At 29.8% G+C, this 72,089-nt stretch overlaps 1 protein-coding gene and 1 pseudogene across 2 annotated transcripts; both read left to right on the forward strand.

Annotated features, from left to right (window-relative positions):
* The first annotated feature begins 9,511 nt into the window (after window positions 1-9,511).
* LOC125811550 (beta-amyrin synthase-like) lies at window positions 9,512-44,396 on the forward strand. Of its 2 annotated transcripts, none has more exons than XM_049491055.1 (18): window positions 9,512-9,712; window positions 10,597-10,782; window positions 10,856-10,945; window positions 11,027-11,224; window positions 12,688-12,772; window positions 12,945-13,111; window positions 13,289-13,477; window positions 13,575-13,688; window positions 13,882-14,001; window positions 14,078-14,200; window positions 14,311-14,409; window positions 14,620-14,676; window positions 14,828-14,874; window positions 14,992-15,135; window positions 15,213-15,390; window positions 15,745-15,825; window positions 16,253-16,336; window positions 16,779-16,901. In XM_049491055.1, the coding sequence occupies exons 1-18, from the start codon at window positions 9,512-9,514 to the stop codon at window positions 16,899-16,901; spliced, it is 2,286 nt and encodes a 761-aa protein (XP_049347012.1). The 2 variants fall into 2 exon arrangements, with proteins under 2 accessions (XP_049347012.1, XP_049347013.1); XM_049491056.1 differs by lacking the exons at window positions 9,512-9,712; window positions 10,597-10,782; window positions 10,856-10,945; ... (13 more) ...; window positions 16,253-16,336; window positions 16,779-16,901 and adding exons at window positions 35,349-35,549; window positions 38,915-39,100; window positions 39,173-39,262; ... (13 more) ...; window positions 43,750-43,833; window positions 44,263-44,396.
* A 6,587-nt stretch (window positions 44,397-50,983) lies between these two features.
* Window positions 50,984-58,143, forward strand: LOC125811548 (beta-amyrin synthase-like; annotated as a pseudogene).
* Window positions 58,144-72,089: the final 13,946 nt, after the last annotated feature.

Below are 72,089 nucleotides of genomic sequence, written 5' to 3' on the forward strand. Positions count from 1 at the left end.
AAAGTAAACAAGTAATTAGGGACAGAGGGAGTACTAAACAAATGCATCAACAAATGAAATTTATATTAAAAATATATTGAATGATGACGTAATGATACCTTAATAGAATTTCCTATCCATTTACAAAAAAAAAACCTTCACCCTTTCAATTTCGTTATATCTTCTTATTTAGTAGAAGAATCATCATTTATTATATTCTACTCCACCTTAATTTGTACCATCAGAGTTTTAAGAATAAACATTAAATTTTAAATCGAAATAAAAATTCATTGAAAAATGACAGAAAAAATAATAATAGTATATGAAAATTAAAATAAGGTGCAAGAAAAGCCTTTTCACGATAATTTTTTGAAATATATTGACAACAATTAAAATGAAGCTATTATTTTATCTTTAAAATTAAGTTTGATTGAATTAGTACAATGAGAAAAAATATTAAACTAATAACTTTTTCATGTTATTAAATGCATTTTATTTTTAATTGAGTAGTAGATTAAAAGTTCCGAATTAGGATATTAAAATAATATCTTACTCTCTCCTTAATTATTATGGTATTGCAAACATTTATTTTCCTTAAATCGTGATTCATTTTCCATTTACAGTTATATCCAATTAATTTCTAATGTATTGAAAGTGGTTATGGGATATTGAAATAATATCTTTATTTTTCCTTAATTATAATTTAACATTTATTTTTCTGAAATGATAATTTTGTTTTAATTCCTAGAACATGTTGTTTACTATATTGAATGTAATTATAATAAAACATATTGTATTTAGTATGCAAAAGAACTCAAAAATTGGAGAAATTAGATAAATAGTAATCTTAACTTCTAAGAAATGTGACATCATCATTTACATATCCAACTTTATATATATAAAAGTGTTAAAAAAGAAAAAATAAGTGATTAAACAAAATTATATAAATAACATTAATGATTGAGATGAAGATTAAGAAAAAACGTCAAAAAAATTAGTAGTATTGATGATGATAAAAGTTAAATAAATCATTTTTTCTATTATTAAAATTTTTAACATAAAATTTCCAATCTTTTAAAATTAAAAATAAATGTTAAAAAAAAAATCGAGGCAATAATTATTTTAAAGAAAAATATAACCAAAATTGTCAAAAAAAAATTAATAAAAATAAATAACTATCTATTAGTAAGAATGGTGTCACTACATTTTCTATTTTAACTTTATTGTTACGTATGGATAGAAACTTTTACAAGAACAAATGATCCAAAAATTTAAAAATAATGATTCCTTTTCCATTTACAGCTTTTCAATTAATTTTTAATGTATTATATATGGTTATGGATATTGGGATAATAATTTTATCTTTCCTTAATCATAAGAAATTATATTTTAACCTTTGTTTTTGTGAAATGATAATTTTCTTTTCATTCGTACAACATATTGATTAATATATTAAATGTAATTATAATAAAACATGTTGTATTTAGTATGACAAAAGAATTCAAAAATTTTAAAAATTAAATAAATAGTAATCCTAACTTCTAAGAAATGTCACAAATATATATATATATATATATATATATATCTAAGAAAATGATATAAATTACATTAATGATGAAATGAAGATTAAGAAAATAAGTAAAACAAATTAATAATAATAATGATGATGATAGGAGTTAAATAAATCATTTTTATATTTTGTAAATTTTCAATATAAATTTTTCAGTCTTTTAAAATTAGAAAATGCTAAAAAAATAAAACTAAAACTAAAAATTGAGGCAACAATTATTTTAACCAAAAAATAACAAAAAATGTCAGAAACATTGATCAGAATAAATAAGTATCTATTGCTAAGAAGGTGTCACCCCACATTTTCTATTTTAGCTTTATTATTACATATAGATAGAAACTTTAAGATGAAGAATGATCCAAAAATTTTAAAAATAACAAATCAATTATGTAAAAATACATGTGTAATTCTTATAAAGTTATAATAACTAATTTCTTCAAATAAATAATTAAATGAAAGAAAAAAAAGTAATTAAAAAAATAATATAAATAACACTAATTATGAGATTAATAGCATTGATGAGGAAAGGAACTAAATATGATCATCTTTTTAAATTCTTTTTTAAGAAAATATATATAAACTTTAATTAAAGATAAATAAGAAAAAAAAACTTTAATTAAAGATACAAAAAATCAAGACAAAATAAAAGAAGAAAGAAATGAGAAGAATAATGAGGTTGAAAGAAATAATATCTAATTTTCTCTCTTTTCAAGTCACAAAATAAATTTTTGCTTGTTCTCCTCCTAATTTGATACGAATTCCATAAATAGAATGATTTTTTCTCCAAATAATTTTTCTTACCCTTTGAGACACTAATCAGGCTTCTTATAAATTTCTCAACCACAATGAATTTTCTCTCCTTGTAGGAGGAATAAACATTTTTTCAAAAAGTCTTTTATTTTGAAAAGAATTTTTTGTTACATAATCTCTTTCTTTACATCAATGTCTTCACAAGAATAATGAGATATTCTCTCTTTCTCTTTTGTTAAAAAAGTCACATGACCTAGAAATTCGATGGACATCTTAGCGACAAAAGTTGATACCATATATAGATCATTATCGTCAGAAGAAGAAGAGCCAAAGTGAAGAAATTTATTCTTATTTGTTACAAATGCTCAACTATTTTGTTTTTATTTTATAGGCTAAATAATTATAAACAGTTATAAAAAATGAATAGTTTTTATCTTTTCATCTTCCATTTTCATTTACTTAAATCTATATTAGTGTAATGGATGTTATAAAGGGCATAATTAATCGGGTATGACATAAATACTTTTTTTTTAAATACAAATAAAAAATACAAAACAAAGATAAAATGTCAAAAAAAGGAAAAAAAAAATGAATACAAATACTGGTCATAGAGAGATGCCACATCAAATTGTCAATATTCAGCTTTATATATACATATATAGGTTCATGCCCTTAGATGTTATTTTATTACTTTAGCTGGCATCGACATTTTTGTAAATCTGATATCTACTTTGGAACATTTTATAATGTGGCATAGGCTGACAATTGAGATCATAAATTTAAAATAATAAAATTTAATTTATTATAATAGTAATATCAATATCATAAAGATATATATATATATATCATTTAAAAAATATATAAAAAGTATTATAAATTGTAATAATTAACCGTTTTTTTTTAAAATCATATAACTAATTTGATTTACACTCCAAAATTCATAGGTGTCACATAATTTACACATTAATTCTTCATTACTTAATATATGTAATTATATCAATGACATATACATTGAAATTAAAAAATACATATTTTATTTGAAAATCACGTAATAGTACTATAAGGTATAATAATTAACAACTTAACATATTTTAAAATTTTAGTTGACTCTCCGAATTCCATATGTCTCATGTAATTGAGACAGAGAAAAACATATATTGGTTTAAAATTAATAAAAATATTATAAATTATAATAATTAACAACTTAAAATTTATAAAAAAAATCCTTTAAAATTTTTTAGTTGGCTCTCCAAATTCAATCGGTATTACAATAATTAAAACATAGAAATTAACATAGATTGGACTCTTGCTGACATTTATGTTTCCTTTTTCTAAATTTTTTCTTTTATACTTTATATAAATAATTTTTTTATGTAAAAAGTATTATAAATCATAATAATTAATAGCTTAAAATATTTCAAAACATATAAAAAGTTTTTGTTAACTTTCAAAATTTCATCTATACCGCATAAATTGGGAGAAATATAGATATATAGATATTTTAAGTTGCTAATTATTGTGAGTTATAGTACGTTTTATGTAATTTTCATATATATTACTCGGTCCTGATTTATGTGATACAAATGAAATTTCAAAAGTCAATGAATTTTTTATAAGTTTTTTTTTATATTAACTTGTTAATTATTGTGATTTCTAATATATTTACGTAAAACATACTCTAAATACAAATAATTAGCAACTTAAAATATATAAAAACATACTAAAAAATTGATTAACTTCAAATTTCTTATGTACCACATAAATTAAAACAGAAACAGTAACATATATTGGACCCCGTGCTGACACGGGGTCCCATATCTAGTTACATATAAGTGATATATCAAAGTGTTAAATAAAAAAAAAGGGAAAAGGGTCATATACACATATTTGCCTCTCCACTTTCAGAAAAACGATTATTTTTATTATACTTTTTTGATATATTAGTTTTTACCATCAAACTTTAAACATATATTTGTCATTGAGTTATTAAAGATGGTGTTTGAATTAGCTTAAAAGTTGATCAATTCTACTTTTAAGTAAGTTTTTAACTTCTGAAAGTGTTTGACAAATATAAAAATAATTTGAAATAAATAAAAAATGACTTAAAATAAGTTAGCAAGTGTTTGGTAAATTTTAAAATAACTTAAAATAAGTTTAAAATGACTCAAAATAAGTTAAAAATCAAATATAGATCTCCTCTTACTTTATTTATTTTTACTTAAAGGCCATTTATGTTTGATTTTTTTTATTTTTTAAGCCAATGCACCCCATTTTTATTATCGTTATGTAGCGGCTATATAGATATTATTTTAGCTCAATGAAATATTTACTCTTTAAATTAAATAAATATTCTACCCGACTCAATTACGAAAACCTAATAAATCCAACTGCTAAATTTTTTGATTTTCCTCTCATAAACATTTGATCACATACTAACATCCCGACGAAGCTGTTCAAATTCACACTTTAGACAATAACATGAGAACGTGGCATATAAAGCACAAAAAACTTGTAAAATCGGATAATATAACATTATGAAACTGAGTTCATATGATAGAAAGTAGAGGCGATTGATACGTATGATCATTCATTTCTAATAAACTTCAAACAAAAAAAAACTTATAATATCTAAACCAAACTTTTTGCCTAATCGATATAAGTTCTAAAAAAAATAAGGAGTAGCATAACTTATTATGTCTTTATATTACAATATGAAAATATAGATTTATGTCGCCTAGTATATATTAGAAGAGAGTTTCAACATGTCAGCTTGGTGACATTAGAAGAAAGTTTAAGGGTATAATAGTATTTTCCTAGATCAATTTGCTAAGGAATTGTATTTTCTGCTATATTCTTTAGACCACATCAACAGGTCCATAAAAGATCCATCATTTTCTGTTAAATTACAATTGATGCCATCCACTGAAATATCATTAAATGTGATTGAGACCCATTGAACTACACTTGTGGAGTTTTGTCCCTCAACTTTTGCCTTATTTATTTTTCTAATAAAACACTTTAGCCATTTTATTTAGAATTTGGAATTGGTTCTAAATATATATTTTTTTTAAATGAAGTATTATTAATTCAGATTCAAAATGTATATTATTTTTATTTTTAGATATATTAGAAGAGACAGTTTCAACATGTCTGCTTAACGTCAATAAATTAGAAGTTAAGGGTATATTTGGCTTTTCAGCCATTTGGTTATACACATGACTAACACACACGTAGCCCACCACTTCATATGTATCCTCTTTGTCTTTCCATTCTCATTCCCTACTGTGATGAATTTGACGTTTTTCTCATACCTAAAAATAGTTTAAGTTATTTTTCCATTAATTCGATATTTTTATCCTTTTTAAAAATAAAAAAAAAAATCTGGTTGTGATTTAACGGCTTTTTGATAAATTTTCTATTTTTGCGTATGTCTAGCAAGATGGCAAAGAGGTTAAGAGATCAGGAGAAGCTTATCAATTTCAGAATTTGAATCCCCACACGCAATTTGTAGAAGTAAGTAAGATTTTACTCATTCATGATGGATTTCTTTTGTTACTTACTTGTAATTTTCCAAAACTTGTTTTGCTTGAACAGGGTTCATCGTTTAGGGAAATATCAGATCCGAAAATATCAAGTGCATGTATTGCAAATGACTCATACAGTAACTACATTTGTAAAAAAATCCTTTTCTGAGTACTTGTGTCCTTAAAGGTGCAAAAAAGCTTTAATCTTTGCATCTGAATGTGACAACCCTGATTACCTAACCTTTGGACTGCTTGACACTGGTTTTGGGGCCATCATTCACCACTGCAGGCAATTGTGACGACTTCCCGTTCACACCTCCACTACGTACTCTCCAGTTGTGTAAGCCTTTGTAATCTGGAGAGAAGAGACTGCCCCTTCAGCAACGAGTCTCTGTTGGTCAATGTTGCAAAGCTGGTGACAATCGGATATCTTTAGATGCCTTGTTGTTCAGTAATTTATGGATCAGAAGTTACCAAGGGTTAATGTGTGTCCCAGAAAGTTGCCCCGTCCAGAAACTCTTGTACACCGACATGTACAAACATTTTTTTTTGTCATTTTCTTACTATATTCTCCGCCACACAAATCTTATCAAATGACAACTCATGTGTTTAATTTTGGTACTCATATCTCCGGAGTGTTTCAATAAATTTCAACATGTGTGCTTATTGTCATGTAGAGAAAGTTTCAATAAATTTTAATATGTGTGCTTATTTGACATTCAATTGGAAAATAAGGGTAGTTGTATAAGCCAACTAAGGGTGCAAAAATCAAAAAACAAATCAAGATTAACCCAACCCCAAAATACTTCGTGATCAATCAAGCATGTGCATGCTCCGAATAACCAAATTCCAGGTTTAAAATTTCAACCTTATTTTATAGTGTAAAGTGTAATAAAGAATATGGATTAGTATTGTTTTTATTGTTCTAAACATTTTCACTGTGTATTTCTCCTTTTATTTACCCTCATCTAATTTCATATTACATGTCCACCTGAATGATCTCTTATCAGCATAACTTAATTCTCATTAGAAACAAAATCAACAATCTATATGCTTCTATTTTGTGTATCTATATCTCTCACTACTTCCTACCTTCAAAATTTCAACTAACTGCTATACTTTAATTTTTTTATCAGTGAAAAGCCATGTCGCCTACATTTTGCAATATAATTAGAGCCATTTTTTGTCCAGGCAATGCCAATCACTTAAATGTTGTCTTACAATCTCACTCACAACAAGAAAAAAAATCGGCTAATTTCCAACATAACGCATCACTTTCCTTTTGCTTATGTGAATAAAATGTATGTACCTATAAAATTAGATTTCAACAACTAATATATAATATCAATGTGTCACACTGGCTATGTACTTATACGATCTTCATATATATCTATGTGCCACACTTACTATGCTGGCACGGCCCATCAACTTCTAGTACATATATATTGGGGGGGGGGGGGGTAATGCCTATGCTGAGTATTGACCCAAATATTAATAAAAAATTTAATTTCGCCATTAATAATATATTTGAAGCTTTTAACCGTGTTTGTTTTTTTAAAAAAAAATGACATATTGCAAATGTGAATAGTTTTGAGCAAATTATATATTAAAAAGTTTGAAATATCAAGAGGATTTCATATCAAATTTGAGACTGTTTAGAAGAGATTTTGAGTCTGTGACAGTTGAATAGCCAGTGTATACTTTATGTATAGTCAAACTGTCTACTTCAGTTTTCATGTATAATTAAACTATATTCAGCCTTTTAAAGTATATCATAATATATAATTAATATATGTTTTTATGATCTTTGACTATTTTTATATATGAATAAAAATATAACTATTTATATTATAAACTAATTACTTTATTATATATTTAGTGAGGATAATACCTATGCCGAGCACGGACCAAAATATTAATAAAAAATTTAACTTCGCCAATAATAATACAGTTGAAGCTCCTAACTGTGGGCTTTTTTTTTTTTTTTTTGTTTCTATATAAGAGAGAGTATTAATAGCTGAGTATATAACTCTTTTTTTTTTCAATTCCATTATAATTTCTTCTCTTTCGGTCTACCAAACTTGGTGTGTTTTCTATCTCTCTCTATGTATTAATTTTTTTAGGCCAAACACATATACAATCCCTTTAATTTGTCCTCATTTTTCATTTTTACACTCTAACTTAGCCTTATTCTATTTTAACCCTTAAACTCCATTTTTTATGTACCATTTTAACGTGAAATACTATTTTTATGATTTCTTTATTTTTATATATATTCTTCAATTGCAACTTCTTATTTTAAATCGCCATGTGTCAGTTAATTTTAGTTAAAAAAATAAAAATTAATAAAAACTAATTCTTTTTAAAAAATAATAATTTTTTTAAAGAGTTTTATGTATTTTTATGTGAAAAATTACCGACGAAATTGTGTTGGTTTTCTTTCTTAAAAATCACGACAATCTAACAAATAAAGTCAGTCGAGTTTTAATATTTTTTAGTAGTGTTATTAGCAATGAACAAGAGTCTTTTTTACTTGTATTGAAGATGAGTTTTTTATTCGTATTGATTTATATTAAAAATAAAAAGTGAGTATTTGCGTTAAATTTAGATAGCCTAGATGATAAGAAATAATAAATAAGTAGTGTTATTTAATTTCATTGAATGTTTAAGAAAGAAAATCAAAGAACTTTCGTCAATTTACTTTCATGCAAAAATACAAAGAAATCTCAAAAAATAATATTATTGTTTGAAAATTTTTATGTTCGTTCGCGAATGTTTAATTTTTTTACGAAAATTAACAGACACACGTCTATTTTTATAAAATAAAAAATTGCAATTGAAGAACATAAATAAAAAAAAAAACATAAAAATTGGTATTAGTGTTTAAATGGTATAGAAAAAATGGAGTTTAAGGGTTAAAATGGAACAAGACTAAGTTGGAGTGTCAAAACGAAAAATGAAGACAAGTTTGAGGAGTTGTGTATGTGTTTGGCCTTTTTTTTAATTAAAAAATAATTAATGTTTTTGTGATCACTTTACCTTTACTTTGCATGAAACTTTATTGAAGCCTTTTGATGATTTGATGAAAAAGTGTGAAATGTGACAAATAATTTTAATCTACATGCAGGATTTAATTTAATAATTTTGACTCAAAATTTGTATTTGTATTAAAAAGAATCTATTACTTTTTCTATTTTAATTTATGTGGTATTTTTTAATTTTTTAAAATTTAAATTAAAAAAATTAATCATAATTTTTTTTACATATATCTTAAATATTCAATTATTGTGATTTATAGTACTTTTTACGTAATTTCCAAATATGTAAATTTTATTTCAGAAAATTTAAAGATTTTATGTTTGAAATTTTGGTTAAATTTAAATTTGTTTGACTCTCAAAATTTAAAATATATATTGAGATAGAAGAGTAATTTTATGAATAATTTATCAAGAACACAGTAAGTAGAAGAAAAGAAAGTGATACGAAATTCATAAACTAAAATTTATGACCTTTGTCTACATATATTATATAATCTTGGATGAAGAATGTTCAACTGATCATCAATCGTAACTTAGTAGCTTCAACCCTTCGTTAGTTTGAACTCACACCTATATTATACAATATATTATATGAGATCCTAATTAATATCATTAAATTGTAAGCCTCGTGAATAAAGAGGAATTTAAGGATGTGGAAGTTGAAGATTGCAAAAGGACAAGATGATCCATACTTGTACAGTACAAATAACTATGTTGGACGTCAAACATGGGAGTACGACCCAAATGCTGGAACGATAGAAGAACAGGCAGAGATCGAAGAGGCCCGCCAACATTTTTGGAATAATCATTACAAAGTTAAGCCCAATAGTGATCTTCTTTGGAGAATGCAGGTTTATAACTATCTTTATTTCTCTCTCTTTTTTTTTATTGCAAGATAGATTTTTGAGTCTTGTGATAGTAAGCTAGCGTTTGACTACAAATTACCAAATATTTTTGGTAAGTCATTTTTTGTTGAAGTTTTACCATGTGTTAGGCTATTGAATTTGGGACAAATATTTGATTTTAAAAAAATGATTGATAGCTATAAGTTATAAATTATTAAAAACACACATAAGTTTGTATTATCACATGTTCCGTAAAAAGTCATGACAATGAACACAATTAATATGAATCTGAATCTGAAAAAAGAGAAAGAAAACAAAAGGAAAATAAATTGATTTACATGTAATCGAGACCTAGATTGAGTGTCTTATATATGTTATAGCTTTAACTGAGTGGAAAGTTAAAATTACGCATAAAGTATTCCAAAGTCTAATTTTTCGAATTTCATATCTAACTTATATATGTTTATATTAGAAAAAGGAATGTATAACTTTTCTTACAAAAATATTGCCCGTATACATATTAAGAAAAATATAAGTAATTTTTTTCCTAATACAACAAAGCCCTTGTATATACTTACCAATTTTTCTTTAACTACTTCTAGAGGATATTTATTATAGAACTATTCATAATAATTATATTTTTTCATGAACAGATCTATATTTTCAATTTATTACAAAATATCTAATAGTTTAAGTATCATACCTCAATTATGGATTTCAATTGTTCCCATTTCTTATGTGATGATTCAGCTAGGAAATGATATTAATATAAATCTTTTTATTAAAAAAATTTTAATTTAATTTATTTCAAAATTTAAGAAAATAAATAAAAATTGAATTGTTCCCATTTTTTTATGTCATTCTTTTTTAAACAAGTAATATTGGTGCAGTTTCTAAGAGAGAAGAATTTCAAACAGAGAATTGGAGCAGTAAAAGTAGAAGAAGGAGAAGAAATTAGCCATGAAATTGCTACAATTGCATTGCGTAGAGCTGTCCATTTCTTCTCAGCTTTACAGGCTACTGATGGACATTGGCCTGCTGAAAATGCCGGTCCTCTCTTCTTCCTTCCACCTCTCGTAAGTTTTTTTCATTTGTATTTGTAAAATTCTTTTCACAAATTGGATGTGCTAAAACCAAAACTGTTTCAAGGTTATGTGTATGTATATCACTGGGCATCTTAATACTGTATTTCCAGCTGAACATCGGAAGGAAATTCTTCGGTATATATACTGTCACCAGGTATATGATGGAATGTCACAATGAATATACTATAGTGCAAATAAAAGTTCTGAATTACTGATGAAATTCTGTTTTATTTAGAATGAAGATGGTGGATGGGGTTTGCACATAGAAGGTCATAGTACTATGTTCTGTACAACTCTGAATTACATATGCATGAGGATCCTTGGAGAAGGACCAGATGGTGGCAAAAACAATGCCTGTGCTAGAGCAAGGAAATGGATTCTTGATCATGGTAGTGTCACTGCAATTCCTTCATGGGGGAAAACTTGGCTCTCGGTATGATTAGTTACCTTAATAATTTTTTAGAAGACTCTATATTATAGTAGGATATAAGTTATATACACTGGTAGTGTACACAATTTTTATACTATCTGTTGGTTTTTGAGCATTTTAATATTTGTTTTTTATTAAAATTGTCTCATAATTTTGCCATAGGCTTGATAGCCATTCTGCCACAGTAAATATTCATTAGAGGAAATGGGAGTTATGGCATTACAATTGTTGCCGTTGGAGGACTATCCATTTTGATTGCTTCAACCTTAGGCATTACTGCCTAATTACTCACTTGTGAATCAATGCCCTTAGGCATTATTACCCTTTATTTGATGGTTACAAAACGTTGGAAGTTACTGTTAGTGGCCGAAGGTGGTCAACCATGACCACTAATTCTTTTTCATTCAATCTCCATTATCCTCCATTTTACCTTGTAACCTATGTAACTCCTAAGGCCATTATCTTCGTTATTTACTACACCATTTATCTTCTTATTCATTGCTAGGAAGACTTCTTCTAGTATAAATAGTGGTGGTCTTCATTTGGTTTGGTACACACAACACACAAGAAAAATATAGAGTGAAATAGTTAGTCAAAAAAGAGAGTTCTTATTAGTTGAAGGGAGGTGTTCTTTTTTGTGGAGCTTTGGACTCAACTCTTGTCCAGAGTTGTTGAGTTATACTTTGTGAAGGTTGTTGTATCCTGGAGGGGACAAATCAAGAGGACTACTGTTGAACTGATGAAAACATTTGCTGCAGTGGGCTTGAATCTCCTTAAAGAGAGCGAGATATCCGCGCCTTAGCCTGAAGAGATTTATTTCTTCATTTTTATTTTCAATTGTAATCTTGTAATTTTTCACTAACACTATCAGTATGTATTAATCTGTTGGAGCAGGTGTTATGGTCCATCGCAATTCCCTCATCGGTACTACAAGGTGCTGATGCAGGGTTTATATTGCCTTGGACTCTTAGGCTCTCCCATCTCAATAGCTAGCTTTTGGGGTTGATTTTCCTAAGGTTGTAACAGTGGTATAAGAGCCAACCACCACCCTCCGTGTCCGCCATGCCATAAATGGCAACACCAGTGCAACAGTGTTCGACCGGATCGTGGTGTTTGTTATGGTCCTTTGGAAGTCCCAACCTCCCACCTCAATAGCGGAATAGTGGATTCAACCTTTAGGTTCTTATCACTGCACTTATTGTGGATGGTTAGCGGATTCAACCTTTAGATTCTTATCACTGCACTTATTGTGGACAGTTAGTTGTGATCATTTAGGTGACCTGATTTTGCAAAAGCTCTTTCTTATCTTTAGTAGTATAAGAGAAACTTGTTAAATTATTGGCATAATACATAAATATGCCCTCTAACTTGTCCTTCTTGTTGCTGATAATTTAACGAGTTTCTCTTATACTACTAAAGATTTAGTGCCTTCTTGTTGCTGATAAATCTTCCTTCTTGTCATTCAGATTCTTGGAGCTTTTGAGTGGTTAGGAACCAATCCAATGCCCCCTGAGTTTTGGATTCTTCCATCTTTTCTTCCTATGAATCCAGGTTGATCAATATTTGTTATTGCTTACACATACACATTTTAAAATTCTCAGTTCATTTTATTGTAGATATTAGTTTTAAGGATTTGCTATGCAATGTTTTCTGGTTGATGTCGTTCTCTATTGGTGTCCATATATTGATCTACCAAGTATTTTGACTCTTAATCTAAATGCAGCAAAAATGTGGTGTTACTGTCGAATGGTTTACATGCCAATGTCTTATCTCTATGGGAAGAGATTTGTTGGTCCAATCACACCTCTCATTTTGCAATTGAGGGTTGAGTTATATAGTCAACCATACGATGAAATTAACTGGAAAAGAGTACGCCATTTATGTGCAAAGGTATGACTATCAAGGGTCGTTTGATTATTGAGATTAGAAATAAATCTCAACATAATATTCAATATTATTTATCCCTCTATAAATTTGTCTACGGACCAAATGAGTCCTCGGTGTTCAAGTTAGTATAGATATCATACGATTTTGTACAAATGCTCAAACACAAACTTGTTGCGCTAGGAGGATCTCTATTACCCTCATCCATGGGTTCAAGATTTGATGTGGGACAGTCTCAACATATGTACCGAGCCTCTATTGACTCGTTGGCCTTTCAACAAGCTGAGAAATAAAGCTCTTGCAGTTACCATGAAACATATACATTATGAAGACGAGAATAGCCGATACATCACCATTGGATGTGTTAATAAAGTATGACAACTTATTCATTTTGGACAAATTACAAAATACCTGCATTTTCTTAACGACTTCAATCCTCTAACATTTCTGTAACACATGGATGGTGTAGGTATTGTGTATGCTTGCTTGTTGGGTTGAGGATCCAAATGGCAGTTATTTCAAAAAACATCTTGCTCGGATTCCAGATTATTTATGGGTAGCTGAAGATGGAATGAAAATGCAGGTTGGTATATATGAATTATCTTTTGTAATCAAGGAAATCATACTATTTCACAAACCATAATGAGTTAAGAAATAGCATCTGTTTTACACTTAAAACACGCGTTTGTAAAATAAAAAACTAGCCCCTTTTCCTATTCTGAAATGATGCAAACAATTCTTACTGAAATAGGTGAGTATTTGTCGTTGAATTGCAGAGTTTCGGTAGTCAAGCATGGGATACTAGTTTTGCTATTCAAGCATTATTGGCATCTGAGATGAATGATGAGATATTAGATACTCTGAGAAAAGGACATGACTTCATAAAAACATCGCAGGTTGGATGTTTAAATCATGAGCATAACAGCTCTTTCAAAATGTGGACCTTATTAATGTAAGTGCCTTTGTTGCTAGGTGAAGGACAATCCTTCTGGTGATTTTAAAGGGATGTATCGGCATATCTCAAAAGGATCGTGGACTTTTTCAGATCAAGATCATGGATGGCAAGTATCTGATTCCACTGCCGAAGCATTAAAGGTAACTATCTATTCAATAAAATAAGATTTCAACTTCTTGTAATTACTGAAAAGTAGCAAGATGATAATGCTAGTAGATTGCCTGATATCTTCTTAATTTTGTTACTCTAGTGCTGCCTTTTCTTCTCTACAATGCCTTCAGATTTAGTTGGTGAGGCAATCGAACCTGCACGACTGTATGACTCAGTGGATGTTATTCTTACCTTCCAGGTAAAAACTGATTAATGTGTCCTAAAATCACTAGTCATTCAATCTGAAGTTGTCTGCTGCTTGTACGAAAATTCCAAGAGAAACCTATATCTTACCTCGAGTAGTCCGATACATGGCTACCTATGTTACAGATTCATATTTTCTGAATTTAGTCACTCATCATTTGGCACATTTCTAGCAATATTGAGATCCATTTAAATAAAATTGCAGAGCAAAAATGGGGGTTTAGCAGCTTGGGAGCCTGCAGGTGCCTCACAGTATTTAGAGGTAAGTAAAATAATTGTTTTAGTTTGAGATTCACAATATAGGAATTTTATCTATCTGCTTCATTTCAAGGTTGTTAACAGCATTCAACTTCTTCTATAGTCATCTAGAACCTGAATATGTAACTTTCTTTTTCTGTTATATTTACTGACAGTTGCTCAATCCTACCGAACTTTTTGCGGACATTGTCATTGAGCATGAGTAAGATTCTGTCAAAACCCTATCTATAGACACTATAATACAATCCCTTACCAAGTAGGAGACTATAAACTATTCCTATTCTAACAACAGCTTCACACTGATTACATGTTAATCCAGGTATGTTGAGTGCACTGGCGCATCAATCCAAGCACTAGTTCTGTTTAAAAAGCTATACCCTGGACACCGGACCACAGAGATTGACAATTTCATTGATAATGCTGTTAAATATCTTAATGATGTACAGAAGCCTGATGGTTCATGGTATATGATATTTTTCTTGCGAGTCCTTGAACTTTCTGCTCTACCGATACATATGACACGATTAATCATGTCAACAGGTATGGTTCCTGGGGTGTGTGCTTTACATATGCTTCCTGGTTTGCTCTTGGAGGGCTTGCTGCAGCAGGCAAGAGTTACAGCAACTCTGCAGCTGTTCGTAAAGGCGTTGAATTTCTGTTACCAAGTCAAAGGTCTGATGGTGGTTGGGGAGAAAGCTACCATTCTTGTCCTGACAAGGTAACGTAAAAGCTACGTAAAACAACAATAACTACACCTACATCTTAATTTGTGCATTGTTAAGGTCGTACATATGATATGTTGCTCAGAATGTCACTTGGTGTGTGTCGGATCCTCCAAAAGTTGTGCATTTTTGGACGATCCAACATGGTTGCAACAACGTTTTTGGAGAGTCCCAACAACATAGGTTATATGTACTCTGGACATGCATCTTACTCCATTTGGAACCATTTCATTCCAATACTGAATATTTTGAGTCAAGTTTTCTATTGGCATGCATATTTACCGCTAAAGAAGAGTACAAAGATGACTGGAAAATATAACCGTGACTTAGCTTTGTATTTGATCAAACAGGTATATAGAGAGCTTGAAACAGAACACTCAAATCTTGTACAAACTGCATGGGCATTGATGGGATTGATTCACTCTGGCCAGGTGAATTCATTGTTACTATTAGTAAAAGCATAATACATATAAACAGACACTCAAACTTGGTCTTAGCTGACAAGTAAGCACTACAACTTTGAGAGTGCACATCTAGGCATTTCAATCGTTTCCATTACGTGAGTTAAACACTTCAACTTCACAAAATGATCATCTAGACATAACACACCTTCAAAATTTATGTGTCACATCAGCATCGGGTGTCCACGAGACACAATGAAGAGAGTTGGAGTGTTTAGTTTCCAGTTGAGGTGTCTAGATGTGCACTTTCAAAGTTGGAGTGCTTACTTACCAGCTAAAGCTAAGTTTGAATGTCTGTTAATGCTATTATTCCATTAGTAAATGCTGTAATTTATTCCACAATCATAGCAAAACTTTTTTCTAAAAGAGTGCTTTACCAACTTTCCTACTTGGACAGTTTGATAGAGATCCAAGACCCCTCCACCGTGCGGCAAGGCTGTTGATTAATTCTCAGATGGAAGATGGTGACTTCCCACAACAGGTAATTACTCTATAAATGACAAGTTAGACAAAGGAGAAGATTCTTCAACCGTTTAAAAGAACAAGTTTTTGCGTATTGGAACGAAATAGACTGGAGTTAAACGAAGCGAACATAGATGACTCATATAGTTGACTCAAACAATCTGGTCATATTTGATGATTGACATTGATTAATGGAGAAAAGCTCAAATATTCCATCAAATTTTTAGTGAAGAGTGGCACGAATGTGGACTTTTTGTCACGGTGATGACATAAATAAGCCTAACTATTAACATATGGCATGACTGAGCCATTTCTGGAATTTCGATGACGTGTTTGAACTTTTTTCCTTGATTAGTTGCTATAAAGAAACAAGCCCTTTCTAAAAGAAGAGAGATTGCTAAATCAGTTTTATCAAAATATTGCTTTTATCTGACTGTGTTTCCCTTCATAAATATATGCAGGAAATAACTGGAGCTGTCATGAAGAATTGCATGTTGCACTATGCTGCATATAGAAATATATTTCCATTGTGGGGTTTGGCTGAATACCGCAAAAATGTCCTAGTACAATTAAAAAGCAACTAAATATATGTATATATAACTTATATACACATGTTTAATTTCCTTATTCTCTATTTCTCCCTACCTTTTTAAAATATTAATGTATCCCGATTATGACTTATGTATCCGGAAGGTACAAATTTTACGGGATTATTGTAATTAAAAAAAAAGTAGGGATAGGATGTAATTTACTCTTTACCCTATGGGATTCATGTAAGTTATACTATATATTATCTGACTATGTGTATCAATTTATGTTGAAAATTAGTTAAATAGAGTTGACAACAACATATCAGTATAGCTCCATAAATGAGTTTTAGGGAGGAGGATATATGTTGACCTTCTCTTTATATTTAGTGGGGGATAAAGAGATTGTTTTGATCAATAGATCCTTGACGTAAGTTGATACATATATGTCTACAATAACAACATATCTAGTGAAATTTTACATGTAGTATCTGGGGAGGATAGAGTGTACATGTAGACTTTATAACTACTTCGTAGAGATAGAGAAACTATTCCAGTTAGACATTTGTCTCAAAAGATAGAAAACAATTTGAAGCATGATTATTAGAAAATAAGGGGAATATCTGAAAAAGTGTTAGCGGAGAGCTCATCCCTCTCGTTCTTACAGAAAACATAAGGGGGAATACACGACGGAAAAATTCATGAGGATACAAAGGAGCCTATCCTTCTCGTTCTTACAGAAGACATAAGGGGAATACACGACGGAAAAATTCATGAGGATACAAAGCAAAGCAATAATAGATAGTAATAAACACTGAAGGACAAAGAAACTATGTGATTACTAAATAATATATATATAAATATAAAGCTGAATATAGAAAAGGTGATGTGACACCTTTCTATGGACAACATTTGTATTTATCTTTTTTCATTTATTTTTTTTTTGATATTTTTTCTGATTTTTTATTGCATATTTTGGTTAATTTATGTTATTAATTAAAGGATAACTCCTAAACCTCATAAAGCTCAATTAAGCATGTCAACCAAATGCAGTAAAAGCCCAATTAAAACTTACAGCCCACGTTGCAGTATCCCTTCATTTCTGATTTTAAGTTGTTTACGGTAATAATTCAATTAGGCATAATTAATTACTACACTTAATACTCATTTATTTATAATTACTCAAATCCGTTAGTTTTTTTTTAATGTTATGTTACTAATTCTTTGAGTACTATAAATACTAAAGAAAGCCATATGGCATAACATTCTTCCTTTTTCACTCCATGGTTTTCTTCTAAATTTTCATTATTATCTATTATTGATTTGCTCTTTTTTCCAAAAAATAAATGTTCGTTCTTTTTATTTTTTTTATTTTTTCCACAATTATTAGTTTTATATAGTGTGTTGGTGCAAAAAATTATATGTTAGGAAATAAAGTAGACTAGCATATGGCATTTTTTTTAGCAATTTATCAAATTTTGTTATTTTTATTATTTATTGCAGGCTTGTACATAATTATAATTTGAACTTAAACGTAATAGATTTATTTTTTGTGGGGTAAATAACCAGCTTATCCTTTCTAGAAACAATAATACTAATTTCATATTGAATTTTGGAAATTCTTACAAGTGTGAAGAATGCGTTATCATCAGCGATATACCAATTTTTATTACTTTTTTTATTTATTGTAAAGTTGTACATAGTTATAATGTCAATTGAAATGCAACAATTTTATATTTTCTAAGATAAATGCCTTATTATAATTTTAGAAATAATTATATTATTTTCATATGGAATTTTGGTTATTCTTTCATTATAGTTATTAAATAAAAGCATTAGTGTGATTTTGTGGATTCTCCCAAAACAAATCACATCTTTAGAAACTTCCACAATTATTAGTTTTATATTAGTGTGTTGGTGCAAAAATTTATATGTTAGGAAATAAAGTAGACTAGCATATGGCATTTTTTTTAGCAATTTATCAAATTTTGTTATTTTTATTATTTATTGCAGGCTTGTACATAATTATAATTTGAACTTAAACGTAATAGATTTATTTTTTGTGGGGTAAATAACCAGCTATGCATTCTGGAAACAATAATACTAATTTCATATTGAATTTTGGAAATTCTTACAAGTGTGAAGAATGTGTTATCATCAGCGATATACCAAATTTTATTATTTTTTTATTTATTATAAAGTTATACATATAATGTCAATTGAAATGCAATAATTTTATATTTTCTAAGATAAATGCCTTATTATAATTTTAGAAATAATTATATTATTTTCTTATTGAATTTTGGTTATTCTTTCATTATATTTATTAAATAAAAGCATTAGTGTGATTTTGTAGATTCTCCCAAAACAAATCACATCTTTAGAAACCGTGAATATTTATTTCATTTCAAATATATATATATATATATATATATATATATATATATATATATATATATAAATGTTAGGCAAAAGAAGACTGATGTGACACTTTTTTTCATTAGAAATTAATTATTTTTCCTTTTTTTTTCTTAATTATTTGTTTTAGAGATGATATTCATCTTCATAACTTCTTCTATTAATTAACTAATAATTTATATAATTTACATTAAATTACCTTAATTACAATAAACCTACCAACAAGATTATATTAATAAATTAATATGTTTTCCACAAGAGTCAAACCACGTACAAATCAAACTTCTTCCCACAAGTTGGCTCACATTTGTACAATAACTCCTAAAGCAAAATTATAAAGTTGTTCCTTAGCGCCAATCCAAGAAAGACATTTAATTTCAATGTTTTTTAGTGTGCATAATTTTTTTAAATTAATCATTAATTTTTTACTTAATTTTGTTTATAATAATTACTTTTTGGGGTTCTATTTAGAATATATATATATTTGATTGATCGCCTTTGCGTTTATTGTTTTACCTAGCTAAATAAATTTTTTCTTTGTTTAGATAGGTGTTATTGGAGATGTGATGAACTGTATCAAAGAATAAAAACGTCAAAACAAAATGTCTATAAAAATGAGTTGAAAATATATTTTATTTTCATTATTTTGCATATTTTGAAGGTTTGATTTTAGTTTAAAAAACAATATCCATAAATTTATATACTATTTCTTAATATTATATGCAAAAAAAAATTAATTTATTAAATTTTAGTTGTTTTAATCTTACTTTTATTTTATAACTCCTAGAACTTTCTTGATCAAAAGTTTTTTTTTAAAAGAACATCTAAATTCATTATTGAATGCTAAGTTGCTAACAATCATTTCATAATTTCACTAATATGTTGACTTTTTCCATCAACATGTTAATTGGTAATTAGGGTAATTTATATTTTAGATTTTTTTTTGTACATCTTAAAATCATATTAGATCATTTATAAATGATTCAATCATCATATTATTTCTATCATACATACGACATTACACGAAACGAGAGTATTATCTCTTAGGCTTGCATTATGAAGTTTTGACGTTTTCTTTTCTCTTCCATTACTTTTTTTTAGTTAAGTTAATATTATGAATTAATTTAAAAGAATTACTTTAATATCTCACACATATTCATTCCGTCAAATATCCATATATATATATATATAAAAAGGATCATGAAAAAAATCGTGAAAAGATGTTTCATTATTATTACGATTTCTTTATAAAATTTGAATAATTAATATCTATTTATATTTTATACTGTTTTAGGACTGCGCGAAGCACGGCCAAGTGCACTAGTATTAGTATATAGGAGAAATAGAGAGGAGGTTATAAGCTCTCTGCCTCCTCACACATGAAGTGCGATAACAATTAACTACTTACTAGCCTTTTATCATAATCATCGTCTACCATACCTTCTTATATAGATTGTGATGTGTCCCTTCTAATCACTTCCCACTCATATTTTTCTTCGGCCTACCTCCTAACTTCTATTAGAGCAAAATTTGGAAAGATTTTGTCAGCAATTTACAGTCTACAGCCATAGCTAGTAGAAAGTTTGTGGTAGGCACAGTTCTTAAAAGTCAAGTTATATTGGTTTATAATTGGCCACCTAGGATATTTTAGGTTGGCACAGTTAGTGTTTAAGAAAAGAGCAACTTACAAAAATAACTATATTTATAGGATAAATGAATACCAATAACTATAAGTATGTTGTTTACAATAAATGACTATAATTTATATCACTTTTTCGCTGTATTTTTGTATAGTTTTTTATTTATACATTAATACATCTTTAAGTACAACAAACTAAAGGGAAAATGCATAAGTACCCCCCCAGCCTATGACCGAAATCCCAGAGACACACCTAACCTTTACTAAGGTCCTATTACCCCCTCGAACTTAATTTATCTATAATATTCTACCTCTTTTCGGCCTACGTGGCACTATCCTCAAAAAAAATATCAACATGCGCTGGGCCCACAAGACAGTTCGGCCAAAAAGGGGTAGAATATTACATATAAAATAAGTTCGGGGGGTAATAGGACCTTAGTAAAGGTTAGGTGTGTCTCTGGGATTTCGGGTATAGGCTAGGGGGGTACTTATGCATTTTCCCCAAACTAAATAAGGAATTGACTCTAAATATAACCCACTATCCTTACATAACGTCCATACAATGAGCAACTTTCCATAATTCACTTTATAACTAAAAATTACTTATTTAAAGACATATCATATCATATTCTTTATCAGTTTAACAAAAATTGTGATATATACATCATGCTCAATTTTCTTGTTGTTTCCATATTTCTTATTCTGGCGTCGTAAAGGTATTAATATTTTTTTTTGTTAATTCAAGTTATTGTATGTAAGCAAATTGTTGAATTTGTGAATGAAGGTTAAGTATTTCGATTTTTAATAGGTGAAATACATGGCAATAGATACACTAGTTGTTAAACAAAAAATGAATACCCCAATATATAATACAATGAATACATTGTTGTTAAACACAAAAATGAATACGTTGGATACAACTATACTTGTATTCCCTAATCAACTTTTTATCTTAGATATAGTACTTATCTATCCAGATATAACTGTATTCGCAAATCAACATTTCAACTTGTGCTTATATAGCAATACAAGTATCTATGTATATAAATATGGATACATTTCAACACTGTTGTTACGCAAAAATATGGATACATTAGACAAACGAGCAAAAAAGATATAATTTGTGGGTATCAAACTGTATAAGTATGGATATACATTAGACAAACGAACAAAAAAGATACAGTTTGTGGGTATCAAACTATATAATTATTCTTCTAAATAAAATTTTGAAAAGGCCAACAATATAGTATTGATGTATCCAACTATACTTGAATTCCCTAATTAAATTTGACAAAGTACTTATGTATTCAAATATAATTGTATTCACAGATCAACAGTTCAACTTGTGGTTATATAATAATACAAATGTCTATGTATATAAGTATTCTACTATATACAAATTGACAATGAGAGAACCCTCAATCTCTCTTTTGTTCATGTTCTTCTTGTACTCATTTTTTAACAACTATATACATACAAAATCAAATTTTCAAACAATTTCAATATAAGAGGACAATCCATAATGACAATGGCACACAATACATGTGTTAAGATATATAAGTAAATGACATTAAACTAAAAAAAAAAAAAACATACAAATCTCAATATCATTAATTTTTCTCTTGTTCCTGCTCGACTGCTCTTTTTTCACACCCACTTGAATCAATATTGTTGACTTTTCTCCTTTTTCAAGATTAGTTTTCACTTCTGAAACTTTTTTCCTCTTTACTAATTTTGCATGTTCGATTTCTTCAAGCAGATTTAAAGGTATATATGGTCATTAACCTTTTTTGTTCTTCTTTCGTTCTCCATTGCAGCAATAGAGCCTGAAATTTTGGCTTGCTGTTGATTAATACACAAATCAAAAGAAGGTAGTTCATCCAACAATTTGTCAAATAAATGTATACCACTCGTAACCCTCCTTGGAGTTTCAATTTCAGCCATGGAAATGGATAAACAAATTCTTGAATCAAAACCCTATGAAAATAGAAGAAAATGTAGATGTGTAGATATATAATGCTCATAAAAACGAGATAAATATGCAATTAGAAAATACATGATGGATACAAAATCACAAAAATCGTTCCTGTAGTGATGTAAAGGATCTTGAATTTGAATGAATTTGGGAGAAAAAATCAGAAAATATGTCATGTATGAATATTGATGAAAGAGAAAATTTTGATGATGGTAAACATGAGAAAAGATCACAAATGTGCCTGCCATAATTAATTAGGCATTCAATAATTACTTTCCTATTTAATATTTATTTATTATATTAAATATATATAAAAAATTTATTTATTTGTATACAATTAACTTTGCTATTTATAGTCTAATTATATCCATATAACATGAAAAATATAAATTGTAGCTATTTTTCTTGAATATATATGGATGTTTGCATCTTCTGAAGTTTTTCTGAATAGGGGATTTTGTCACGACCCAAAAATGGACGTAATGGCACTCGTCTTATCCCACCAAGACAAGTCAGCCTAACACTCATCCATTACACTAAAATGCAGAAATTTCATAATTAACTCAAAAATACCCCCAAAATCTGGTTGTCACGTATACAAGCCTCTAAAGTATTACAATAGATTTGAAAGAAAATGTAAGTCTCAAATGATGTTGTCTCTAAAATAGAACAATATCATAAATAAGAGTAAGAAGGTCCGCTGAGATAACAAACAACTACCTCACAAATCTCCAAGAAGCCTCGAAAAATAAGAGAATGGAAAGTATCACAAAATCCAGGCTTGTAACCTACAAAAAAAAATTGTAAAAGCAAGGGGTAAGTACCAAACCACACGGTACTCAGCAAGTACACCTCTAAACACAAGCTAAGGGAATAGAATACGGGTACTCCTTACATCCCAACCGAACCTCCACAACTACAACCTGCATAAAACCGGCCCAACCTAACAGTTCACAGTTTACATAGCACCCAGCTCAACAACAATCACTTTAACAAATTACATATCCTCAACAACAAACTCAATATTCATCAATCACAACTTTCACAAAAAGGCACTCACAAATATCTACAACATACAAGATCAAGTTCATCAAATAGAGGTAATCAAACATCAAATACTTTCCAACCACCAATAAAACACATAATCATCAAGAATGAAGGATGTCATGGGATGCAATGCAATATGAAACCATGAAATGATATGCCTCAGAATACCAAGTACTCTCTCAACCGTATATACATGATACTCCTCGAAAATACATCGAGAGTTCATGACCCATGGGGGACTTGCGAGGTCCATATACCGACACGGACGATCTCAACACACTATCATAATCAAATAAATTTCGCACGAATGATTTCCACGTGCCCAAATTATAATCTTAACATCTCACCATCCTCAGCACGGACGATCTCCACGTGCCCAACTTATACTCAATCTCATTTCAATGCATGTGCACAATATGATTTCAATAAAGGGATGATGCATCTCAATCAAATATCAATATGATATGTAATCACCTCAGCTATCACCAGTATACGGGTTCAATAAAGAACACAATCACACATAATAAATCAAGTCAATAATATATCAACTAATGTCCATATGCTTTGGCATTCTCGAATTACAATCCGCATTCTATAGTAATAAATTTTCCCTTTATAACACTGGTACTCGTACCAATGCCCGTCACAAACAATTCTCAATACATCACACACAAACAATTAATCACATTGCCTTTTATTACCCTTTTTTCATCATTAGAATTAATCAATGTGGACAAGTTAACCCATCACCAAGTCTCATTACCCCCAAACACATATTACAAGGAAATACACGAATTCCATACACTTAACAAGGGTTTAGAAATTCACTTGCCTCAATTAATTGAACAATCACTCCGGGTCTCGAGTCTTCCCATCTCGTTGAACTTCCAACTCAAAGCAATCTATTCAATAAGTAACGATGATAAGATTCTGAATACTAACAACACTCATATTACTATGTGTTTAGCCTTGACCCAAAAATTCACCCAAGTTTATAATAAAGTTTCTAAATCTTGATTCCAATCAATAGGTCAAATCTCATATTTCCTGAATTTCAAATCTAGGGTTAAATCATAATTTCTCTAAACACTACAACCCTAATAGTTTTCATATAATATAATACACTCAATATTTAATAGTTACTATATCAGTAACTTAAGTCTAAGAAACTCAATTTGCAGACTCTGAATTCAATGTCAAAATACATGTAATTATTAAATCATTAGTAAGTATAGGATCATCCAATCATTATCTAATGATTACATCCATATGGCATGAAGGTATTTGTTTCTCCAAGTAAAAAAAATACATTAGAATTGGTATATCCATTCCCACTTGCAATTCAATTATACTTACTTTTCACTTACGACTCCACTTTAATTCACAATAACAATGATATGTTCTTACCCATATATACAATTACAAAAATTCAGGCAACGATGATGATTACATTACCTGAACAGAAGGTCACTTAATGTTCTCTTCGTCTCCTTCGGTTACAGATTTTAGCCGCAACTGATTTTTGCCCTTTCGTGCTCGACTAAAAATATAATATTAATTACCTTTAACTCTGATTTATTTAATTTTTACATGGGCTAAGTGGTATAGGATATTACTTATATTCTGGACTTGGCCCATTAATCACCCACTAATAAAATTTAATTATTTAATAATTATCACCAACTAAATAATCGAAATTATCGAATAGTATAAAATTCTCAAACCAACTTCACGAACAAGTCAAAAATAACTCGAGACAACTATCAAGAAAGGTAAAATAGTAATTTTGTGAAAATTTTCAAAAATGACTTTCCAGGTCATTACATTGAAATTTGGGCTCACAATTAAGCTAGTTCATGCGGTGAAAATTTTCTAAGATCATAATGATGATATCAATAAACGATAATTCATTCCCTCAGCCAATTTGAGTCTATAACATTGTCCGACACACAGATCTAGACATTTGGAGGGTAGAGTACATAACTTAGGGCCAACATTGAGTTGGCTCATAAGGTGATTACCATGTCTTACTCTCTGTTCCAAATGTTAACTCATAAGATAATAATCATCTTAAATCATATAAAAACGATGACCCATTAATTCCGTCAACTAATATGTGATTACTATCATTAATGTCCTGATTGGAAGGATTGAGATTGCTTCATGTGCCCTCTCGCCCTTTATGGAGAAGTCTAATTTCTTTTGTTTGATTGGCTAAAATAGTTTTTTTTTTTTTAAATCAAACATTATTTTAGTAGAAAATAAAGAAATAATGAAGAAAGATTGCCAACACACCTATACGATGCAGGCCAAATGACATCAGTACATTGAATGTACGAGTATGCGAGGGGAATTCTAAAACAAGACATAAGCTTGAAAGGAACTGAAGAAACAAATTTGGTCTCAACTGAACTAAATTGATTTCAATATAAAGCAATATAAATAAATGCAGTATAAAGAAAAGCTTTAAAACCTGGTTTTCAACTCTATGTATTTAGAAATACAATAATAACTATGTATGTATGCAAAGATACAATATGAACTCTGTTTGTATATGAAAATACAACTATTTCTGATGTATATAAAAATACAAAATACTGTTGTGAAGTTTCTCTAACCAACAACCATCACTTAAGAGCTATCGTGATGATACAACATTTTGCCTCACGCTGTCAGGGCCATCCTATACCTTGCCATGAGTATAGAACCTGAACTACTAAGTGGATCCACTAGTCTATGCTAAAAAGCACTAATGAATCATCTAAAAAGTATGACCATTTTCTACTCATGGTGGTTACATGGTTTATGGGGGTTGTGAGTTGTCTGAACTCTCCCCCATATCGGTGCTCAATACTACTCCCAAAATATGATACTAGCTCTTATGTTTAAAAAAAACATACTTCCTTCTGTGATTTGAAATAATTGCTCAAAACTTAGCTCAAAGGCTATCTTGGAAATCTCAGTTTCCTCTCTTGCTTAATTGTGAAGGCATTTACTCTTTAACTGTAAACTAGCCCAAAGACTCTTTACTGAAAAACTAGCTCAAAGGCTCTTTACTGAAAAACTAGCTCAAAGGCTCTTTACTGAAAAACTAGCTCAAAGGCTCTTCACTGAAAAACTAGCTCAAAGGCTCTTCACTGAAAAATCAGCTCAAAGGCTCTTTTGGAAATCAAAGTTTCCTTTCTTTCTTCAATGTGAAAAATATTTTAAACCCTTTGGGAATACATAGTCCCGATACACTCTTTTGAAGAAATGAACTTCAAATTTTACTCTTTACTCAACTCAAATTCAAGTCTTAAAACAAAGTTAAAACATTTGTAAAAGACTCTTGGAAGACTCTATGAACTTCTCTTGACTTGACTCTTAACTTCTCTTAACTTGACTCTTAACTGATCCTTGAATTGAATTATGGATTCAAGGATTGTGATTTTTGATAGGAAAGATCTCATGATGTTTAGGAGTGCTTTTAAATAGTTAAACACGAGAAAAGATCAAGAAATCACTGTCTGGAAGCAAGTCCGCGACGCGGAGATGCATTTAATATTTGATCGCGAAATAAATTTTGACGCAGAACGGTCCGTGACCGCTCCGCGACGCGAGGAGAACTTTTTCAATCCTGAGGAACAGGTCCGCGACGTGGATCTGGTACCCAGATTCTGCCGACTTGTTCCTTCTTTGTTTTCTGACCCCAATTCGCCTAAACTCGGTTCTTTTTCTCAAATTCCCTTTAGATTCAGATACCCAACAAATGTACCCAAGAACCTAACTCAAAAAAACTCTAAAATCGACCTTAAACTCTCAAGAACTCCTCAATCTCATCCCAAATTCAAGAACGAAAATAATTCAAGAATACAACTCAAGAACATCAAAGTCTCAATCTTTTAGGATGAAAATCATACTGAAATAAACATGTTTGGCGCGTGGGTGAATGAACCCAGCTATGTGAACTCACATACCTCGTAGGGATCACCCCTTGATGAAATTCACGATCAAACTTGAACGATCTTGACGAATCTTTCTTCTTCTCCTCTTTTCTCTTCTCTCAAAACCCTAACTCTTTTTGGAAAAGCGTAAATTGAATCCTATCAGTTTAGACCCCAATTAATTACCAAAAAATGAAATTAAGTCATGGGGTATGGAAAAAACCATAATGCCCTTCTGAAATCCGGATTAGACTTTCCTTATTTGAACAGCCCAACTTCAAATGGGCATATCTTACTCATATAAACTCAAAATCGCGCAAACTCGCCGGCGTTGGAAAGATTATCCCAAGATATTTCCTACGATATCTGGAGACACACCTAAATCATCCTGAGCTAGGAGTTATGATCGTTTGAAGTTGACTGAAAACCCAACTTAACATACTTGACAAATTTTCCAAATTTTATATTCTTTCCAAAAATGACTATTTCCAATTTTTAACTTCTTTCTAGTTCTTTCTAGTTACGGGATGTTACAGCAACCTCCTTTAAATATTCATTGTTTCTAAATTAACGTAGCCAAGAATTTGAAATGTTTTGATGTTTTGTTTATCTAAACACGTAGAATTTGATTTTTGAACCTGAAACATGTAAATTGTAATTAAGCCTTGGGTGAATTATGATTTTATTTTTACATGTAAATGTTGTAGCCTAGTGGATTTAAATGTTTTGAAAGAGATTTCAGTGCTCATGTACTCGAATCTCACTAGAAACAATTTTTCCCCCTTTTTTTGGACACCTTTCGAAAAAAATTTGGCTCCGCTACTGCCTCTGAGTATTCCTATTTATGATAGATTGCATTTCACCCTTTTGTTTGGTTCTGACCTATTGATATGCAGTTGTGTTCGCTGGTACAATTGCGGCATGTGCTCATGAAATTTGCTTGTGGATCTCTTTCCAGTGTGAGTGTGTTGCTTTACTGAGTAAACACATTCAACTTTGTAGACTTCACTGAATATTTTGTATATGTAGTAAATGTGAATCAAACTATGTTGTAGTCAATCCTCCCCCCTTTGGTTCATTTAAGTGTCCTTCAAGGTTACTTTAACATGATTATTACATTTGATCGAAAAAAGAAAAAAATTACGCGGTTAAGTAAACTTATACTATTTAATTACTCATCATAGCTATAATTTGTTATAATTATCACTCGCGACTAACATTATACATTAATTACGTGAGCTGACTTCGAGTTTGTATAATTATAAGTGATACTTAAGTCAAATATTTAACTTAAATATAGCTAGGATCAAATGGCCTAATTTATTTTGAGGTTAATGACTTACAACTGATTTCTCTAAAAATTGCATTAATTAGTTAAAGTTAGGTAGTTGTTCATGAATTGTAATGGTCAATGAGATATTAATTGAAGATAATATACAATGCCTCAAGCCTTTGTTTCCTTAGCGATGTCAAAAGTAGAAAATCCTATAAGTAAGTATTTATATATTGTATTGGTATAATTAAGATTTGGGAAACTTACATAAATATATTAGGGAAAATGCATAAGTACCCCCCAATCTATGTCCAAAATCCCTGAGACACACCTAACCTTTAATAAAGTCCTATTATCCCCCGAACTTATTTTATATATAATTTTCTATCCCTTTTCGGCCTACGTGGCACTATCCTTGAAAATATTGTCAACACACGCTGCGCCCACAAGATAGTGCCACGTAGGCCAAAAAGGGGTAGAAAATTATATATAAAATAAGTTCGGGGGGTAATAAGACCTTAGTAAAGGTTAGGTGTGTCTCTGAGATTTCGGGCATAGGTTGGGGGGGTACTTATGCATTTTCCCAAATATATTATAATAAAAAAATATTTACCATTTATAGCAATAACATTTTTTTTTCACTTGATCACTTTTAATTCATTTATAATACAAGTTTAATACATATTACAAAGAACAATTTATTATTCACATATAATACAAGTTTTATTGATGGATAATACGTTTATCACACATTTTAATACACTTATAATACAATGTGTCAAGTTCTTACCAAACAAACATAATATATTTCAAAAAATAATTATAATACATATATATTGCAGATTTAACATAATATTGCTATAAATGATAATAAATAAAAAGTATCACTAAAATCAATAATTATTTATTAAAAGATACCTATTCAAGTAATTTTTCCTTAGATTTTTTGTTAAAATATTACTCATTAGTCAATAATACTATAAGAGTATGCACATTTTGTGGTATCATTAAGGTTTCTGGTTCATAAATTACTCGTTAGTCAATGATACTATAAGAGTGTGTGTGTGGTGTGTGTATATATATTATGATGTCATTAAGGTTTCTTGTTCAGAAATTACTCATTAGTCAGCGATACTATGAGAGTATATATATACTGTTATAGTATCATTGACTAATGATATATATATACATATATATAATAGAGAGAGAGAGATTTAGTATTAATTAAACTAAATTATCAGCCTTAATGATACCATTACAATATATGATACTTATTTAATATCAGTTAAGCAAAATTAGTTGGGGATATATAGTGTAATTATTTAGTAGGGTATGAATTAATATAAAAAGGATATGTTTGTAACTGTTTTACTTTTATGGGGTATTTGGTTAGTTACCCTTAAAATCACTTAACTAGATTACCCTTTAACATGTTACATATATCTTTTATCATGTTACGTTCAATTAATGCTTATCATATTTTTTTACATTGTCAATACATATAAATTTTAAAGGCTTAAGTCATATGTGGCCCCTCTAAGTTGTCTGCATATTTCATTTAGACACCTCAAGTTAGCCTTGTATCTATTAAACACTTTATATGTTCAAAAGCGATTTCTATTAGACACAAAATACTGACATGACAAAACAAGTGTGTTTCACCCCACTTAAGCGCGTAAAGCAGTTAGAACTAATATTTTAATTTATTTAGTTTTCAACTTATACACATATATAAATAAATAATAATAATAATTAATTTTTCTTTTTAAAAAAAGCAGGTGCATCTTCTCCCCCGTTCCGATGATTTCCTCACTGCAAGTCTGCAATTATTTCATCAGTTTCTTTACCCACATCCCACCCCTCCACCTCTCTCTCTTTTTCTTACCCTCTTCGACTCTTTTTCTGCTTTTTCCTTCTTCTTTTTTTAGTTTCTTACGTAGATTTAATTAAAGTCTCTAATATTTCGGCGAAGCTCAATTGATTTTGATGAAAATAATATGAATTGATTAACATTTTTCGACAACAATCTGTTGTTTTTCTTATAATTGTGATAAATGATTACTAGTGGAAAGAAGATGAAGACAATGTGTGGAAGGTTTTAATGCTACTAAAATGAAAGGTGAATAAGAGGTTACTTGGCAACAATAGTGTATTTTTTATGCTATTGTAAGGGATAAGATCCGATGGAGAAGAAGAAAGGGATGGAGGTGATGATTTAATTTACTGACGATTAAGGCGCAACGATCCAGTGGAAAGGGAAACATCGATGGAGAAGAAGAAGAAGAATGAGGGTAGAGGCGATGGGAAATAAGGTTCAACAGAGAAGAAAAAGGAGGGTGGAGGTGGGGATGGGGTAGGTGGTGGCTGGTGGAATAATTCAAAAATAATTTCTTGTTTTCTTTAAGTAACTTTTAGATTGTTTTAAAAGAGTTTTAAAAAGATTTAATTCAATCGTCACGTGTCATCATTTCATTGGTCCATTTGCCATGTATATGCGTTTGAGATACACACATTTTATTTCTTTCTATTTATTGTCATTTTGTGTTTAATAGGTATATATTTGTTAAGATTAAAGTGTTCAATAGGTACAAGTCTAAATTAAGGTGTCTAAATAAAATATACAATTTTAAGGTGACGCATATGACTTAAGCCATTTTTAAACTAAGAGAACTAATACAAGTTCCACAAGTCATAGGTGGAATGCCTTTTTGACTTTAAAGTTTTTACTCAAAACATATATTTAGTTGAACTTTCTCTTCATCCCATTCAATAGAATCAATTATAGGTGATACTTAAGTCAAATATTTAACTTAACGGTACCCTAGCTAGGATCAAATAGCCTAATTTATTTTGAGGTTAAATCATCCTAGCTAGGATCAAATGGCCTAATTTATTTTGAGGTTAATGACTTAAAATTAATTTCTCTAAAAAAATTGTATTAATTAGTTAAAGTTAGGTAGCTCTTCATGAATCGTAATTGCCAATGAGATATTAATTGAAGATAGTATACAATTCCTCAAGCCTTGTTTCCTTGGTGATGTCCAAAGTAGAAAATCATATAAATCAGTGTATATATATATACACGATATTGGTATCATTAAGGTTTATTGTTAAAATATTACTCATTAGTCAATGATATTATACGAGCATCTATATTTTTGTGGTATCATTAAGATTTCTTGTTCAGAAATTACTCATTAATCAACTCTTATAGTATCATTGACTAATGAGTAATTTTTGAACCAGAAACCTTAATCATATCATAATATATATATATATATATATATCAGCCTTAATGATACCAATACAATATATGATACTTATTTAGTATCAGTTAAGCGAAATTAATTGGGAATATATAGTGTAATTATTTAGTAGGGTATGAATGTAAAGAGATATATGTTTGTAACTATTTTACTTTTATGGGGTATTTGGTTAGTTTCCCTTAAAATTACTTAACTAGATTACCCTTTTAACATGTTACATATATCATTTATTACGCTACATTATCAATTAATGTTTATCATATTTTTTACGCTGTCAATACATATAAATGAAAGTCACAAGAAACTAACACATCACATAAAAAGACTAAATTAAGCTCGGGACCTCTAAAAAATCAATCAAGACCTTACCTAGGCCTAAAATATCGAAAATATCCTTATTAGCCTAAGTAGACATGTTAACAATGTCGAAAATATCCTTATTAGCTTAAGATGCTCAAATGAATATCATTAATTATTTATTTACTAATAAAATTATCCGCGCTTCGCGCGAAAATTTAATATCACGAAATTTATAAAATAATACTTAAAACCTATCAGTCATTAAAACTAAAACACTATATTGTCTTACATATAAGATTATGTAGTAACAAACATTAATAATGTAAAGGAAAATGAAAATTATTAGTACATCTTATCATTTATCCTTAATAATATAAGCATAAATTAATGACTGTAAAAATACATACCAGGATCTGTCAGTGATCCACTCAACAAGAGCAAAGTACACAAATATTTAATTGTGAAGAAGAAGAAGAAGAGGAGCATATTCAGAATTTTCGTTGTTTTAAAATGAAAGGAAATCACTCTATTGATAAACAACAAGGGTAGTGTGAACAAATATTTATTGTGCCTTATCAGAAAGGTTACAACTATTTGGAAAAGTTGCAATTATTCAAAAAGGTCGCAACCTTTCATAAAAGTCGCAACTTTTCATAAAAGTCGCAACTCTTCATTAAAGTCACAACTTTTCATAAAAGTCGCAAATCTTCATAAAAGTCGCAACTCTTCATAAATATCACAATTTTTCATGAAAGGGGAAGGCTAGTTTTGAAAATAAATAAATTAAAAGGAAATTTTGATTTATGGTGGCGCCACGTAGACGGGCCTAATGTTCTCTTTTATATATATAGAGAGAGAGAGGATAAATGGGTATCTTTTCAAAGTGCTACATTATCATTGGTTTCCTTTTTTATTTTTATATTTAAACAAAGGGTGATGAAGATACAAGTCAGCATTTTCTAGCCGCCACATATATAGGAGAGTCCTAACCATATTCTAACACAGAAGACTAAGGGTGTGTTTGGTATGAAGGACCCCACCCACCTCCTATCCAGCCCCTTCACCCACCCACCCCCGCCAGCCCCCCTACAAAAAATCTAAGTTTGTTTTTAAAAAATATTTTCAATTTCAAAATTTCATTTTTTTACCCCTAGAACCCCCACCCACCCACCCCCTACCAGCCCCCCAACTCCCCCCCTCCAAAAAAAAATAAAAAATTTCAAGTTTGTTTTTAAAAAATATTTTCAATTTCAAAATTTCATTTTTTCACCCCTACCCTCAATCTCCACCCACCACCCCCGTACCAGCCCCCCCCCCACCCCCACCCCCACTCCAAAAAATAATTTTAAGTTTGTTTTTCAAAAATATTTTCAATTTCAAAATTTCATTTTTTTCACCCATACCCAGTCCCCCCCACGCCCAAAAAAAAATTTAATTTTGTTTTTAAAATATATTTTCAACTTCAAAATTTTATTTTTTCACCCCAACCCTCGACCCCCCCACCCCCCAAAAAAAAATTAAGTTTGTGTAAAAAATATTTTAAACTTCAAAATTTCAATTTTTCACCCCTACCCTCGACTCCCCCCCCCCCCACCCCCCAAAAAAAAATTCAAGTTTGTTTTTAAAAACTATTTTCAATTTCAAAAATTATTTTCTACTCTAGTAAAAATAAAAGATATTTCTCAAAAATATTTTTCATTCATAAATCAAACACTAAAAATCTTTTTCGAAAAATATTTTCTACTCACCAACCAAACATGAGAAAATAAGTCAAAAATCAACTTGTTTTCCGGGAAAACATTTTCCTTCATACCAAACACACCCTAAGCTAGCAATTGTTAGGACTCTAGGAGCTAGCAACTGTTAGGACTCTAGGAGCTATGGTTGTGTATATATACACTATTCTGTACAACGTAAGAGAATAAGAAAATCAGACAAATTACTTCTCCCGTTTCATATTAGTTGATCATCTTATTAAAAATAGTTGTCTCATATTAGTTGTCCACCTTAAATATTGTTTCCTATGTTACCCTAACATTTAATTTTTTTTAAGTTTTCACATTTGTTTGTAAAATTTACAAAAAGCTTTTTAAGGAGTGAAATAATAAAATTATTTTTTTATTTTTAATTTCTTAATATGCATGTAAAGAGAAAACTAATCAAGCATGGGACCATGTTGTATTAATTAACTTTAGACTAAGAATATAAACCAAGAAAAGTAAAAACAAAATCTATTTTTTGAAAATAAAATAATATATCTTAGAACTACGACTCTTTTTGTAACTTTTCAATCTTAATAAATATAAATTTACTAAAATAAACAAAAGTAGAAAAGGTTAATATTATACTAAAAAATAAATTTCAAATTAAAATGACGTAAAATTTGTTAAGGATAAAAAATCATGTAATCATGTATCTATCGATTTTTTTTCTTAATTTGCATAAATAGTTGCATAGATCAATCATTTCTTTCCCACAATTCATAGTTTCTTCTCTTTCATCCTACCAAACTTGGTGAGTCCCCTCTCTCTTTCTCTCTTTCTCTACTTTGCATGAAACATTACTGAGATCTTTAGAGTTTGAACTCACGCCGATATTATATATATATTTTTTATTGATATCACTAAATTGCAAGCCTCGTGAGTATAAATAAGAATTTTAAAATGTGGAAGTTGAAGATTGCGAAAGGACAAGATGGTCCACATATGTACAGCACAAATAACTATGTTGGACGACAAACATGGGAGTTTGATCCAAATGCCGGAACCATTGAAGAACGGGCCGAGATCGAAGAGGCCCGTCAACAATTTTGGAACAACCGTTATAAAATAAAGCCTTGTAGTGATCTTCTTTGGAGACTACAGGTTTATATTCATTTTTCTCTCTTTTCTCTTTTCTCTTTTTTTTTTTGTAAGATAGATTTTTGAATACGATAATTTTTAACATTCATATGAAATATTAGAATTAAGGAGTTTTTTTTTATAAGTTTCATTTTGATTAGTTTGGATACACTTTTTAAAAAGTTTAGATTTTTAAATCTTGTGATATTAAATATGATTTATGTTTAATGTACATTAACTTTTGAGTCTTGTGGCTTGAAATATGCATGCGGATGATGAAATTAAGTGGACGTTTGGTCATGAAAATTTTAAGTACTTGAAAAAAAGTATTTTTTGCTTTCAAAATAAAAAATGATATTTGAAAATTGGACATGCAATGCTGACATGTCACATAGATTTTAAAAATGTCTAGATGATTATTTTGTAGATTGTCCAACTGACATTGTGGAGACAAGTTCAAGTGTCTAAATGTGTTTTCTCAAAATTGGAGTACTGCTTACTTGCCAGTTGAGACCAAGTTTGAATGGATGCTTATACATTATGTCGTTTTAATTGAGTGAAGGGTCAAAGACATACCTAGAGTATTCCATTTTTTCGCATTTCATACCTAAACTATCAAGTGTGTAAGTTTCCTACGTGAACTATCACCAACTATTTATCACGACACACTTCAACTATCAACTGTTCTTGTTTCCTACATGAGCAATGTCGATATTTCAGATGCAGAAAAGGAACAATTTATAAATAATTAGTGATCAGTTAAAATGCACACCTGATTGTTCATAATTTTTTACCCTATTAACTCTTTTTAATTTTATGTCGTTCTAATAACAAAAAATTTATTATATACCTAAGAAATCTCAAAAGGTCTATTTTCTTTTTTTTTTAAATTATCTTACATTTGAACATGTGATATGGAATCATCTAAAAAAATATATTTTAAATAGAGTCTTGCGGTAAGTAAAAACAATACTTTTTAACAAACATATATCTAATACAAAATGAGGGGAAAAAATAGAAGCAAAGGATTATGTGGGCGGGGTAGAATTTTTTTTATAAAAGAATACCTTTTAAAAAAAATTGAAAATTTGGTTTGGGGGTACGGTGAGGGAAGTGGTGGAGTATGGTAAGAAAAATATTTTACATTTTATTTTATAATTTTTTGGGGGAATAGTAATACTTTAATCTTCAACTTTAACTAATGGGAAAATGCATAAGTACCCCCCCAGCCTATGCCCGAAATCCCAGAGACACACCTAACCTTTACTAAGGTCCTATTACCCCCCCGAACTTATTTTATATGTAATATTCTACCCCTTTTTGACCTACGTGGCACTATCTTGTGGGCGCAGCGCACGGTGACAATTTTTTCAAGGATAGTGCCACGTAGGCCGAAAAGGGGTAGAATATTATAGATAAATTAAGTTTGCGGGGTAATAGGACCTTAGTAAAGGTTAGGTGTGTCTCTGGAATTTCGGGCATAGGCTTGGGGGGTACTTATGCATTTTCCCTTAACTAATAGTAATACAATTGTGAGATTGATAATCCAAGATATATACTATTGTGTTTCCAAGAAGCCTAAATTAGCCAGAGTTTTGTCCAAGCTTAATTTCTATCCTTGCTAGAGCTAGATAGGTAGTAAAGGAGTGAGGGTGCTCACTCAGAACTAGGACTATGTCCAGTGACTTTTGTTTTTTGTTACTTGAGCGTGAGTTCTCACTTTGGTAATAAAATTTTCATAGTTATAAAAAAAAATACATAATTACCCCATTCAACTATAACACTTTTTTCTAAAAATATACTCAAACTTTACAAGGATCCTAATATCCCATTGAACAATTTGAAAGTAATATAAATACCGCATTTTTGGGTCAAAACCACTTATAAGAAAGAAGGTGAAGTCACGCACCAATTATTGCTTGCCATGTGTCAATTTTTATATAATTTCTTAATCTTTGTTTTTATTTATGGTTTTTTTTTGTTAGTTTTGATGCTTTATTTTTTCTTTCTTCTTCGCTTAACTCATCTGTTAATCTCCTTCGTCCTGGAGTGGCCGTCATTGCTACAACACTAAATCAAAATTAAAACTGAAAAATCAAATCCGCTTTTAAAATTATTATTTTTCAAATTAAAATTTCTATCAAAGTCTTCTTTTTGTTTATTTTGCCTTTGATTTTTACTCTAAATCAACTTGGGTTGTACTTGAAAAAAAAAACAAAAATTCTCTCTCCGAACGCAGATGAGATTATTTTTGCTTCATCTTAACAGGATTTCAACCCTCGTAAATTGATCAGGGGTTAATTGAACGCCGACGATTCTATCTTCGAAGTCGTCATCATCTCCCTGAAGCTTCTCACCCCAGCCGGCCAAGAAAGAGGAGAAGAAATCTGAGGATGAAACAACAAATATGTTGTTGCTTCCGTTATCAAAGGAAGAAAGCCGACTAAAAAAACATTTTCTTTTATGGACTGAGATTGTGTTATTTAACAATCAAATATCTCCGTCGAAATCTAATCTAAATGGAAAACGAAAAGAGAGAAGAAAGAGAAAAAAATTTCAAGTTGTTGTCATCTCCTTCAATGGTGAAGCTCACGAAGGAGAAGAAAGAAAAACAAATTAAACAGTAAAATAAAAGATTATTTAAATAGTTAATAAAAAATATTGCAAAAGAAAAGTTTAATCTTTTTTTTTTTTGTTTTCACGCTCTTCAGGTGAGTGATATACACTCTCTATAAAATATCGAAAAATGGTTCAATAATTTCACATTAAACTAGTTTAGGGGTCTATTAGGACCCCCGCAAAGTTTGAGTGTCTTTTTCAAAAATAGGTCTTACTTTAATGGGGTAATTATGTATTTTCTCAAAAAAAAAATTATTTAATTTTTGTCCAACATAAAATATTTTGTTCATGTAAAGTGTGGTGTGGCAATTTTTTTAAATTAAAGAGAGATTGTATTACACACACCATAATGAGGATATAATAAAATAGAGAGATGTGTTTTTCAAACTAATAAATAATAGTTTAGATATAAAAATTACACTCTCAATAATTTAGGTATGAAACTCAAAAAATTATATAATTTAAATGTATTTTTGATCATTTATTAGTCAACGGATTTCAAAATTCTGACAACATGTGGATGCATGTAATTATGCACTCTTTTAAAGAGACTAGATGATGCTCACACGGGCCCAACATTATAAAAGTTAAGCATTGTGATTATTTTTTTTCATTACCTCTGTTTAGATATTAAAATGACAGAAAAAATATAGTTTGAAACTTTTACGAATGATAACCACTTCATAATATTTACAATTCATTGCTACCATTGCCTAACAACTAGAAGATTCCTAACTAACTTTGTAACTGTCTAACTAACTTCTCTCCAGTTTCTGGGAGAGAAGAACTTCAAACAGAGAATTGGAGCAGTAAAAATTGAAGAAGGAGAAGAAATTAGCCATGAAATTGCTACAATTGCATTGCGTAGAGCAGTTCATTTCTTCTCAGCTTTACAGGCTACTGATGGACATTGGCCTGCTGAAAATGCAGGTCCTCTCTTCTTTCTTCCACCTCTGGTAAGTTTTTTTCATTTGGATTTGTAAAATTCTTTTGATAAAATGGATGGACTAAAGCCAAAATTGTTTCAGGTTATGTGTATGTATATCACTGGGCATCTTAATACTGTATTTCCAGCTGAATATCGGAAGGAAATTCTTCGGTATATATACTGTCACCAGGTATATGACTTAATGTCACAATGAATATACTAGTGCAAATAAATGCTCTGAATTACTGATGGCATTCTGTTTTATTCAGAATGAAGATGGTGGATGGGGTTTGCACATAGAAGGTCACAGTACTATGTTCTGTTCAGCTCTAAGTTACATATGCATGAGGATCCTTGGAGAAGGACCAGATGGTGGCAAAAACAATGCCTGTGCTAGAGCAAGGGAATGGATTCTTGATCATGGGAGTGTCACTGCAATTCCTTCATGGGGGAAAACTTGGCTCTCGGTATGATTAGTTACCTTAATAACTTTTTAGAAGACTGTATATTATAGTAGGATTTAAGTTGTATACACTGGTAGTGTACACAATATTTACACTATCAGTATGTATTAATCTGTTGGAGCAGGTGTTATGGTCCATCGCAATTCCCACATCGGTACTACAAGGTGCTGATGCAGGGTTTATATAGCCTTGGACTCTCCGGCTCTAAGGTTGTAACGGTGGTATAAGAGCCAATCACCACCCTCCGTGTCCGCAGTGCCATAAATGGCAACAGCGGTGCAACAGTGTTTGACCGGATCGTGGTGTTTGCTATGGTCCTTTGGAAGTCCCAACCTCCCACCTCAATAGTGAAATAGTGGATTCAACCTTTAGGTTCTTATCACTGCACTTATTGTGGATGGTTAGTGGATTCAACCTTTAGGTTCTTATCACTGCACTTATTGTGGACAGTTAGTTGTGATCGTTTAGGTGACCTGATTTTGCAAAAGCTCTTTCTTATCTTTAGTAGTATAAGAGAAACTCGTTAAATTATTGGCATAATACATAAATATGCCCTCTAACTTGGCCTTCTTGTTGCTGATAATTTTACGAGTTTCTCTTAAACTACTAAAGATTTAGTGCCTTCTTGTTGCTGATAAATCTTCCTTCTTGTCATTCAGATTCTTGGAGCTTTTGAGTGGTTAGGAACCAATCCAATGCCCCCTGAGTTTTGGATTCTTCCATCTTTTCTTCCTATGAATCCAGGTTGATCAATATTTATTATTGCTTACACATACACATCCTAAAATTCTCAGTTCATTTTATTGTAGATATTAGTTTTAAGGATTTGCTATGCAATGTTTTCTGGTTGATGTCGTTCTCTATTGGTGTCCATATATTGATCTACCAAGTATTTTGACTCTTAATCTAAATGCAGCAAAAATGTGGTGTTACTGTCGAATGGTTTACATGCCAATGTCTTATCTCTATGGGAAGAGATTTGTTGGTCCAATCACACCTCTCATTTTGCAATTGAGGGTTGAGTTATATAGTCAACCATACGATGAAATTAACTGGAAAAGAGTACGCCATTTATGTGCAAAGGTATGACTATCAAGGGTCGTTTGATTATTGAGATTAGAAATAAATCTCAACATAATATTCAATATTATTTATCCCTCTATAAATTTGTCTACGGACCAAATGAGTCCTCGGTGTTCAAGTTAGTATAGATATCATACTATTTTGTACAAATGCTCAAACACAAACTTGTTGCGCTAGGAGGATCTCTATTACCCTCATCCATGGGTTCAAGATTTGATGTGGGACAGTCTCAACATATGTACCGAGCCTCTATTGACTCGTTGGCCTTTCAACAAGCTGAGAAATAAAGCTCTTGCAGTTACCATGAAACATATACATTATGAAGACGAGAATAGCCGATACATCACCATTGGATGTGTTAATAAAGTATGACAACTTACTCATTTTGGACAAATAACAAAATACCTGCATTTTCTTAACGACTTCAATCCTCACACTTCTGTAACACATGGGTGGTGTAGGTATTGTGTATGCTTGCTTGTTGGGTTGAGGATCCAAATGGCAGTTATTTCAAAAAACATCTTGCTCGGATTCCAGATTATTTATGGGTAGCTGAAGATGGAATGAAAATGCAGGTTGGTATATATGAATTATCTTTTGTAATCAAGGAAATCATACTATTTCACAAACCACAATGAGTTAAGAAATAGCATCTGTTTTACACTTAAACACGCGTTTGTAAAATAAAAAACTAGCCCCTTTTCCTATTCTGAAATGATGCAAACAATTCTTACTGAAATAGGTGAGTATTTGTCGTTGAATTGCAGAGTTTCGGTAGTCAAGCATGGGATACTAGTTTTGCTATTCAAGCATTATTGGCCTGTGAGATGAATGATGAGATATTAGATACTCTGAGAAAAGGACATGACTTCATAAAAACATCGCAGGTTGGATGTTTAAATCATGAGCATAACAGCTCTTTCAAAATGTGGACCTTATTAATGTAAGTGACTTTGTTGCTAGGTGAAGGACAATCCTTCTGGTGATTTTAAAGGGATGTATCGGCATATCTCAAAAGGATCGTGGACTTTTTCAGATCAAGATCATGGATGGCAAGTATCTGATTCCACTGCTGAAGCATTAAAGGTAACTATCTATTCAATAAAATAAGATTCCAACTTCTTGTAATTACTGAAAAGTAGCAAGATGATAATGCTAGTAGATTGCCTGATATCTTCTTAATTTTGTTTCTCTAGTGCTGCCTTTTCTTCTCTACAATGCCTTCAGAATTAGTTGGTGAGGCAATCGAACCTGCACGACTGTATGACTCAGTGGATGTTATTCTTACCTTCCAGGTAAAAACTGATTAATGTGTCCTAAAATCACTGGTCATTCAATCTGAAGTTGTCTGCTGCTTGTACGAAAATTCCAAGAGAAACCTATATCTTACCTCGAATAGTCCAATACATGGCTACCTATGTTATAAATTCATATTTTCTGAATTTAGTCACTCATCATTTGGCACATTTCTAGCAATATTGAGATCCATTTAAATAAAATTGCAGAGCAAAAATGGGGGTTTAGCAGCTTGGGAGCCTGCAGGTGCCTCACAGTATTTAGAGGTAAGTAAAATAATTGTTTTAGTTTGAGATTCACAATATAGGAATTTTATCTATCTGCTTCATTTCAAGGTTGTTAACAGCATTCAACTTCTTCTATAGTCATCCAGAACCTGAATATGTAACTTTCTTTTTCTGTTATATTCACTGACAGTTGCTCAATCCTACTGAACTTTTTGCGGACATTGTCATTGAGCATGAGTAAGATTCTGTCAAAACCCTATCTATAGACACTATAATACAATCTCTTACCAAGTAGGAGACTATAAACTATTCCTATTCTAACAACAGCTTCACACTGATTACATGTTAATCCAGGTATGTTGAGTGCACTGGCGCATCAATCCAAGCACTAGTTCTGTTTAAAAAGCTATACCCTGGACACCGGACCACAGAGATTGACAATTTCATTGATAATGCTGTTAAATATCTTAATGATGTACAGAAGCCTGATGGTTCATGGTATATGATATTTTTCTTGCGAGTCCTTGAACTTTCTGCTCTACCGATACATATGACACGATTAATCATGTCAACAGGTATGGTTCCTGGGGTGTGTGCTTTACATATGCTTCCTGGTTTGCTCTTGGAGGGCTTGCTGCAGCAGGCAAGAGTTACAGCAACTCTGCAGCTGTTCGTAAAGGCGTTGAATTTCTGTTACGAAGACAAAGGTCTGATGGTGGTTGGGGAGAAAGCTACCATTCTTGTCCTGACAAGGTAACGTAAAAGCTACGTAAAACAACAATAACTACACCTACATCTTAATTTGTGCATTGTTAAGGTCGTATGTATGATATGTTGCTCAGAATGTCACTTGGTGTGTGTCGGATCCTCCAAAAGTTGTGCATTTTTGGACGATCCAACATGGTTGCAACAACGTTTTCGGAGAGTCCCAACAACATAGGTCATATGTACTCTGGACATGCATCTTATTCCATTTGGAACCATCCAATACTGAATATTTTGAGTCAAGTTTTCTATTGGCATGCATATTTACCGCTAAAGAAGAGTACAAAGATGACTGGAAAATATAACCGTGACTTAGCTTTGTATTTGATCAAACAGGTATATAGAGAGCTTGAAACAGAACACTCAAATCTTGTACAAACTGCATGGGCATTGATGGGATTGATTCACTCTGGCCAGGTGAATTCATTGTTACTATTAGTAAAAGCATAATACATAAACAGACACTCAAACTTGGTCTTAGCTGACAAGTAAGCACTACAACTTTGAGAGTGCACATCTAGGCATTTCAATCGTTTCCATTACGTGAGTTAAACACTTCAACTTCACAAAATGATCATCTAGACATAACACACCTTCAAAATTTATGTGTCACATCAGCATCGGGTGTCCACGAGACACAATGAAGAGAGTTGGAGTGTTTAGTTTCCAGTTGAGGTGTCTAGATGTGCACTTTCAAAGTTGGAGTGCTTACTTACCAGCTAAAGCTAAGTTTGAATGTCTGTTAATGCTATTATTCCATTAGTAAATGCTGTAATTTATTCCACAATCATAGCAAAACTTTTTTCTAAAAGAGTTCTTTACCAACTTTCCTACTTGGACAGTTTGATAGAGATCCAAGACCCCTCCACCGTGCGGCAAGGCTGTTGATTAATTCTCAGATGGAAGATGGTGACTTCCCACAACAGGTAATTACTCTATAAATGACAAGTTAGACAAAGGAGAAGATTCTTCGACCGTTTAAAAGAACAAGTTTTTGCGTATTGGAACGAAATAGACTGGAGTTAAACGAAGCGAACATAGATGATTCATATAGTTGACTCAAACAATCTGGTCATATTTGATGATTGACATTGATTAATGGAGAAAAGCTCAAATATTCCATCAAACTTTTAGTGAAGAGTGACACGAATGTGGACTTTTTGTCACGGTGATGACATAAATAAGTCAATTATTAACATATGGCATGACCGAGCCATTTCTGGAAGTTCGATGACGTGTTTGAACTTTTTTCCTTGATTAGTTACTATAAAGAAACAAGCCGAGAGATTGCTAAAATCAGTTTTATCAAAATATTCCTTTTATCTGACTGTGTTTCACTTCATAAATATATGCAGGAAATAACTGGAGCTGTCATGAAGAATTGCATGTTGCACTATGCAGCATATAGAAATATATTTCCATTGTGGGGTTTGGCTGAATACCGCAAAAATGTCCTAGTACCATTAAAAAACAACTAAATATATATTATCTGACTATGTGTATTAATTTATGTTGGAAATTAGTTTATAAAACGAGTTCACAAGATTTATGGCCAATAAAAGTTGAGATATACAATAACAATACATCAGTATAGTTCTATAAATGAGTTTTAGGGAGGAGGATATATGCCGACCTTCTCTTTATATATTTAGCGGGTATAAAGACGTTTTGATCAACAGATCCTTGACTTAAGTTGATACATATATGTCTACAATAACAACATATCTAGTGAAGTCTACATGTAGTATCTAGGGAGGATTGAGTATACATAGACTTTATAACTACCTCGTAGAAATAGAGAGACTATTCCAGATAGACACTTGACTCAAAAGAAAAAAAAAAGAGTTTGAAGCATGGTTATTAGAATTGGAAAAATTCATAAACAATAGATAGTAATAAACACTGAAGGACAAATAAACTATGTGATTACTAAATAATATTAGTATAAAGGAGAAACAAAGAGGAGGTTAGCCCTCTGCCTCCTCACACATGAAGTGCGATATCAGTTCACTACGTACTAGCCTTCTATCATAATCATCGTCTGCCATACCTTCTCATATAGAGTAATATTCTCAATAAGTTGAGGTTATGATGTGTCTCTTCTAATCACCTCTCACTCATATTTTTCTTCGGCCTACCTCCACCGTTTTGTAACTTCTATTATAGTAAAATTTGGAAAGATTTTGTCCGCAATGAAAAATGTGAAATTTCCTAAAATTGAGACACTTTTTTGACGTTTACAGTCTACAGCCATAGCTAGTAGAAAGTTTGTGGTAGGCACAGTTCTCTAAAAGTCAAGTTATATTGGTTTATAATTGGCCACCTAGGATATTTTAGGTTGTGTTTACCTAACTATATTGTTAGTATTTAAGAAAATGGACTTTGGGCTCACAACTAAGCTTATCTCAAGTGAAAATTTTCTAAGATTATAAGATGATATGAATAAATGATAATTCATTCCCTCAACCAATTTGAGTCTAGCATTTAGAGGGTAGACTACATAACCTAGGAGCCAATATTGAATTACCTCATAAGGTGATTATCATGTTTTTACTCTCTATTTCGAAAGTTAATTCGTAAGATAATAACCATATTAAATCATATAAAAACGACGACTGATTAATTCTGTCAACTAATATGTGATTATTATCATTAGTGTCCTGATTGGAAGGATTTGGATTGATCATTGCTCTATGTGCCCTCTCAACCTATATGGAGAAGTCTAATTTCTTCTGTTTGATTGGCTAAAATATTATTTTGAAAAAATTCAAACATTATTTTAGTAGAAGATAAAAAAAATAATGAAGAAAGATGGTCAGGACACCTATTGGACACGTGTTTGCTACTAAAGCAATACATATATATTTGAAATGAACATTAAGGGTGTGTTTGGTATGAAGGAAAATGTTTTCCTAGAAAACAAGTTGATTTTTGACTTATTTTCTCATGTTTGGTTGGGAAGTAGAAAATATTTTACGGAAAAGATTTTTAGTGTTTGATTTATGAATGAAAAATATTTTTGAGAAATATCTTTTATTTTTACTAGAGTAGAAAATAATTTTTGAAATTGAAAATAGTTTTTAAAAACAAACTTAAATTTTTTTTGGGGGGTAGGGGGTGGTAGGGGGGGTCGAGGGTAGGGGTGAAAAATTGAAATTTTGAAGTTGAAAATATTTTTGAAAAACAAACTTAAAATTATTTTTTGGGGGTGGAGGGGGGACTGGTAGGGGGTGGGTGGGTGGGGGTCGAGGGTAGGGGTGAAAAAATGAAATTTTGAAATTGAAAATATTTTTTAAAAACAAACTTGAAATTTTTTAATTTTTTTTTGGGAGGGGGGGTGGGGGGCTGATAGGGAGTGGGTGCGTGGGGGTCGAGGGTAGGGGTGAGAAGTTGTAAATATTTTTTAAAAACAAACTTAATTTTTTTTTTTTTTGGGGGGTGGGGGTTAGGGGTGCGTGGGTGGGGGGTTGGGTAGGAGGTGGGTAGGGGGTCGAGGGTAGGGTGAAAAAATGAAATTTTGAATTTGTAAATATTTTTTAAAAACAAACTCAATTTTTTTTTGGGGGGTGGGTGATCGAGGATCGGGATGAAAAAATAAAAATTTGAAGTTGAAAATATTTTTTAAAAATCAACTTAAATTTTTTTCTTTTTGAAGGGGGTTGGGGGCTAAATGGGCGGGGGGGGTTGATGGGGGGCGAGGGTAGAGAGTGGGGGGTAAAAAAATAAAATATTGAAATTAGAAATATCTTTTAAAAACAATTTTTAATATTTTTTTGGGAGGGGGTGGGGATAGGGGTGAGGGTGGAGTAAAAAAATTGAATTTAAAAACAAGCTTTAAAATTTTATTTTATTTTATTTTTTTTGGGGGGGGGGGTTGGTTGGGGGTGGGTTTGAGGGTAGGGACAAAATAAATTGATTTTTTCAACAAAAAAATAATTGTAATTTGACGTTGGAAGAGAGTTTTGGAAAATGTTTTCCCTAAGTTTAAAAGGGAAGTCATTTTCCTTAAATTTGAGGAAAATGAGTTGATTTGGAAAATATTTTCCAAAACATTTAGCCCAACCAAACATGAGAAAATTAGAAAACATTTTCCTTCATACCAAACACACCCTAAATGTCACGATTGTCTTCAAACATTTCGGGCAAGTTATATATTAATTTTTTTTAAATATCAATAGAATTTCATATTTAAAATTTGAGACTGATTAGCAGTGATCTTGAACTAATCAAGATTGAATAGTTAGTGTACACATGATGTATACTCAATGTCTCCTTTAGTCTTCATGCATATATTTAATTTTTTAAATGTATCATTATATATATATATATATAAATAAAAAAATTTAACTTCGCTATTAATAATATAGTTGAAGCTCCTAACTGTATGTTTTTTTTAAAAATGAATTCGACATATTGCAAATGCGCTAGTTTCGAGTAAATTATGTATTAAGAAATTTTTGAAATATCAAGAAAGATCATATTTGAACTTTGAGATGGTTAGAAGAGATTTTGAATCGGCCACAGTTAATAGTCAATGTATATTTTATGTATTTTCAAATTATCTGCTTTAATTTTCATGTATAATTAAACTAAACTTTTTAAAGTGTATCATAATATATAATTAATACTTTTATGATTTAACTATTTTTTATGAATAAAAATATGACTATTTATATTATAGACTAATTACTTTATTATATATTTAGTGAGGATAATACCTATGCTCAGCACGGACCCAAAGTATTAATAATTTTTTTTTACTTTGCCATTAATAATACAGTTGAAGCTCCTAACTGTGGACTTTTTTTGTTTTTTTTTTCTATATAAGAGAGAGTATTAATAGTTGAGCATATAACTCTTTTTTTTTTCAATTCCATTATAATTTCTTCTTTTTCAGTCTACCAAACTTGGTGAGTTTTCTATCTCTCTATGTGTTATTTTTTTAATTAAAAATAATAATAATATTTTGTGATCACTTCATCTTTACTTTGCATGAAATTTTATTGAGACCTTTAGAGCATCTATCATGTCATCCTTTTGATGATGTGATGAAAAAGTGAGAAGTATGAAAAATAGGGGATAAGGGTCTGAAAAATATCTCAATTTTGGTCAAATTTGTTGTTGTGATACTAAACTTTCATAAGGACCTATTACCTCCCTAGACTATTTAATATCGTATTTTTTACCCCTTAAACTATTTAATAGTGTATTTTAAAGGTATATATGTGTTCACGTGGACACATTACTATTTATAATTTTGTATTATTTTTTATGTCCACGTGGGCAAATATATATGTTTAAAATACGGTATTAAATAGTAGGGAGGTAATAGGTCCTCATGAAAGTTTAGTATCGCAACAGCAAATTCGACAAAATTGAGATATTTTTCAGACCTTTATCCCAAATAATTTCAACTATGTGCCTGATAAAATTTAATAATTTTTACTCAAAATTTTTATTTGTATCAAAAAGAATCTGTTACTTTTTCTATTTTAACTTTTAAAGTTTAAATTAAAAAAATTTAATCATAATTTTTTTCATATATCTTAAATATTCAATTTTTGTGATTTATAGTACTTTTTACATAGTTTCCTAATATGTTATTTCAAAAAAACTTAAAGATTTTATGTTTGATGTATAACATAATTACTTTCTTTAATATTATTCGCGCAACGCGCGGGTACATATACTAATTAAGTTAGTATAAAGGAGAAACAAAGAGGAGGTTAGCCCTCTGCCTCCTCACACATGAAGTGCGATATCAGTTCACTATATACTAGCCTTGTATCATACTCATCGTCTGCCATACCTTCTCATATAGAGTAATATCCTCAATAAATTGAGGTTGTAATGTGTTCCTTTTAATCACCTCCCACTCATATTTTTCTTCGGCCTACCTCCACCGTTTTGTAACTTCTATTATAGCAAAATTTGGAAAGATTTTGTCCGCAATGAAAAATGTGAAATTTCCTAAAATTGAGACACTTTTTTGACGTTTACAGTCTACAGCCATAGCTAGTAGAAAGTTTGTGGTAAGCACAGTTCTCTAAAAGTCAAGTTATATTGGTTTATAATTGGCCACCTAGGATATTTTAGGTTGTGTTTACCTAACTATATTGTTAGTGTTTAAGAAAATGAATTTTGGGCTCACAATTAAGCTAGTTCATTGGGTAAAAAATTTCTAAGATTATAAGATGATATGAATAAATGATAATTCATTCCCTCAACCAATTTGAGTCTTTAGCATTACCGATACACAGACCTAGACATTTAGAGGGTAGACTACATAACTAAGGGGCCAATATTGAATTAGCTCATAAGGTGATTATCATGTCTTATTCTCTATTTCAAAAGTTAGTTCGTAAGATAATAGCCATCTTAAATCATATAAAAACGACAACTGATTAATTCTGTCAACTAATATGTGATTATTATCATTAGTGTCCTGATTGGAAGGATTTGGATTGATCATTGCTCTATGTGCCCTCTTAACCTATATGGAGAAGGCTAATTTCTTCTGTATGATTGGCTAAAATATTATTTTAAAATAATTCAAACATTATTTTAGTAGAAGATAAAAAAAATAATGAAGAAAGATGGTCAGGACACCTATTGGACACGTGTTTGCTACTAAAGCAATACATATATATTTGAAATGAACATTAAATGTCAAGATTGTCTTCAAACATTTCGGGCAAGTTCTATATTAAATTTTTTAAAATATCAATAGAATTTCATATTTAAAATTTGAGACTGTTTAGCAGTGATCTTGAACTAATCAAGATTGAATAGTTAGTGTACACATGATGTATACTCAATGTCTCCTTTAGTCTTCATGCATATATTTAATTTTTTAAATGTATCATAATATATATATATAAATAAAAAAATTTAACTTCGCTATTAATAATATAGTTGAAGCTCCTAACTGTATGTTTTTTTTTAAAATGAATTCGACATATTGCAAATGCGCTAGTTTCGAGTAAATTATATATTAAGAAATTTTTGAAATATCAAGAAAAATCATATTTAAACTTTGAGACAGTTAGAAGAGATTTTGAATCGGCCACAGTTAATAGTCAATGTATACTTTATGTATTTTCAAACTATCTGCTTCAATTTTCATGTATAATTAAACTAAACTTTTTAAAGTGTATCATAATATATAATTAATACTTTTATGATTTAACTATTTTTTATGAATAAAAATATGACTATTTATATTATAGACTTGAAGCTCCCAACTGTGGACTTTTTTTGTTTTTTTTTCTATATAAGAGAGTATTAATAGTTGAGCATATAACTCTTTTTTTTCCAATTCCATTATAATTTCTTCTTTTTCAGTCTACCAAACTTGGTGAGTTTTCTATCTCTCTATGTGTTATTTTTTTAATTAAAAATAATAATAATATTTTGTGATCACTTTATCTTTACTTTGCATGAAATTTTATTGAGACCTTTAGAGCATCTATCCTGTCATCCTTTTGATGATTTGATGAAAAAGTGAGAAATATGAAAAATAATTTCAATCTACATGCAGGATAAAATTTAATAATTTTTACTCAAAATTTTTATTTGTATTAAAAAGAATTTGTTACTTTTTCTATTTTAACTTTTAAAATTTAAATTAAAAAAAATTGATCATAATTTTTTTCATATATCTTAGATATTCAATTTTTGTGATTTATAGTACTTTTTACATAGTTTCCAAATATGTTATTTCAAAAAAACTTAAAAATTTTGTGTTTGAAATTTTGGCTAAATTTAAACTGTTTGACTCTTAAAATTTAAAATATACATTGAGATAAAAGAGTACTATATTTATGAATAATTTATCAAGAATACAATAAGTAGAAGAAAAGAAAGTGATATGAAATTCATAAACTAAAGATTCTGACTTTTGTGTGCATATACTATATAATCCAGGATGAAGGATGTTCAACTGATCATCGATCGTAATTTTGTAGCTCTGCCCTTTGATAGTTTGAACTCACACCTATATTATATAATATATTATATGAGATCCTTATTAATATCACTAAATTGTAAGCCTCGTGAATAAAGAAGAATTTAAGAATGTGGAAGTTGAAGATTGCAAAAGGACAAGATGGTCCATACTTGTACAGTACAAATAACTATGTTGGACGACAAATATGGCAGTTCGACCCAAACGCTGGAACGATAGAAGAACATGCCGGGATCGAAGAGGCCCGTCAACATTTTTGGAACAATCGTTACAAAGTTAAGCCCAATAGTGATCTTCTTTGGAGAATGCAGGTCAATAACTAACTTTATTTTTTTCTCTCTTTTTCTTTATTGCAAGATAGATTTTTGAGTCTTGTGATCGTAAGCTAGCGTTTGACCATAATTTCCAAATATTTTTGGCAAGTCATTTTTTGTTGAAGTTTTATCATGTGTTAGACCATAGGTTTTGGAAGAAATTTTTTATTTAAAAAAATGATTTATATTCATAAGTTATAAAAAATTATTAAAAACACCCATAAGTTTGTATTATCACATGTTTCGTGAAAAATCATGACAACGAACACAATTAATATGAATTTCGAAAAAGAGAAAGAAAACAAAAGGAAAATAAATATGTTATAACTTTACCTGAGTGGAAAGTTAAAATTTACCCCTAAAGTATTTCAAAGTCTAATTTTTCAAATTTCATATCTAACTTATATACATTTATATTAGAAAAAGAAATGTATAACTTTTCTTACAGAAATATTGCCCGTATACATATTAAGAAAAATATAAGTATTTTTTTTTCTGATACAACAAAGCCCTTATATATACTTGTAGATTTTTCTTTGAGTACTTCTAAAGGATACTTATTATAGAACTATCATAACAGTTATATTTTTTCATGATGTATATGTTCAATTGATTACAAAATATCCAATAGTTTAAGTATCATACCTCAATTATGGATTTCAATTGTTCCCATTTCTTATGTGATGATAATATTTCAGCTAGGAAATGATAATATAACTCTTTTTTTAAAAAATAAAATAATTAATTTGACTTGATTCGAAATTTAAGAAAATAAATAAAAAATTTAATGTTCCGATCCTAAATTAATATGATATCATGTCATTTTTTTTAAAACCAACATGTTATTTTTTTTAAACAACGGAATAATATTTGTGCAGTTTCTGAGAGAGGAGAATTTCAAACAGAGAATTGGAGCAGTAAAAGTAGAAGAAGGAGAAGAAATTAGCCATGAAATTGCTACAATTGCATTGCGTAGAGCTGTCCATTTCTTCTCAGCTTTACAGGCTACTGATGGACATTGGCCTGCTGAAAATGCCGGTCCTCTCTTCTTCCTTCCACCTCTCGTAAGTTTTTTTCATTTGGATTTGTAAAATTCTTTTTGACAAAATGGATGGACTAAAGCCAAAATTGTTTCAGGTTATGTGTATGTATATCACTGGGCATCTTAATACTATATTCCCAGCTGAACATCAAAAGGAAATTCTTCGGTATATATACTGTCACCAGGTATATGATTTAATGCCACAGTGACTTTTTTTTTCTTTTTCAAATTCTTAGAATTTTATGTTAAACTTATTGGCATAATACATAAACGTGCTCTTTTAGCTTGGTTTTAGCTGACCTTAGTGCCCTCCAACTTTGGATGTGTGCGAGTATGTAGTTAAATTTGTATAAAGTTGAATAAGTACCCATATTCTACGTGGCAATTCACATGACATACACCTGAACTAATGTGTGGTGTCCTACATGTATTATGTCACGTAGGATGTGTGTGTCTACTTGTTTGATTTTATACAAGTTTAAGTGTCATGCCAAGTTAAAATGCATATTGTGTTTTGTATCCATTGAGCAAAAACAGGTTGTAATTGTATAGCGGTATCTGAAAACATATCTTGAGGATCTATTTTGCTTTCACTGGTTAATAATCTCTAAAGTTCAAGTGTCAAATTCAACTACAAATTACCGGTCATAAATCTCATCCATCAACTAAAATATCAACCAAAGAAAACACTATGAAATTCACAATGATTACAATTATTTTTTATCAAAGTTTTAAATAGATAGCTGCAACTAAATGTGCTAAGTTTGAGGGGCTACGTAGGTATTTGTCCATTTTTCTTTTACTTTAGACAATAGACTCTATTAGTGCAAATAAAAGCTCTGAATTACTGATGGTATTCTGTATTATTCAGAATGAAGATGGTGGATGGGGGTTGCATATAGAAGGTCACAGTACAATGTTTTGTACAGCTCTGAGTTACATTTGCATGAGGATCCTTGGAGAAGGACCAGACGGTGGCGAAAGCAACACGTGTGCTAGAGCAAGGAAATGGATTCTTGATCATGGTAGCGTTACTGCAATTCCTTCTTGGGGGAAAACATGGCTCTCGGTATGATTAGTTACCCTAATAACTTTTTAGAAGAATATATACTATAGTAGGATTTAAGTAATATACACTGGTAGTGTACAAAATTCTTACACTATCAATGTGTAATGTTTATTAATCTGTTTAGTTTGATGGGTTCAACGGTTAGATTCTTATCATTGAACACATTACATTTTTGAATTTACATGTTCAAAATTTAGTAGTTTGCTTAAATCCTAGTGTCAAAAACATTAGGCTTGTTGAACTTATTGGTTATTTACTACATACATTCCTCTGCACTTAGTGTGGATGGTTGGTTAATTGACGTTATCATTTAGATGACCTGATTCTGCGAAAGACACTATCCTTAAGGATATTTCGCCCGGTACACGTGTATCACAGGATTTACAAGCTCTTCTAGTATAAAACTAGGAGCCAGAAACTAACCCAGCCATACAAGTACAATAATCATTTACAAGTAAAGCAACTGAATTGGAACTACTAATGCAGATAAAAAGTGTAAATACAACATGATAACTGCAATAACTGCTATGGGGGCATGTGTTACACTCGTTAAATTATATCACTCCTTTGTCAAGTACTAAACCTTGTAGTGTCATGTTAATGTCTTCTTGTTGCTGACAAATCTTCCTTCTTTTCATTCAGATTCTTGGAGCTTTTGAGTGGTTAGGAACCAATCCAATGCCTCCTGAGTTTTGGATTCTTCCTTCTTTTCTTCCCATGCATCCAGGTAGGCCAATTTTTTTTATTGCTTACGCATACACATCCTAAAATTGTCAGTTCATTTTGTTGTAAATATTAATTTTAAGGATTTTCTATGCAATGTTTTCTGGTTGTTTCCATTCTCTATTAGTGCTGATATATTGATCTTCCAAGTATTTGACTCTTAATTTAAATGCAGCAAAAATGTGGTGTTACAGTCGAATGGTCTAGATGCCAATGTCTTATCTCTATGGTAAGAGATTTGTTGGTCCAATCACACCTCTCATTTTGCAACTGAGGGAAGAGTTATATGATCAACCATACAATGAAATTAACTGGAAAAGAGTACGCCATTTATGTGCAAAGGTATGACTATCAAGGGTCGTTTGACTACCGATATTAGAAAAATAATCTCGACATAATTTTCGATATAATTTATCCCTCTAAAACTTTGTCTACGGATCAAATGAGCCCCCAGTGTCGAAGTTAGTATAGATATCATAGTATTTTCTACAAATGATCAAACACAAACTTGTTGCTGCAGGAGGATCTCTGTTACCCTCATCCACTGGTTCAGGATTTGATGTGGGACGGTCTCTACTTATGTACCGAGCCTCTATTGACTCGTTGGCCTTTCAACAAGCTGAGAAATAAAGCTCTTGAAGTTACCATGAAACATATACATTATGAAGATGAGAATAGCCGATACATCACCATTCAAGGTGTTAATAAAGTATGACAACTTTTTCATTTTTGATAGATTACAAAATACCTGCATTTCTTAAAAACTTCAATCGTTTGACACTTATGTTACACGTGGATGGTGTAGGTATTGTGTATGCTTGCTTGTTGGGTTGAGGATCCAAATGGCCGTTATTTCAAAAAACATCTTGCTCGGGTTCCAGATTATTTATGGGTAGCTGAAGATGGAATGAAAATGCAGGTTGGTAGATATAAATTATTTTCTGGAAGCAAGGACATTATACTATTCCACAAGCCACAGTGATTTAAGAAATAGGATCTCTTTTACACTTAATGCATGTTTGTAAAATAAAAAGCTAACTCCTTTTCCTATCGTGAAGTGATGCAAACAATAGTTACTGAAATTGGGAGTTTTGTTGTTGAATTGCAGAATATCGGTAGCCAAGCATGGGATACTAGTTTTGCTATTCAAGCACTATTGGCCAGTGAGATGAATGACGAGATATCAGATACTCTTAGAAAAGGACATGACTTCATAAAAAAATCTCAGGTTGGATGTTAAATCATGAGCATAACTGCTCTTTCAAAATATGGACCTTATTAATATAAGTGACTTCTTGCTAGGTGAAGGACAATCCCTCTGGTGATTTTAGAGGGATGTATCGGCATATCTCAAAAGGATCGTGGACTTTTTCAGATCAAGATTATGGATGGCAATCATCTGATACCACTGCCGAAGCATTAAGGGTATCTAACTATTCAATGAAATAAGATTCCAACTTCTTGTAATTACTGAAAAGTAGTAAGATGATAATGCTAGTAGATTTGCCTGATAACTTCTTAATTCTGTTTCTCTAGTGCTGCCTTCTCTTCTCTACAATGCCTTCTGAATTAGTTGGTGAGGCAATGGAACCTGCACGACTGTATGACTCGGTGAACGTTATTCTTTCCTTACAGGTAAAAAAATGAGAAATGTACATGTCTTGAAATCATTGGTCATTGAATCTGAAGTTGTCTGCTGCTTGTACAAAATTTCCAAAATAAACTTATATCTTACACCGAATAGAGAATCCAATACATGACTACCTGTGTTATAAATTCATCTTTTCTAAATTTAGTCACTTGTCACTTGGCTCATTTCTAGTTATATCGAGATCCATTTTAAATAAAATTGCAGAGCAAAAATGGCGGTTTAACAGCTTGGGAGCCTGCAGGTGCCTCAGAGTATTTGGAGGTAAGTAAAATAATTGTTTTAGTTTGAGATTCACAAATTTAATGGTTGTTAACAACAGTCAACTTCTTCTATAGTCATCCAAACCCTGAACATTTAACTTTCTTGTTCTGTTATATTCCAGTTGCTCAATCCTACTGAAATTTTTGAGGACGTCGTCATTGAGCATGAGTAAGATTTTTTCTGTAGTTTCTCTACTTCCCGTAAACCTTTTCCCCATTGTTAGACTCCATTTTACAGCTTCACACTGATTACATGTCAATCCAGGTATGTTGAGTGCACTGGCTCATCAATACAAGCACTTGTTCATTTTAAGAAGCTATACCCTGGACACCGAACTACGGAGGTTGACAATTTCATTGATAATGCTGTTAAATATGTTGAAGATGTACAGAAGCCTGATGGTTCATGGTATATGATATTTCTCTTCTGAGTCCTTGAATTTTCTGCTCTATCAATACATATGATATGATTTAACTATGTCAACAGGTATGGTTGCTGGGGTGTGTGCTTCACATATGCTTCCTGGTTTGCTCTTGGAGGGCTTGCTGCAGCAGGCAAGAGTTACAGCAATTCTGCAGCTGTTCGTAAAGGCGTTGAATTTCTGTTACAAAGACAAAGGTCTGATGGTGGTTGGGGAGAAAGCTACCATTCTTGTCCTGACAAGGTAATGTAAAAGAATAAAAGCTACGTAAAACAACAATAACTACACCAATGTCTCAATTTGTGCATTGTTAAGGTCAGTTATATGCTATGTTTCTCAGAATGTCACTTGGTGCATGTCAGATCGTCCAAAAATGTGATCTGCAACAACATTTTTGGAGAGTCCATGCAACATAGTAGGTTATATGAACTCTGCACATGCATCCTACTCCATTTGGAACCGTTTCATTCCAATACTGAATAATTTAAGTCAAGTTTTCTATTGACATGCATTTTTACCCTTAAAGAAGAGGATGAAGTACAAAGATGACTGGAAAAGATAACTGTAACTTAGCTTTGTATTTGATCAAACAGGTATATAGAGAGCTTGAAACAGAACACTCAAATCTTGTACAAACTACATGGGCATTGATGGGATTGATTCACTCTGGCCAGGTTAATTCCTTGTTACTATTAGTAAAAGCATAATACATAAACACACTCAAAACTTGGTGTCACAAGTAAGCACTACAACTTTGTGAGTGAACATCTAGGCACTTCAACTCGTTTCCATTGTGTCAGTTGAACACTTCAACTTACAAAATGATCATCTAGACACCTTCAAAATTTATGTGCCACGTCAGTGTCGGGTGTCCATGAGTCACAATGAAAACGAATTGGAGTGTGTAGTTTCCTGTTGAGACCAAGTTGAGGTTGCTAAATGTGCACTTTGTTTATGTACATTAATTTGCCATTAGTAAATGCTGTAATTGCTTGTAAAACTTATCTTTAGAAGAGTTCTTTACCAACTTCTCTATTTGGACAGGTTGATAGAGATCCAAGACCTCTCCACCGTGCGGCAAGGCTGTTGATTAATTCTCAGATGGAAGATGGTGACTTCCCACAACAGGTAATTACACTGTAATTTACAAGCTAAACATAGGAGAAGATTCTTCGACTGTTAAAAGAACAAGCTGTTAGGTATTGGAATGAAATAGACTGGAAATAAACGAAGCAAACAAAGATGATTCATTTAGTCGACTCAAACAAACTAAACTGGTCATATTTGATTGATATTGATTAGTGGAGAAAAGCTCAAATATGTCGTGGAACTTTCAGTGAAGAGTGGCACGAATGTGGACTTTTTGTCACAGTGATGACATAAATAAGCCCAACTATTAACATATGGCATGACTGAGCCATTTCTGAAAGTTCGATGACATGTTTGAGCTTTTTTCCTTGATAAGTTAATATAAAGAAGCAAGCCCTTTCAAACTGGCAAAACAATTTCTATAAGAAGAGAGATTGCTAAAACTAGTTTTATCAAAATATTGTTTTTATCTGACTTCACAAGTATGTGCAGGAAATAACTGGAGCTGTAATGAAGAATTGCATGTTGCACTATGCAGCATATAGAAATATATTTCCATTGTGGGGTTTGGCAGAATACTGCAAAAATGTCCCAGTACCATTAGAAAACAACTAAATATATATTATATTAATTATATCTTAAGAAATAAATAATGTAGTTTATTGTTTCTTGTGTTAATGTAAGTGATGTAACAATGTCCAAAATCATAGCCTAAGCTGCTGTTAAATATTTAGTATATGTGCATAATATGTGAATAATGAAAATTACAAAAAGAAAAAAAATAATTATAATTCTCTCTTGAAAGTGATTTGTTTTTTTATACATCGCGACCCTTGATGGTTATACTTAGGGGTGTCAAATATGGCTCAAAAAGTGATGGAGTGTCCAATTCGCTCAAAATGTCGAGGGTTGGATATAAGATAATTTCATATTAGATTTTGATTTTAGCTCAATCAAGGATATCCTATTTTGAGTTTATCTTCATTTTAGCTCAATATTAGCTTAATTCTTGCCTATTTTTAAGATTTACTTTAATTTAGATTTATTATTGGAAAAAAGGACAAATATACCTTCGAACTGTTGCAAATGGTATATAAATACCTCCGTCATACTTTTCGTTCATTAGTGTTCTTGCTGTCCAAAAAGCAGTGCACATTTACCCATCACTATGACGGAAGACTTATTTGATACACATGGTGCAATCCTACGAAGGGACTTGATTTGACCAATTAATTAAACTCAAATTTTATAAACCCACCCATATCCACTTAACCCACCCGTATAACCCATTTAATTTAATTTTCATGACCAAACATCAACTTATACAACATCTAAACAAATTCTCTACATTTTTAGTTCTCATTTGAAGAGGGATAAAAGTCAATTTAATCAAATAATTTAAACTTAACTTATGATATCTCCCCCTGATCCATTGAAGTGTCCTTTAAAATTACTTAACAGAATTACCCTTTAACATGTTACATATATCTTTTATTACGTTACATTATCAATTAATGCTTATCATATTTTTTACATCGTTAATACATATAAATTTTAAACTAAGAGAATTAATACAAGATCCACAAGTCATAGGTGGAATGCCTTTTGACTTTTAAGTTTAAACTCAAACTATATATTTAGTTGAATTTTCTCTTCAGCCCATTCAATAGAATCACTTATAGGTGATATACTTAGGTCAAATATTTTACTTAACCCTAGCTAGGATCAAATGGCCTAATTTATTTGATTTCGAAGTCAAAAGGGCAAAAGAAAATTGCCAAAAATTTCAAAGGGGTACGTCAATTATTTTTTTTTTAACCAAAAGGGCAAAATCGCTCCTGAAAAAAATTAAAATTTGTTTTTAATTCTTCACCCCACCCCTACCAGCGATCCCCCCCAATCAGCCCCCCACGCCCCTCCAAAAAAAAAGTTTAAGTTTGTTTTTAAAAAATATTTTTAATTTCAAATTTTTATTTTTTACCCCATCACACTCCCACCCCACCCAAAAAAAGAATTAAGTTTATTTTTAAAAAATATTTTCAATTTCAATTCAAAAATTATTTTCTACTCCCTAGTAAAAATAAAAGATATTTTCATGTTTAAAAAAAAGATGTTTTCTCAAAAATATTTTTTTATTCACAAATCGGAAAAGGGTCATATTTGCCCTTGTACTCTTAGAAAATGGTTGTATTTGCGCTTCGTCATACTTTTTTGGGAAAATGCATAAGTACCCCCCAGCCTATGCCCGAAATCCCAGAGACAGACCTAACATTTACTAAGGTCCTATTACCCCCCCCCCCCGAACTTATTTTATATGTAATATTCTACCCCTTTTTGGCCTACGTGACACTATCTTGTGGGCCCAACGCATGTTGACAAATTTTTCAAGGATAGTGACACGTAGACCAAAAAGGGGTAGAATATTATAGATAAATTAAGTTCGGGGGGTAATAGGACCTTAGTAAAGGTTTGGTGTATCTCTGGAATTTCGGGTATAGGCTAGGGGTACTTATGCATTTTCCCTACTTTTTTTGATATATTTACCCCTCTCATCCAACTTTGGGTATATATTTATCCTTGAACAATTAAGTCTCATATCCTCACTTTTAGTATCATATGTGGCGCGTACGTGGAATGCCTACATGAATATATTTACTTTTTCTATTAAAAATTTCTTCTAATTTAATTATTATAATTTATACCCATTCAATTTAACCCACAAACTCAATTCCTAATGCTTATTTAGTAATTCCTGTTGCGACTTGGATATACATATGGAATATGTCCTTCTACCCAAACTGTTGTCCTTCCCATCACCATCATCATGAACTCGAGGAAGAGGAAAACAGAAATCAAGTAAAACTGAAGCATTTTTTACTCTCTCAAACAAACAAACAAACAATGTACCCTGAGATATTCCCAAACAAAATCATATTTTCACAGTTTCCTACAGAGGAGTAGAGTTCCAGTTTCTGTAAATGAAGGAACTCTCGAGTGTTTCTCAGTTAAAGAACGTGATTTTCTCCAAGGGAAAGTGATAATGAAATTAAGTATTAGGAGTTCGGATTTTGTGGGTTAAATGGATGTGTTTAATATTGGGTTGGATATAATAATTAAATTAGAAGAAAAATTTAAATATATATATCCATGTAGGCACGCCACATATGATACTAAAAGTGAGGATATGAGACTTAACTGTTCAAGAGTAAATATGTACCTAAAGTTGGAAGTTGGATGGGAGGGACAAATATATCAAAAAAGTATAACGAAGGGCAAATATAATCATTTTCTAAGAGTACAAGGGCAAATATGACCCTTTTTCGTTCATAAATCAAATACCAAAAAGTTTTTTCGAAAAATATTTTCTGCTCACCAACCAAATATGAGAAAATAAGTCAAAGATGTACTGATTTTCCCGAAAAACATTTTCTAGGAAGATATTTTTCTTCGTACCAAACACACCCTTAGTCAATATATTTGTGTGGTTTCAAGCAAAGGACATATGGTGGAAGCAACGCAAAATCTGGGGCAGATAATTAAATACTTTGACTTTATTTTTCGAAATTTATTACATGATGAATTTGAGAGTTGTTGGGTTATGAAGGTGAATTGGGGCGTCATGCGGAAGCTTATAATTTGCAAATCATATGAGGATAAATTAGACGACACATAAAAGACATAATGTTATTATTATATGATATGACCAATTTGCCTACATAATTAAAAACTAATAAAAACATAAAAACTGTAGAGAGAAAATCTCCCCATAAACAAAAGTCTTAAACGACTACATTGTGGATTCTATTGTGTTATTGTGTTAGAAGAAATAAACTTATATTTATAGAGTCGTAAAACCTTTCCTACTAGAAAAGGAGTCCTAAAAGGAGAGAATAAATCAAATATAAAATAATATTATATTTTCCTTTCAAGAAAAGTAAAAACATTTATGGTAATGTTTTGTTTTTTCTTTAAGAAAAAATAAATCTTAAATTATGGTAAAAAAATCAAGGCAAAATCCTAACAAGAGTTGTGTGATGAATGACTATATTAAAAAATGTCTATTTGAAAAAAGAAATAATGAGGAAAATAAGTTAAAACGAGAAAAAGTCCTTTCTAGGAAGCAGACAAATAGCTTAGAAGTTAAAGGAAATGGGCGATCAGAGAAGCAGTATTTTTTATTTCTATGTTGACAAAAAGAACACGAAATTGCTAAAAAAAAAATACAGTTCTTTGTCCTTTGAGTAAATCTTATCATTGACATATAGTAGAAAATTGCCAAATACTCCCTCTACGTATGTCTATTTGTTCACTATATTAAAAATATATTTTACTTTTACTTTTCACTTTTAGTATATAAAACTTTTTTTTTTCATATTTTATCTTAGTTACTTATTTTAAATCATTTTTCAAGATGTATGATTATATATTAATTAATTTAAATATCGGGATAGAAATACTTATATTAATCATAATTTAAGAGGCGTATAAAATTTAAAATGAACAAATAAAAAGAAACAAAATAAATTACAAACATACATGGAGCCCACAATTGCAAGTAACAAGTGCATTATTCAAGTGGCCCCAATTTTGTTGCTACGTGTGCATAAGTAAGCAAGTACATTGAATTCCCATACTAGATATGAAAAGATTCGTTAACGGATCCAACATTACAATCTTTAATTGTATGTGTACGTGGTCAATTATACTTTAGCTTAAAGTCATTGGTAGTCACTTAAAATTATTCGCGTATTTTATTTAGACACTTCAATTAAGAGGTGTTTCTATTGAACACCTTTCTTGTTCAAAACATATATTTCCTCCGTCTCTATTTAGTTGTCCACTTTAAAAATGACACACAAATTAAGGCAACAATGATTAGCATAGTAAAGTTACAATTTTACCCTTAGTACAATTTACAATTTCAAAATAAATTCACTCAAGATTAGAGCTGTCAATATGGGCTAGTCCACCCCATCCGGGCTAATCCATACAGGCTCTGACATTTTACGGGTCAGGCCAGGCTGGCCCATTTTTGGTGTGGGCCAGAAAATGGTCGGCCCAACCCACAAGTACGTAGGCTACAGGCTTGCCGGGCCAGCCCATTTTTTTAAAAGTTATATATTTTTTTTATAATTATTAAATTAAATTATAAATTATAATTTAAAAATATTATCATAAATATTGATAAAACAATATTACATGGTGTTAATGTTACTACTTGTTAATCAAATCCACAAATAAAATTATCTTTATAATATTTATTAAGTTTTTTTTCAAGTAAAAGTATAAATATCTAAATAAAAATATTAACCTAACTGTTTTGCAATGATCACAATAAAACACAAAAAATATGATAATATTCCAACCATAAAAATGTAAAAAATAAACTCCTTAAAAAATCATGAAACTTATGACGTATCTAACATTTCATGAAACCTATGGCGTATCTAACACTTCATGATCATATTCATCAAGCATATCTGAATCAACTTGTGGGAAGGTTGTCTTAACATCTTCATTTTCATATGCAATTTATATGCAGTTTCAATTAGTTAAATATTAAAATAACTAAATGGAGAATTATAATATTTAAATGTACACAAAAATATATTACCAGTTTGAGAAAAACCATGTAACCAGTTTCGAATAGCAACAAATGTTTGGACATTTTCATGGTGGATGCAACTTCTATACTTAGTGATTTCCTAAAAAACTTTAAATAGATTTTGAGTTTGGATCTCTTTAATTTTAAATTTTAATATTATATTAATTTTTTAATTAATTTGTATTAGCCCACGGGCCGGCCCTACCTATATTTTTCAGGCCCCACAAATCAGCAGGCTTATTCAGGCCGAGCTAAAAAGCCCTTTTTTTAAATGGGCTCCAAAAATTTTAGCCCAGCCCTATTAAATCCCGAGTTAGGTCAGGCCGGCCCAACAGGCCTAGCCCATATTGACGGCTCTACTCAAGATAACTAATCAATACTAGAAAGTTCATACGTTTATTTACTTTATTTATGACAACTTTATTTAAATAAGGGTATAAGAGAAAAAAAATTGTTGTCCTTTTTTTATTTGTCAAAATGGACAACTAAATAAGGACAACTAAAAGAGGAAATATGAACAACTAAATAGGGACGGAGGGAGTACCTATTAAATACGTTTTGATGACATAGCATCATAGGTATAGTACACACCTGAAAAGCACGTGAAACCAACACAATTTACTAACAAGCCAATCACAAAATTACACGTAAACATTTAAAAAGTGGAGCAAAAATCTCAGCATAAAAAAATTAATCCCCAACTGTATCTTCTTCCCCAATTCCAATATCGTCCAATATCTTCTTCCCCATTTCCTCACTGCCTAAATCGTTTTGTCATCGTCCTCGCCACACCTATTTCTATATTCTTTTATTTTATTTCCTTTCTACTATTATTAGTAAAATTATCCGTGCTTCACGTGGGAATTTAATGTCACGAAATTTTATAAAATAATATTTAAAATCTATCAGACATTAAAACTAAAATACTATATTATCTTACATACAAGATTACGTAGTAACAAATATTAATAATGTAAAGAAAAATGAAAATTATTATATCTTATCATTTATCCTTAATACATAAAAATAATTAATGATTGTAAGAATACATATCAGGATCTGTAACATAAGCAATGGTGTCAGTGAGCCACTCAACGTGAGCAAAGTACACAAATATTTAATTGTGAAGAAGAAAAAGAGGTTCAAAGTTTTCGTTATTTTAAAATGACGGAAATTCCTCTATTTATAGATTACAAAGGGTAGTGTGAACAAATGTTTATTCTGCCTTATCATAAAAGTTATAACTATTTGGAAAAGCTGCAACCCTTCAGAAATGTCACAACCCTTCATAAAAGTCACAACACTTCATAAAAGTCACAACTTTTCATAAAAGTCGTAATTCTTCATTAAAGTCACAACTTTTCATAAAAGTCGCAACTCTTCATTAAAGTCGTAACTTTTCATGAAAAGGGAAGGCCAATTTTGAAAATAAATAAATTAACAGGAAATTCTGATTTGTAGTGACGTCACGTAGACGGGTCTAAGGTTCTCTTTTATATATATACTAGGTAATGTTGGCACGGGCACGGGCCCAATAATATAAATGGTATGTTTTGGGGCTAATAACGGAAATTTTGAAGCGATTGTTTGCGTGGATAAAGGAATAAGTTTTTTTATCACAAACTTGTACTTTATTTGACGTTATTCAAGGCACAATAAGACTATCCACATACAACATTTTTGAAATATTTTATGTTGTCAATTATCATGATTTATAATATTTTTACGATAGATTCACTTAAAGAATGAGTGGAATTTTTTGTATTTTTTTTCAAAACATATTTTATGTTGTCAATTATCATGATTTATAATATTTTAACGCATTTTTTAAAAATAAAAAACCCAAAAAAAAATAAGACAAATAAATTAAAATGGACCAAATATATGTTATTTTTGTTGTCTCAATTTATGTCACACAAATAAAATTTGGAGAGTCATCCAAATTTTAATTTTTTAAAAAAAAATGTTTAAGTTATTAATTATTGTGATTTATAATATTTTGATGTAACTTTCAAATAACCAACATTACTGGTCACTTTGTCCTAATTTATGTGATATGGATAAAATTACAAAATTAACCCTTTTAAAATGTCTTTCAGATATTTTAAGTTGTTAATTATTATTATTTATAATACTTTTTTGGTAATTTTAAAATGATATGTGTTATTTTCTCTGTCCTAATATATGTGAGCCTGAAAGAATTATGAGAGTGAACCTATTTTATTATATAGCTTTTAAATATTTTAAATTGGTAATTATTGTAATTTTTAATGCTTTTTAAGTCATTTGTAAATGATATATGTTGCTTCCTTTGTCCCATTTTATATAGTATAAATAAAATTCCCGAAACCAACTAAATTTTTAATATATTTTTTAAAATATTTTAAATTATTAATTATTGCGATTTATAATATTAAAAAAAAAAGTATAAAACTTGTACTCTCAGCCTAAAAATGACCACGATAATTCGAAGCCTACAAAAAGCAATATGGCTGTACATAATTTTTAAATACTTAATATATATTACTCCACTTGTGTCAATGTATGTAGCATTGATAAAATTTTAAGATTCAATCAAATGTTGTTAATTGTTAACATTTATAATACATTTTACGTAGTTTTCAATAATTTCACATTAAACAATACATATTACTACTTTTGTCTCATTTTATGTGACATTGATAGATTAATTTTAAGAATCAGTCAATTTATTTTTTCTGTTTTTTTAATAAATATTTAAAGTGGTCAAAATCACGATTTATTGTATTTTATACATAATTTTTAACGATAGATTAATTTCAAGAATTAATTGAATTTTTTTATATGTATTTATTTTTGAAATATTTTATGTTGTCAATTATCATGATTTATAGTATTTTTACGCAATTTTTAAATATAAAAAAAAATTAAGAAAAATAAATTAAAATGGACGCAATATATGTTATTTTTGTTGTCTCAATTTATGTGACACAAATGAAATTTGAAGAGTCATCCAAATTTGCATTTTAAAAAAAAAATGTTCTAAGTTATTAATTATTGTGATTTATAATATTTTTATGTAACTTTCAAATAACTTACATTGCTAGTCACTTTGTCCTAATTTATGTGATATGGATAAACTTACAAAATTAACCCTTTTAAAATGTCTTTCAGATATTTTGAAGTTGTTAATTATTATTATTTATAATACTTTTTTGGTAATTTTGAAAATGATATATGTTATTTTTTCTGTCCCAATATATGTGACTCGGATAGAATTTTGAGAGTCAACCTATTTTATTATATATCTTTTAAATATTAAATATTTTATGTCATTTGTAAATGATTTATTATATTATATTATTATATATTATATTATATTTTATATATATATATATATATATATATATATATATTATATTTATTTCTACTATATAATAAAAGGGGTTTTATTATGATATTAAATAATAGTAGAATATATATTATATAAACTCCCATTTATTATATAGTAGAAATTACAATTACAAAATTAACCCTTTTAAAATGTCTTTAAGATATTTTAAGTTGTTAATTATTATTATTTATAATATTTTTTTGGTAATTTTAAAATGATATATGTTATTTTTTCTGTCCCAATAGATGTGACCCAGATAGAATTTTGAGAGTGAACCTATTTTATTATATATTCTTTAAATATGAAATATTTTAAGTCATTTGTAAATGATTTATTATATTATATTATTATATATTATATAAACTCCCTTATAGTAGAAAAATAAATATATATTATATAATAGAAAAAATAATTTATTATATTATATATTATATATTATATAGGGAGTTTATGATTGGACATCATAAACTCCCTCTTATATAATAAGAGAATATATATATGATTCTGCAATCACCAATATCGTCGTTGTAATCTTAATCGGAAAAGTGTCCATTAAACAAATGGCCGTCAAAATAGTAAAATTCAAAAGAGTTGACTGACACCATAGGTATCAGCTATGGTAGATGGATCGTGGTGGGCAACGAGTTCTGCCGGGAAGGTTTTGGATGGGTGGGTTGGGTAGGGTTAATTTTTGTTTTTCTATTATTTTTTTTACTTTAAAATATTTTCTTAAAAGATGTTTTTAAATAATTTTTTGAAACTAAATGACATGTCACAATTTAATGAGGTGTTCAAGTGAATTATGCGGATAACTTTAAGGAATTGCGGATGACTTAAACCATTATATTTTTAAACGATAAATTAATTTTTAATATTTTCAGGTAAACACAACATAGAGTGATATTGGGCATTAAAAACTTATACATAATTTAATTAAGTTGCCACGACTAACATTAGAAGATTATGTAATCTAATATTTATTTTAACATTATGTCAGACACAAACATTGAATTAAATTATAAATATGTGTTGGGTATGAAATATGTCACATTCTTTAATTATATGTATTAGCATTGTATCAACAAGTCGTAAACTTTAAGGATGTTCCAATTCAGTTAGATGTATATAATTAAATGAAATGACATATTTTATGTAGTTAGGATAAATATAGCTAATAGGCGTTTGTGAACATGCGCACAATTTTTTCCTTTAAAATCTGAATAAAAAATGTCTAATATGAATACTTTATCGTGTGTTTGGGTGTTCAATTGAAACACGTCGTTGTTAGAGTGTCGAAAAAAATTACTGGCAAATTTAATAAGCTATTAATATGTTAAGTCAAATAATTAATTCATCTTATTAAATAATAATTTTAAAAAAATACCATTTTTATCTACCACGCAACAACATTTCTATTTATTTATTTTTGTATATCACAAAATAATAAAACTTCGAGTAAAAATACGTTTATGTTGCCTATCTTAAAGATGAAAATGAAATTTATTGAAATAATATTTTAATTTTGTTAGCATATTAAATATTAGTTTTAAATGTTGATCGTGGTTAGATGATACATACTTAAAAGTATATGTGTCATTAATGTCTCTAGTGAAAAATCATTACATGTAGTTTCAAATCATAAGTTATGTTTGTAAGTTTTCTATCTACATTTAATTGATAGTCTTTTAATAAAGTTTTTTTTTTATTGTAAAATGAATTATAGTTATATATTAAATAAGTTTGAAAGAAGGGGAAAAGTCCTGATATACCCCCAACTTTGTTATTTAGAACTGATATACCCCTCGTTACAAAAGTGTCTCATATATGCCCCTTCCGTTACAAAATTGGCACACATATATCCCCTCACCATTACAAAAGTGGCTCACCTATACCCCTACCGTTACAAAAGTGATAAAATTAATATTATTTTTTTTTTGATTTATAATATTTTAGAAAATTATGTATTTGATCTTTTTCACACTAAATTATTTTTTGACTTCTTTGATTATTATTTGAGTTTCTTATTCTTATTTCAATTTTTTTCATTCTTTAGTGTAAAATAAGAGAAATAAAAAGAAAGAAGTGTGAATGGAAAAAAACAGAAAAAATAAAATTAAACTACATTTTTTGCTATTGTAAATAAGTGAAAAGAATAAATTTGACCATCAAAATAATAAATTCAAATTAGCCGTTGAATTAAAAAAGTAATAAAAAAAAGCGTGAGAAGGATAAAATATATCCTTACATGGATTATTTTTTTAATAAGAAAATATTAAAAATTAATTCAAAATTAAATTTTTTTTACTTTCGTTAGAGGAAAAGGGTATATGTGAGTCATTTGTGTAACAATAGGGGTATATATGAACCACTTTTAGAATGAGGGGTATATCAGCTCTAAATGACAAAATTAAGGGATATATCAAATCCTTTTTCCCTTGAAAGAAAAATTATTGGATCAAATAAAAAAATATTACTATTTTATTTGATTGAACATAAAACTTGTGAAGAAGATAAGAAGGGGATTCTTTTTGTTGTAAATGAACTAACAAGTTCTAGGTCGAATAAATGTACTACTACTAATATAGATATAGCTATAGGTTGCAGTACTACTTTTGGCCACCTGGCCTGTGGATGCATAATTAATATATAAAATATTTCTCTTTTCAACCAAAAAAATAAAAAAGAACATAAAACTTGTGGGAATTTAGATTTTTATCGGTATAGTATGTTCATAACATTTAGTGAAGCTTGAATGACAAATAGAGTCCACAAACAATGAATGAAACTGATAATGACTTGACATTTTAAACTTATAATGGATAATAAAATTAAAATGCTATAAAGAGAATGGACCCATGTATATTATCTGTGTCTAGAGGCACTTGATAAGGAAATAAGAAAAATCAAGTACATAGTATAATCAATGAATATGTTTGCGCTTCTCGCGATGAGAAAAAAATAATTAAAAATATTTAAATAAATTATTTTTTATATTTGAATATCAAATATATTTTAAGAATCATTTCTAATTTTCAAATTCAAATAGATTTAAGTTTTAAGTTCTAGTTATTATTAAATATAATTTAATCAATGTAATAATAACTGTTGAAATAATTTAATATAGTGTGAATTTTTTTTGCTATTGATTAGAATCGTAATTTAAATAATAAATATTTTCTTTTAATTGAATCATAATTGTTTTGCCGAATTGTTGATGCACTTGAAAAAAATGAATCATACAGTATTAAATATATTATATGATGTGTTTGATTTTTTGAACAAAATGAAAAAAACACAAATGGTCATCGAGCTAAAGATTTATTGTAGCAAAGTCGTAGAAGTAAATCTAGTATAAAAAACATAACTTTTAAATATTTATCATACATAATATACATAGAAAATTCATCTATTCAATGTAGAAAATTGAAATAAATTGCAACACAAGATAAAAGAATTTTTTTTAATTTGTATTGCAATTACGCACAAACATTAATTTTTTTATTAATCATTATTAAGTACTACTAGTATACGTGTCCGCGCAACGCGCGGATGATTTAAAATGTAATATTTTTATAATTAAAAATAATTAAAAATATATATTATGCACTTAATAATATATTTAATTTGTTATAATAATAATAGTTTTATTAACTTAATTATTTGAGCACATTGAATTAATATTATTAGTAGACAATTTATTTTATCGTATTAAAATATTATATCTATATCTGTATCAGTTACACTTTTTAGTTTTATAATATAACAGGTTGAATTCTTTGTAAGGAATACTTTTAATTTTATTATCATCTTATCTTTGATCAAATATCATACACTTCAAATATTTTTATTTGTTTGTGCTTTGTTCTTTTCATATCGTTTGAATAAAAAATTATATTAGTAATTTATTAATTCAACATTCCATAAGAAATATTTGATATCATAAGATTAGATAGTATGTTGATACATTTTCTCTATATATTTTATTCAAAATCAAAAGATTTTACAAAATATTTTTTTCCTTATTAAAATTGTGCTACAATATGATAGAAAATTGATTTAAGGTAAAAATAATCTTAATAAATACAACCCCATATATATATATATATATATATATATATATATATAAAGTGAAAGTAAAAAATATGTTTTTTTAAAAGAAGTAACCAATTATAGAGGCAAAACTGACATATTGTTGAGATTGTTAGGTTTTACAAAATTTAATTTTAAATAAATTAAAAAGAAACAATAGTTGAGGTAATTTTAAAAATAGTTTTTTCTTTGAATATTTGTAAATAATCCAAATGGCTGATTATTATTTTGAATGTTTTAAATATTTTATTTTATATTTATTTATTTTTATTTTTATTATATTTGTCATTGTTTTTATTAACTAAAAATTAAAAAGATAACAACATTAATAACTGTATTTGAGTTGATATTATTTCAAATTGTGTGTGCAGTTATCTCCTAGACAAATTTGATGAAGATATGATTATTATAACTTGAAAGTGTTTAAATTATTTTATTTTTAAAATTAGGATTTAATTGTTAGTTTTTTATTTTAAAAAATAAATTAAAATACTCAACTTTTACAGTTAATAGAATTCCATAATTCATGGCTAGTTGGTGAAAGTCTTTATGTCATATTTTATTTTAATTGAAAATAATTTTTAAAATTATCTCCTAGGCAAATTTGATGAAAGTATGGTCGTAACTACTTGGAAAGACTTTTTTTTTTTTTTTAAAAAAAAGACTAATTAAATTGCTAATACTTTTAGAATATAAAATAAATTTAAAACTATCAATTTTCACATTAGGGTTCCCTAATTTGTGGGTAGTTGGTGAAAGTCTTTACTTATCATTTTTTTTTTCATTTAAATTAATTTTCAAACTTATCTCCTATCTAAATTTGATACACAAATTTAAAACATACTTTTAAAAAAATTAAACACAAATTTATAACGTAGTTTTTGAAAATTTAAAACGCCCATTTTTCACATTAATGGGATCCATAATTCATGGATAGCTAGTGAAAGTCTTTACTTAGCTTTTATTTTAATTTAAGTTAATTTTCATTCTTATATCCTAACTATATTTGATGAAAATATGATTACAATTTACATGAAATTGTATTTTTCTTGATTATAATTTGAAATAACGAATTAAAATTTTTTAATGATTAAAAAATTAAAAAGAAATATATTTATTTTTTTAATTTGTTTCTAAAAATATGTAATTTTTCGTAAATATTCCTCTTTCTTTAGATCCTTTAAAATTTGCATGTTTCTCCATAACTTAATGTAATTTTTAGAACTCAAAAACAATTCTTACACATTTAATACAAACTAACAAACAACGTTAAACAAACACACATAAGAAAACCTATATTACCCACATAAAACTTTTATGGGTAATAAATCTTATCTCTTCACATATTATAAAGAAAACAAAATTTATGCAAATTATATATTATAAGATTAACAAATTATCACTTATATTTATGTTTTACTTTATGAATTTTAAACATAACATTGGTATATTTATCTGCACATTTAAAGAAAGAATGAAGCGATGGTCTAATAAATACAAATCATCACATTATGGTGATGAAATGAAACTATCAATGTTTATTCCATTACCATTGCCAGTATAATCTTGAAATGATCCA

This window comes from Solanum verrucosum, unplaced genomic scaffold, assembly GCF_900185275.1.
Source record: "Solanum verrucosum unplaced genomic scaffold, falcon-dt-bn FXZP01000238.1, whole genome shotgun sequence".
NCBI lineage: Eukaryota > Viridiplantae > Streptophyta > Magnoliopsida > Solanales > Solanaceae > Solanum > Solanum verrucosum.

What these genes read in the sequence shown, in the direction of transcription:
- LOC125811550 (XM_049491055.1), top strand. Translation starts at nt 9,512, where the DNA reads ATGTGGAAGTTGAAGATTGCAAAAGGACAAGATGATCCATACTTGTAC. An exon ending in ATCTTCTTTGGAGAATGCAG is followed by an intron (nt 9,713 to 10,596) that starts GTTTATAACTAT and finishes ATATTGGTGCAG; the next exon opens with TTTCTAAGAGAGAAGAATTT. An exon ending in ATGTTATTCTTACCTTCCAG is followed by an intron (nt 14,410 to 14,619) that starts GTAAAAACTGAT and finishes ATAAAATTGCAG; the next exon opens with AGCAAAAATGGGGGTTTAGC.